The 72,089-nt window shown below is 40.9% G+C and overlaps 1 long non-coding RNA gene across 1 annotated transcript; it reads right to left on the reverse strand.

The window, feature by feature from the left end:
- Positions 1-24,643: 24,643 nt before the first annotated feature.
- Positions 24,644-35,688, reverse strand: LOC106149759. Its single transcript, XR_001236129.1, has 3 exons — positions 35,601-35,688; positions 33,616-33,766; positions 24,644-25,133 (listed from the first exon to the last, which is right to left on the reverse strand). It is a non-coding gene; the product is annotated as an uncharacterized LOC106149759 (long non-coding RNA).
- Positions 35,689-72,089: the final 36,401 nt, after the last annotated feature.

A 72,089-nucleotide genomic window follows, 5' to 3' on the forward strand; every position in this document is an offset into this window, starting at 1 on the left:
TTGCCAAGCCACTGCCCTGGAGGATGGAGTATGGGGAGGCAGCCCATTACTCCATTCATGTAGGAATGCAGAAGTTGGGTGGCCAAGACGGTGAAGGGTCCCTGATTCTGGGAGGGGAGGCCAGGGGCAGAACAGACAGGTCAGCCCGGAGCACGACCCAGAGAGGAAAATTTGGGAGCCATCACTCAAACACGGCGTTCTAACTTGTGCTAAGTCTTCCTTTTCTACTTTTTTACTTGTATTTTTGGCTCATTATTTTAGATTCATGGGTCTATTTTGGTTTCCCAAAGGCAGTATTTTAGCTATAGAGGATCCATCACCTTGAAAGTCTGAGTGGAACAATTCTTCATCATTTTATAACAGAATTCTCCTGCATCTGACATCCACTCTGTACTAACTACCAGAAATGCACAGTGCACCAAATTCAGAAGACTGCAGCCCCCAGCACCAAATGTACACACACACACACACACACACACGTGTGCAATTTGTTCTTCCTGTACCAGATGACATATCTTATGACATATACGTCCCAATAGGATACATCAACTGTTTTATTTCTTTTTATAGTTATTTTTCTTTCTGTCATTTAAAACCATTTTTGTAGTTACTGGCAATATTCTCATCAAAGAAGCAGCATTTCATGTTATTTTTAGAAATAGCATTTACAGGGAACTTTCTTACTCTTTTGACTACCTTTAAAATGCAGTGCGCTACCAGCTGTATGCATGAATGCAGAGCGCTCAGCTATTTCTAGATTGCGAGGTGAGACAAGCAAGTTAACTCCTCTGAGCCTCAGTTTCCTCGTCAGAGAAGAGGAGCAATGCTGCATACCTCACAGGACTAGGGGAACTTAATGAGCTGCAGTATGTAAAGTGCATGGCAAGCAGAATCTGGCTAATTCATTTCAGTCCTTCCTCCCTCCCCCTCAGTTCGCTGAGGTCCCTGTAGGATACAGAAAATAAAGCCAAATGACATCATGCTTCTTGTGGGATTAAAAATGTGATTCTTAAAGGCACCGTATATTTTAGCTTCTAAAATAACCACGGTACATCCAAGAATAGTTCTGTTTATGACTGTGTGTTTTTGCCCATCTGGGTTCACTCAACCCTCAATGCGTCCATCTTTCACATTAGGTTTAAATTTTATTTCCCCAAAGAAGTTTTCCCCAGGCAGTTCACCTCACAAAGGTCTCCCCTTTTCGTAATGCTCCCATGAATGCATTAAACAAAAGCTTACATCTCTACATGTGTTTATGCATGTGTGTGTGTAATTTTTCTTAGTCAAATTGTATACCCCTAAAGCAAGGATTATCACCAGTGGCCATTTGGCTCACATAATCCGTCACAGTGCCCTGCATTCAAGCAGGTCCCAAATGTGTGCTTTTTGGTTAAAGATTGGCTGATTGGTTGATAGGTAGGCAGACAGGGACGCAACTCCTTCGTTGTAACCATGCAGCAGGCGGGTAGAAGCTACAATCCCTACAACAGAGCACACTTTCTCAAGGAACCCAGCCCTCCCTTCCCCAACAGTCCCCTAAATGGCACCTCTACAGTAATTGAGGAGAAATTATGGCGAATCTGTGACTTGAGCAGGTCTGAGATCTACTATAAATCTCACAGCTTAGCCCACTTCCCCCTAGCTAAGCAATGAGCAGTGTTTCTTCCCCACTAAAAACAAAAACATTTGTCCAGCTTAGCAAATGTCAGCCCAGCAGCGTGAAGAACAAAATATTGAGTGCTGTTTCCATGAAGCAAAGTTACTGGGCCAACAGCAGATGCATCTGCTGGCATCAAGTGAAGCCCATTATGTCAGCAGCCATAGCACCAGCGAGCAGCAGCACACAAAGCCCAAGCCTTCAGAGCTGGTCAAAAGGCCCAGCTATTGTCTCTGGCAGACAGCGCTGGAGATAAAGTATCCCGGAGAGTCAATGTAAGGCGGGCTGAAAATGCATATGCCAAGCCAAAACGAAGTCCAGGCTGCACAATGGTAACTACCAAAGGAGCAGCTGGTCCCAGTGGCACCAGACTGTGTCTTTCAGCCCATGTCATCAACACTTGTCCACACAGTAAACATTTTCTGAAGAAGTGCCTGTCAGTTTCCATTTATTTATAAATAAGTGAGTGAATAGCATCCAACTTACACATTTTTCATGGTTCTTTTTTTCCCCCTGTACATTCTGAAACCAGATGAGAAAAGGACACCAAACTAATAACAGGGAGAATGCAGCCCCTCCTGGAAGGAGGATGGATGATTGACGGATGATACCGTTGAGTCAGGGGTATGAGGCAGTTGCAGACTTTTGTTGAGACAAAAAGAGGTCAAGTTTTATTCTTTTCTCCCAAGGGGACACAAAGGGTTAGTCACAACTTTTCTTTAAGAAGAAGAGGAAGAAGACAAATACGTTCCTCAATCAAGGCTACCCAGGGCAGCAAGTACAATCCCAGCACTCTGTAGCTACACTATCTCAGTTTGTGGACAAACCCTTCTTCTGCCCTTTTAAAATGAACTGGCAAACTTCTCATGCACTTTGACAAAGTTCTGTTGAAGTCATCTGAATGAAAAGGAAGGGACTGGGGATTTAGCTCAGTGGCACAGCACCTGCCTAGCAAGCACAAGGTTGTGAGTTCAATTCCCAGTACCAGAAAAAAACCAGAATGAAAAGGAAAATGCAGGTAAAATCAAGAGGTATAGAAATTTGCAAGTTGTCGCTATGATTTGAAAGTGAGGAGAGTGTGTGTAATGGAACGACAGTTTAGCTGACAGGGGTTGCATGTTTATCACATTGCGGGCACTTATAAACATCAACCATGTATTCAAATCTTTTGAAAATAATGAGATCTGAAGCCTCAAAAGTAAGTAAGGACTCAAAATATAGAGGACTTTGAATAGTCTTAAAGGGATTGTTCTTTATCTGATGGGTGATGGAGATCTGTTAAAAGTTGTAAACAACTGCAGTCTACATATCTGGCCTTCAAAGCCAGGCTGTAGGAATGATAAGCTGGTGGCATCAGGTTAAAAAATTAAGAAGAAGTGGATGAGGATATAGAGAGTGTATGGCTCTTCCCTAGAGATAAGTATGAGAGTTTTCAAAGACCCACAAGCTATACTCCTTTATAAGATGGCATGAAAAGTAAGGGAGTAACATGAGTGGTTCGCCAAAGAAGTAAAAAGTGCCTTTAATGAAGGAGTCTGAAATGGCTAAATAAATTACGGTAAAACCAAGTTTAATTTACTTGATGGCCCAATGCAATGATCTACTTTATATGCCTAAACTAAATGAGAAATAAAGCAAGGGAGTAAAACAGGCTAGAGACAAAAATATTACCTTTATTTATTGATAAAGTTGGTACTGGGAAGAGAGACTTATATCTGAATATGAAGGGCAAGTGACACTTCTCACAGATACTCAGGATTAGACAGACTACCCATCCTGCAGTGCTGAGACCTACACAGCCTTCTCACGGAACAGAGAGAAATGCATGTTGTAGGTAGGCAGCTGGCTCCCAAAGAGGAAGAGAACAGAGAGCTCCCTTTCTCCTCACCCTGCCTGAACACAGCAGGTCACCCCCCTGCCCTGGTGCAATGAGTGAGAGCGTGAAGAGGTCAGCTTGCTGTGCCAGTGGGGCTAACCTCACATGGAAGGGAACACAAGGTGTGTCCCTAACATACTCATTTTAAGGATCAGCAAATGACTGCTCATGGGCCTGATATTAACTGCTACTTGGTTGTGTGCAGCTCACAAAGCAAGAATGATTTTTAACCAGTGGAAAAAGTCAAAAGATGTAATATTTCATGACATTCAAATTTAGTGTAAATAGTTCTGCTGGGAGTTAGAAATATTTGTTCATTTTGTGCTGTCTATGGTTACTTTTGTCATACATCCCAGGGTTAAATAGGACAGAGACCTTAAGCACCATATCTCACCGATCCTTTAAAGAAACTGTTAGCTGACCTCGGACTTATGCCATTGAATTCTATGCAATCATTGAAGCTGAGAGGTAAAACTATAGACCGATCTGGAAGGTGATGCACTGTGTGAATCAGGTTCTTTCACCATGACAATGCCTGAAATAGCAGTTTGTGAGAAGACAATATTTATTTTGGTTCACACTTTCAGAGGCTGCCGTCCATGGTTCCTAGGCCTGATCACTTTGGGCCTGTAGCAGGGGAGAACATCATGGTAGGAGTATGTGGTAGAGCAAAGCTGTTCACTTCATGATATCTGGGAAGCAAAGAAGAGAGAAGAAGAAGCCAAAGTTCCAATATTCCCTTCAGGGACACACCTTCAGTGATGCACTTTGTTCTACTAGGTCCCACCTCCTCCCAAGAGAACCGAGGGATGGTGACCAAGAATTTAACACAGGAGACTTTGAGGAACTTTACAAATTCAAACTATACTCCCCCACCATGTCCCATGGAGAAAGAAGCCAAGCTGAAGAGCACAAAATACTGGTGAAACCATTTATTAAACACACATATTTAGCTAGATAGCTGGGCTTGGTGGTATATGCCTATAATCCCAGCAGTCCGGAGGCTGAGACAGGAGGATTATCATGAGTTTAAGGCCAGCCTGGGCTACATACTGAGTTCAAGGCCAGCCTACACTACATAATGAAAAAGAAAAGTAAGGGAGTAAGGGATTAGTTCATTTTTCTGTCTCAGAAAAGAAAACCAAAAACCTCCAGATATATATAGCTAGATAGGAAGATATTTATATATCTACCAAAAATCTTCACCAAACAGTGATAATGACTCAGTGAATGGAAAGGAATGAGGAAAAAAGATAGGAGGGGTTAGACATTTGTACACTTTGCATTACTAAAGATATTTCTTACTTATAATTATTACTGTTGTACACACACACACAAAGAAATAAATATGACATGAACCCGGAGATGGCTAATGCTGCAATCAGGTCAAATGAAAGTGAACTTGAAAATGATTTGTAGATGATAATCACAGTATATCAGGATACAGAAGCATGCATTTGGTCTACGACCTCATTTGATACTTGAATATATTCTATAACAATGTACCTCAAGCTTGAATACCTCTAGTAACAGGAAAGTCATTGCTACCTATCTCTGAAGAATCACAGTAGTGATAGAATACTTTCTGATGTTCACTGAAATTTGCTCACTACAGCTTTTACTTACTAATTCTACTTATCCACCGTAGGATAATAAAGCAAGTAATTCTTTCCCTCTGTCACTGAATCTTCTTTCTTCCAAACTAAACATTCCTGTGTTCTTCAACCATCCATGGTATTGTGTTGGAAGAATGAAAGGAAGTAAAAAAAAAAAAAAAAAATCAATGAGTCCTGAAGTAGATTGGATAAGTTTAAGATATGTGCCTTTTAAAAATGTTAAGAATAAAAGTTATGAAATAAGTGGAGATTTTATCTTGAGAAATAGGTCCAAAATTTCAAAAGTAAACATTTTAAATGGAAGGGAGAACTGAGTATGGTCTACACAGAAGAAATATCAGCAGGAATGAAATATGGGGAATAGAATATGACTGAGTGCCCAAGCAGAGGGAAGACAGCCAACCAAAAGTGTGAGAAAACAGAGATTTCCAGGGACAATAAGTAAACTAAACTGAAACAAAGCTTCCCAGGAAAATAGGTGAGCAGATCATCTTCACTGAGTGATAGAAGTCACTAATGAGGGAAGAACACTGTAAAATGAAGAGGAGGAAATAAATGTCAAAAAATGCATTGTTGAGTTGAAAACTCACATTAAAGATATTACAGTGACAACAGAGGAAACAGAAGGCAGAATGGAATTTAATACTGGGCTTTGGTAAGACCTATGTAGAAGAAAAATTTGACAGATCTCAAGGTTTATTGAGTTTTTTCAAAAGTAGTTAACAGCACAGAGGTTTCTTATCTCCCATCTCCCCTCCACTCTTCTCCCTCAAATGCATGTCAGAGAGATCTCATGATGGATTGCTGGTAAGAGGTCGGACAGCTTCTATGCAGGAAATCCAGCAGTAGCATTTTGTCCCCGGTTGCAAGGCTACTTCTTTGTTTGTGCATACAGGTCCATAAGTATATATGCCAATGGAAACACTCTGCTCTACGGGTTTAATACAGAAGCTTAACACCTTTCAAAACTGTTCAAGCCACTATAAAAGCCCAGTACTCAACAATATGAACCGCTTGATCTATTCAGTCAGAAATAATAGGAAAGATATTAAAAGTGCTACTTTTTTGTATTTTTAACAACATTTTGTGTTTCCCATAGCATCTTAGTAGATTATTGTGAAATGATTTCTAGGCAGGAAATTTTATTTGTTCTCCCTCTGACCTTAGACTATGATTTTTGAAATGTATTTATCAAAAGCTGAAGTGACTGGTTTCTTTGCCAGCCTTCTCTGTAGGTGCACATAACAGCAGGCAGGAAAGCCTAGTTTAAAGAGCTACAGTGTTACAGGAAACAGACAGAACATGGGAAGAAATGGCACCAAGAAGGTTTAGGAGGCAGTTTCTTACACCAGTGGGTCTGACTGGGGTCACTCCCAAAGAGTCAGACTCCTACTTGGCAGGATAGTAGGGCTTTTATAGGGAGAGCAAGTGGGGAGATACAAAAGCAGATTTGGTACACTGTGATTGGAGGGTTGGGTGACATCATGAGCTGCTAAGGGATTTTAAACATCTGAAGTCACATTGCAAGGCCATCAGTTAAACAAGCATGGGTTACACAAATGAAGAAATGTCCCATTATTAGGCTTGTCTGGATGTGCCCATCTGGTTTTGGCAGACATTCTTGGCAGGCTTTATTTAAAAATGTAATTTCCCTTTCAATGACACAGAAGGGCCCATTCTGCTCTGCAGTCATCTTGTGCCTTTTTAATTGACTGTAGGTCAACTTCCTGGCCTCTTGGTTGCTCTTCTAGTACTTGTCCTCTCTCTCTATCTCACTTATTTTCTGGTTATCTCATCCTGTTACCTCTGTTTAAATACCTAACCCCACTCCTAGGCCTTTTTAGTAGCTGGCACCCTTTGATTAATCTCTATAAAAGGCAACAAGTACTGGTCAAACTCAAAACTAAGAGACTCCATGTAGATGATAGTGCTCAGTATACCACAAGAACTAGTGAACTAGACATTCCCATTAAGGCTCCTGTACAAAAGAAAACACACCTTTTCCCATCATGCATTTGAGAAGCTCTACATCATGTGTTTTCTTGAGTCATCTCCTGTCATTTCCTCCCTAATGCCCTTAACATATTTGATATTCACATCAACATCTTGCAACTTAGGTTCAAGAACAACTAATTAAAAATAAACAAATAACCATGCACTCTCTGTTTCCCTCTCTTCCAAATATTTGCTCACTTAGATCACTAATTGTTACCCAGCAAAGTACCACCAGCTGAAGAGGAGGGAGCCATGGGAAAACTGTGATGGAAGAAGAGGAAGTTTGCTATATAGAGATAACTTGGATTCCTACTTTGAATGAGAAAAGCAGAAAGAATAGCTTCAAAATTATAGATATACACATAAATAGCTTCAAAAGTACTCCACCTTCAAATTTGGTGGTCAGCACTTTTCACCCTATTTTATCTGAATACAGCCTCTTAAGTACACTAAGCCTTTTCTATTTTATTCAGAAAGTCAAGGCCATCTGACAAAAGCTTCCCAGATTTTCTTTTCTCAGCATTACGTGATAAGTTAAGCACAAGTTCTTTGGGCCTAGGCAGACCCTGAAGTAAATCCAAGCATTCTTTGTCACTTGCAAGCTGCTAGACAAGTTCCTTCATTTTTCCAAGGAAGTTCCTTCATCGAAAAAGAAAAAGTAAAAATAATACTGATCTTGCCGAATTGATCTGAAATTTATTCAGATTGTAACTAGAAAGACTCTACCTTTTCCTTTATCTGAGCTTAAAATGCTCCCTAAAATTCCAAGTTCTTGATCGGTGTTTAATAATGCAGCCAAATTATATGTCATTAGAACTTTTTGTGGGAGTTTTTGCTAGAGATTTAAAAAAGAATAAGAAATTCATCATGAAAGGAAGTCAGAGCTCTGAGTGGAACCTAATAAAGATCTCATAGCTAAAATGACTCCAGCCTCCTCACTGGTCCTCTACTTATAAATTTCATCCACAACCCACATCAATAGTCGCCAGCACAGAATATATGAATCCCAGTAGGTGTCCACAGAAATCAATAGAGGAGATGGGAAAAAACATTAGAACTTCTATATCCATTTGTATCCATCAAAGAAAATAAGAGATTAAACTTTTCTGATGTGGCGCTCTCTCTCTCGCTCTGTGTGTGTGTGTGTGTGTGTGTGCGCGCGCGCGTGTGTGTGTGCGTATGTATGTGTGTGTGGTCACTCCTCATGCAGAATCTTGAATAAGACTGGGATGGGTCTACACACCAGAGTTTAAGTTGTTTGATTTCATTTATCATGATGTGCAACTGGTTAAGAGAATATGTGCAATTATCATCCAATTTTAATTATTGAAAAATCCCAAAATGGGTGACAAACTTAAAAAGATTCCCCAACAAAATCATGGGTCAAGGATAATACAACAAAACAACCCACATGAAGAACTCCCTTACTTAGTAGAATCACTTTGTCCTGTTTAATTGCTAGGACAATTATACTAGAATTATATCTGACAAGACATCAGCCCATCCTACCTAAGAAGATGATGTGGAATATGAACTTATATGTAATTTCCTTAATAATGAATGTTACCCCCAGGGTATATTAAATATTAGTTATAATACCTAGAAAGGTACTTAAAAACTAAGCAAACAGAACACTACTTTTAGTGAGGAGAGGATTGAAAGCAAATGTGAAATATTTTAAATATAGTTTATTTTACCTTTATATGAACTTTTATAGTACACACATTTTGTGCTATAAAAAATTATTGGTGTGAGCGTGCCTGTATACTATTCACAAACACAGAGACATGCAGAAATAGCAGCACAAGCTCAAACATTTTGCGGCACTATCAAAAGCTGGGAGAATGTGCTGAATGCTGATCCCAGATGTTCTGCCCCACCTTTGCGTTAGGCTGTACACCTGCTGCCTTTATATAGGCCGCTATGACACTGACTGGATATTCAGCAAGCATTTACTTCTAATAGTGCTGGAGAACTGTCATGCTGGTGGGTTCTGGTGAGGCTCTGCTTGCTGGTTCCTAGATGGCTCTCTACTCACAGTGTGTTCACTTAGTGAAAAAAAGGGCTACCATGTTCTCTGTGATGCTTTTTATAAGGACACTAACCCCATTCATGAGGGAGCCACTTTCAGAATCTCACTAACTCTCAAAGTGGCCTCCGAATACTCATATTATAGCAGATTTTTTTTCTTTTGATACTAGAGATTGAACCCAGGACTTTCCCAAAGAGCTACATTTCCAAACTTTTTTTAAGTCACACTCTTGCTAAGTCATGGAGTTGTCCACGTGGGGCTTCATTTTGTAATCTTCCTACCTCAGCCTCCCAGAGTTTGGGGATTAGTGGTATGTGCTGCCATGCCTGGTTTAGGATAGAATTTCAACCCACGTCACCTGCATAAGCACCCATCTTTAACGTTTCTCCATTGCCAAATATTGTCTATGTTCCCTATGTGCATGTGAGGTTCTTTTTGATCTGCTCCTAGCATTCTTATATCTGTCTGGTTCCTGGCAGGAAATAGATCAGTGCAGGTAAGTTGAAGAGACGTTCATATACCTACAAAGGTAGAGTTATAGAGAAACAACTACGAGAGATAGTGACATGGAAAGATAGGAAAAGATGTCACTACCCACCTCCCAGGCCTAAGTACTCGATAACAGAGGGCCTGCCTAGAGCTGGTCCTTGCACAGAACTTAGGAAAGGGAGGCAGCCAGTGGAGGTTCCTTCAACAGATGCTACTTTTCTTTTACTGGCTCTTGATCAGTTGAATCGAACACAGATGGGAGATGGGAATGTGGTTCACATAGGTCAGCATTCCATGACACACAATTGGATGCAAAAGAGCAGAAACCAGGCCAGAAGAAACCAATGGAAAATATTCAAAACAATCTCGTCCCCAAATTTTTACTCTTCCTTGATATTCTTATTTCTTCAGTTAACATCTTTAAGTGGGTATAGTAGCAAAGGCTGATCGGGGCACCAGGGACATAACAGAAACGAGGCAGTCAGCATCCCCACCCTCATGCCTCATCTACCTTCCAGAGAGGTGGGTAAGTAGGGAGACAGGAAAAGCAATTACCAGTCACGGTGCATTCTTTGTGATACATACTGTGCTAGGATACCAGAGGACCTTCTTCAGGGAAGATGGCCATGAATAGCCTTGCTGAACATATAATATCTGAAGAATGAGAAGGATCCGGCCATGCAACAAAATGAAAAAGAATGTTCCAGAAACAGAAGCAGTAAGTACAGCTGCTCTGAACTGGAATCATGCTTGCATGACCCAGGGACAAAATATAGCCAGTGTAGTAGGGTTTGTGAAATAAGAGGTGGGCTTGGGAAGGCAGGCAGGGATGGCCACACACAAGGCTGTGTCCACTGGAGTGAAGAGGTTGGGTAGTGATGTGTCCTTGAACCTTTAGAGCCCTTCAGGCTGCCCAGTATCGCTGGTTTCTATGGGATGTGCCTCTGTGCCTTTGCACACGTAGTTTCCTTAGACACTCACCCTTCTCTTCTCCCTGACAAATAGTTACTCATTCTTCACGACCCAATTTATTTGTTACTTCCTGTGTGAAGCTTTCCTAGACTTCTGCAGGCTGAGTCACTTCCTCTTCTGTGCCATCTCAGCACTTTGCACATCTCTCACTGCTTTGCTTACTGACTGTCTTGCTCTTGACACAGTGAATTCTTTGAAGACAAGAATCATTTTGCCTTCCTTGGCATTCCCACTACACCCCACCTCTTGCCTTCAAACCCTTCAAAAGTTGAGGCTATGTCATGTTCCTCTTTACATCTTCATCCTATTCTTCCCTCACCCCTGGTTCACCTGGCCCAGGGTGTGCCACACTAACAACATGCAAGAATGCACAATGAATAACTAAAGTTGCAAAAAAATAGACTGCCACTAACTCTAGCCTTGGATGACAAGAAAAGTCTGCCCAGAGAAGGCAATTAGTGATTGCTGATGTTCTCAGGATTCTGAACATAGAAAAATAACTATTAGAACCTACTTCATTTAAAATTTGATGTTTAACTGGAATTTAGAGGATGCTCTAGTCCATATCAGGAAAATAACAGGTAACACTTACTCAATTCCATGTATGTCAGACTACTTCAGCAGCTACCATAATCATTCGTTTAGCCTCAGAACAATGCTCTAATTTGTTTGTCATCAAAGCTCTTCTTCATCATTTTCAAATGTAGTCATGCCTTCTCTCCAAAAGAGATGATGGACTCATACAGATCCACCGGCACTCTTACTTCCCATATGTGGTAGCCAACTTTTTGTAAAAGTGGCAAAATAACTGGGAAAAATAATTTTTAAAATATTTATTTTTGGCTTGTGGTTTCAAAGGGTTCAGTCCAAATTCAGCTGGCCCCGTTTTTTAGGACCTGAGGTGAGGCAGAACATCATGAGGGCAGTGCACATTGAGGAGGAGGCCACACACCTTATGGAGGCCAGGAACCATGAGAGATGGGAAGAAAGCCTAAGCCCAAGAGGAAGGGAATGAGGGCAACATAGAGTTCCTAAGGTCATGGCCCCATCATCCACTCCCTTCAACTAGGCGCCATCTCCTATATTTCTCTCACTTTTCAAACTGAATCTATCAGTAGATTAGTCCACTGATAAAGTCACAGCCTTCATAATCCAATTACATTCTCCAACCTGATCAGCTAAAAACCATGCCTCCAGCACAATACATAGTCTTTCAAACAAATCAACCTAATTCAGGAGTGGGGTGAGCAATGGATCTTGAGCAAGAAGAACTAAGTTCACTCCTTAAACTAGCTGATTTTCTAAAGACCCAGATCCAGACTTTCAGCACTTTGGGCATCAGTTTCCTCATCTGTAAGAGAAAAATTTGGATAAGAAATTCTTTAAGATCATATGCAGCTCTAAATCTCACTGAAACATAGAACTACACATGCATATAAAACTAGCACTGCTTTCACATATGTGTTGAATAACTTCTGTGCTTTGTAAGGAATTATTGACTGAACATGATCTAAAGTCCAGAAGAATGGGGTGTGAGGATTTATCACTTATCAAAGGCCAGGCACAATATCAATTCTGAGAAAGAGAAGCAGAGTTCAGAATCACCTGATCCCTCCAGGAAGTGTTACTCTCACTACCCATGGCCAGAGACTGTTAAAATACAGGATGACAAGGTAGATCTTCCCAACACTGGTGATGGACTAGAACGCTTCCTCACCGAGCGTGGTCAAGAGCAGTACCCAATGTAGGTTTTCAGTAAGAAAGGTGTAGCCACTGTTCTCATCTGTGCTCTCACTGGTATACGTAGACAGGTGTGTTTGTCATTCAACTGTCTTGAGAATTGCAATGATGGGAACAGAGGTTGTTAAATGACACGGGGAGAAGGTGATGAGTGGGACTCTGATGACGTGAGAAGTGGAAAGCGTTAGAGAGCAGCTAGGGAAACAAGTTTATCCCTCACTTGCCAAGTGTGACTCAGAGGAAAGAGCATTGTGCAGGGAGCTGATCCAGGCAGGTAACTACTTGTGCGGTTCTGGGCAAGTCATCTTATCTCCTGTTTATACAATTAGAGCAGATTCGATCATCAGTAATTTTCAAACTGAGTCTTTAGAACACATGAATATACCAGGTGGGTGGAAAGTCCAGGTTAGGCACGTCATGGAAAGACTAGATGGACAGAGGAGACACAAGCAAAGAAGAACAAGCTTTCAACTTTTCGTTCCTTCTCCTATATAGTGCCCATGGCTTCTAAGCGGTTTGTATTGAAGCTAACAAAAAATTTTTGTCTCAAAAAAAGTATGCTATTGCAAACATTGAAGGATTTGAGGTTGTACCAATTAGATGACCTCAAATATCTCCTCCCAATTCTCTGAGTCCAGAAAAATATTTACAAACAAGCAGCCACACATTTGTCATCTCAGTTCATTTCCGTACCCTTGGCAAATGTTGTGGTGTATATTCAAAATAATTTGGTTGGATTTAAACCCTTGTTTTTTGTCTAGCAGTATGTTCTTCAGCTTCTTGACAAAATGGTCTAAATCATAAAAATCACAAATGGTAAACTTTTTTACTAAAATTTAAAAAAAGTTCTACTTTCACCCAGATTTCCCCAAACCAGTCCCCCATCCCTGCTTCACTATGACAATAATTTTTGTCATTGTACATGGAGTCCTGACAGAGTCTTTGGCTATTCATCTCTAAAATCATACAAAGATTTATCTGTCTCTACCACCTGAGCAGAAGCTGTCAGCACCCTCCCTATAGTTCAACAAAAATTCTGACACTAATGAATCCAAACTAGTGTAAAGTTTCTCAGTGCTTCACACAATCACTGGAATCTTCTTTAGGGGAAAAGGTGAAAGGTTTACATTTCCTGGGAAAGTCTCAAGGACAGTTGAAAGGATGATAGCTCCTTATACAACTCTGATGGGTAGGCAAAAAGCAAGCAGTCTTTGTGTATATAAGAAGGTGGAAGAAAATGAGAATGACCCACTATATCACCTAAAGCAGCCATATGATCTAACTTCATGGCAACGGACTCAGCCAAATCTATAGAGTTTGCCTAGTCTTAAGTGGGCTATTGTTCTATGCCTAGTGGCTCCCAGGACAAAATTACATTGATATCTCAGAATGCTTTATCAGCCAGCTTTGGCTCACATGTCATGGCCAAGGGAAGAAACAAGGGCAGCATTGAATTGAGGCTCTTGGAATCTGGTCCAGGTTTTAATCACATAGATGGTCACTTCAGGAGTTAGTTCTTGTTCTGTTTTGCAGTGTGTGAAATGATATGTCCAGTGCCACACATGTTGAGGCAGTTATCCAATTCATGGAGCCCAGTCTATACCTGCAAGATGCAGAAGGCCAGCAAATATTTGCGTATGGCCACAGTTTTGTCCTGCATCTATGAACAAAATCCGTATGCAGTCTGTATACAATTCCCTGAACAGCTGTGGAATATCACTGGAGTTGACAGTTGAGATGAAGCCTCTTCCCCACCATGGGTGTGCTCTTGGTATTCATGAACTTAACATTTATAATTTCCACCGTTCAGAAGCACCCATCAAGATCATGACAGTAGTGTCAGTGGGTTTAGTCACATAGCTGAATCATTCATGATGAAAGTATCTCTCAGCTGGTAAGCAAGCTTAACCCCTCCTAGAAACCATATCACACTTTTGGGAGCTTCTGTTTCTGTAAAGATATTTTTTCACTAAAAATACAGAGTACACATTACAGACTACATAGACCAGTACTTATGAATTTGCAGAGTTAAAAATTTCCCACTACAGACCCTTTTATAAAATATCTTGTTATTTAAAATCTCACTATAGTAAGTTTCTCGTATTAATATCTGTGAAACCCACCTCCCCGAGCCTTAATCTGTTCGTCTTCCATTGTTACCGCCATTGTTTCGACAAAGTGAAACCACATTCACAAGGTTGCTCATGGCAGAAACCCAGAGTACAAGCTTGAATTGCCCTCTGAGTTCCCTAATCTTAAGAAAAGTCTTAAAAATTCCATCTTGAAAATATTTCATACTCTGCCTTCATCTTTCCTTGCACTCACTGCCATCTTGATCCAGGCTTTTGTCATCTCTTCCACAGACCACCGGTCCTGACTATCTCTTCTGCTGTCCTTTTTCCACTCTACTCTCTGTTTTGTAGCTATTGAAACCACTCTGAAAAGTGAATTTGACCACACCCTTCCTGCTCCTCTTCACCAATACAAACACATTCTCATTCACTGAAATACTTGTAATATTTTCCCATTGTTCGTACAAAAACTGAGTCTTCAAGCAAGCAGCCAACAGTTGCAAACCAGAAACCTGTGTGCAGACAAGTCGGGCAGCTCCACAATGCCATATAAGCGAGCCTCGTCTGCATCTCAGACTTTATGCTCTCCCTTGCATCCTCTTCCTCAACCACAGTGGGTTCCTTTGGGGTCCCAGAATAAACACGCTCTTGTAGAGACATAAACACCACCTACTTTAATTACTCTACTAGCTCTTTTCTCAACTATGAATACCTGGCCCCTACCATTTCTACTTAAATGATGATCCTTCGTAGCCTCCTTCTTGGACCACTCGTACTGTGCTCCCTTTTTATTCTCCCTCACCATTTGCTCTCTGACTTGACACCATTTTTTTCATGTGCAAATACATATTTATGGTATATGTTCATTTGCTGATGGTCTATCTTCCTTGCCAGAGAAGGAGACCCCATGAGGACAGAGCCTTTGCTAGTTTCTCTGGCTTTACTGGTTAGAGAACCGCTGCTTCCGACGCAACTCAACCCTCAAGTTGTGCAGGCAGCTGGTAGGCTACAGAAGCCAAGCACCACTGTCTTGGCTCTCCAAGATGTTACTGGACCTCTTCAAGGCAGTACAGAATCATTGGCAAATTCTAAGAACTGGATTCTTTGATTCAGGTTGCCCAATCTATAAAGCCATATTGCCTCCCTTTTTTTAGGTGCAACAAGTCTCAGCCAGTTTGAGGTTAGGCAATTTATAAAGGAGAAGTGGGAATTACTTCATGTGAGTAAACAATTCATCAACCTTGCATAGGGATTTCTCGGCCTGAATCACTGCTATGTTTTTATGTTTGCATCACTGTCATTCTCCTTGGAGATCCCATCACATAATAGCTAAACTTATAAAATTAGGTATCACACACTGGGGACCCCGCAGAACAAGACCAAGCAGATTCCGTCTTCACAGAGCTCACACTTAAGCAAGAAAAGCAGATGCTAACTGAGAATCAACCCGAAGAGTCCTGAGCGGGAGGAATACAGTGGTGTGGGGTTGCACAGGTCTCCGGTACAGTCTGACAATGTGAAAGATTTGTTGGCAGCAGCTTCTAAGACCACGGAGTAGAAGAAAGCAAATGGGATAGGAAGAGGATAGGATGGGATTGTTTTTATTTAATTTTAATTCTTATATATTTATTTTGTTATTTTTTATTATTACCAGTAAGAGCTATTTTGGACAGAACTACAAATGAAGCACATTCACTCTCTCATGCACCAGATCATGCTCCTTGCAAATTCTATATTAATCTAACAGAAAGGAACAGAGGGAGGCGACCCTGACCCCCCTTCGGCCTCCTCGCAGATGGTTCCATTGTCTCCCTCCCTGTCCAGACTTCCCTCAGTTCCTGGTCCAGACATATCAGCAGCAGGAAAACAGCATCTTTGCCCTTCTGTTCTTTTGGAGGAGCCATGAATTGGGCAGCTGAGCCAGCTTTGGATTTGCTTTACTGGGGACAGCCTGAAGTTGTAGTTGTCTCTTAGATTCTGAGTGGAGATCCGATCCTGAGCACAGGGGGAAGGATCCACGCCTCAGTGAAGTACATCAACGGGAAGATCAGGCTTCGCAAGGGAGGAAGGACAAGCCAAAAGCTTGAGCCCCATCCAGAAATGGAGCATCTGCCCTCCCTAACTTGGCTGCCACATTTCCTTGTGGGAACTGGATTGTTCATTGTTGACAGATTCTGAGATGTCATTGCCAAAAGTCTCTGGTGCTCAGCATCTTATGACCGCATCTACTCTATGGAGACGTGTGGCACTTGACGAGGACACAACACAAACTGTGTTTTACCAGTGATGATAAGGTAATGAGAGACAGATGACGTGGGAACAATCTACTGAGCAGAAGAACCCATTTGCATGCATTTTCAAGGACATTTTAAGGACCTTTTTTACTGACAATGATGGCTGAAAATCATTGTATTTTTTATAGTCACTCCCCTAATTTTCCCTACCCATAAAATTTTATTAGGTTATTTTCAGGACTTAGATACACTTGAAAGAAAAAAAAAAGTGTTGAAATATTTTAGAAATGAAAATTTTTACCTCCTCAGAATAATTTTTACATGTAATGAATTTTTAAAATGAAGTTATGACAACACAATTTCGCTCCACTAAAGTGAATAAAGATATATAAGGATTTTTGTATATTCTGAGTGTAGGATGCTTTGTTATTTGGTGTTTGTTTGTTGTTTTTTTCTAAACACTGGGTAGTTCTCAAAACAAATGTAAGCTGCTTCTTCATTATATACTAAAAGAATAACTTGCCTTTAAGTAAATGTTCATGTTAAATGTTAAGAAGTACAAAAAGCATGACTAAAAATAGTTCAAAACGTCTGGCTACATTTTGTCAACAATCTTGCTCTAGCCAAGTTCCTCATTAATTGCACAATCTATATTTTGGGAAAGGCAGAACTTAATTGTTTCCAAACAAAATTTCAAGCCTGGGTACATTTCCTTCCCTTGGTCAGTTTCAGTTAAATGAATTATCCTTCAAAAAGGAGAGAATGAAGAAAAGGAGATGTCTCCAAAAACTCATTAAATATGTGTATTTCATCAAGGGCTTTAATTATAAAGTTGTAATGGATGATTTCTGCTGTAACCATCGCTGCAGAGATTTCAGTTTTTTAGAGCACTTCTTTCATCTTTTGCCTTAACACACTTTGTACTGACAAATAGAAGACAAAAATGCCAACTTGACGAAAAGATATTTAATCCTATAAGGGCATAAAAGCAAAGCCAAAAAAAAAATTTCTATTGCACTTCAGGCAATAGTCTATGAAATTTTTTATCAGCTCATTCAGTTTGCTTCTTCTAAAGCTGAAGAACATGAACAATTCATTTAGGACACCAAATTAACTTCTGTATTGGTAACTGTTACTTGATAGACTACTCAGTGTCCTTTCATGTTATCAAATTTTAATATTCAAAGCACATCATGTGGACATACAGGGAACATAAGGGAGTATAAAATACAGGTCTAACTTCCACTCTGATGATATCCTATCCAGAAAAAGAATCTACCTGTGGGTAAATTTTGTCTCAATTGAATAAGTCTCTTCAATTACTAAGTCACCTATAGTTCAAAGGAATTTCAAAACTCGTCGTGTGAAGAATTAAAGGCCTAGGGAATCAAAGTGGTGGAGAATGAAGAGGAGTGATATGAATAAAGTCACACCCTGTCCTGCCACTTCACCATTAAAGAGGGACTTAACAGGGAACCCTGGGAGACAACTCCTACACTCTGGGTCCTGCACTAAAGGCCACACATTTCCTATAAAGTCCTACTTAGTCCTCACAGCGCTTGGAGCTGACAAATAAAAGAGGTCAGTAATTTGGATGAAGTCACATAGCTTATAGAATGGCAAACTCAAGAATTAAATCAAGAAATTATATGAAACATCTAAGAGTTTTTAATACTATTTTGGTTTAGGTGTGATTATTTATGCATCACAGAGATATATATTTGCATGGGGAAAAAGTTCCCTCTACGTGTGTGTGTGTGTATGTGTGTGTGTGTGTGTATAGTGTTGTTACAGATACCGAAGTCTTCTCGGGATTCTAAGACCTTGAACAATCTTTTTCTTCTCTCTTATTGGTATATATAGTTTATAAGGATTGTATTTTGCTTATTTAATAAAATGAACAAGAAATGTTCTTTTTTAAGAATAAGGTTGAATGGTAACCATCAGTTCAAGTCTATACAATGACTAAAGCAGACAGTAGGTTTCATCCTCCTGATATCGGTAATAAAAATAGCTGCTTGGGGGCGTTTATTTGGGAGGAGAACCCTAGGTGCAGTCCTCTGCCTACAGTATCTCGTTTGATCCACCCAGTTCTCTTACAATGGAGATGTTGTTCACGACCCTCCCTTTACAGAAGTGAAAATGAGCCGGACCTTGCATAATTTGCCCAGTGCATAGAACCTCAGCTTGCAGAGCACTCGTCTTGAACCACTCGCCAGAGTTTAAACTCCTGATCACCTGGGGCACAGCTGCCCTGCTTCTGGAGTCCTCGCTGGGGACAGGCTCCAGGGTGGACCTGGAACTACACGAACATTTCCTCTGTAATTGGAGTCAGCCTCCATGCCAGGGTGGAAAGCTAGAGTCCTCTTCCAACTTGTGGCCTAAGTAGGAAGATATAAAGCCATTCTGTAGCTTTCTTTATGTAGAACAAGCATTTTCATTAAGCTTCAGCTAATATGTCACAGGCGTGAAACACTTGGATCGTTAAAATATTCGGCAGCATGCTGCACACTGGGCCTCACTTCCGTATTAGAAACTACAGAGCCCAAGGTTTAAAAAAATTCCATAATTTCAATTTTTCTGCATCCTAAATCATGACTATTTGAATTTCTCCCCGAAACTCAGTTTACTATACGTTTAGGTCAAGTTTTTATATTTCAAGCAGTCACAAAAGTTACCTAAGTGTCCAGTAAGAAGATGCGAGATTCTGATCAAACAAAGAGAGCAACTTTTTTTTATTATTGTCCCAGAAGAGATAATTATGGAAGTTTAGATGTGTGATTCCATATGGATTTTTAAATAAATTATGATAAGGCATTAATTAATCCTCAAATCTAGGAAATTACTCATGAGACATGTTCATTGACTTTTGACAACATATGTATAAGAGTTTCGATGTTTCTCAATTAATCTGATGTTAACAGATTCTCAAATTCTGCTGATAATATTTTTCTAGGATGCTGGTGGAAAGGTTTCTTAAATTGTAGGGACAGTGATATACTTGACTATGGAATGCACTTCAGTACATTTTGCTTGCTTTCTCATTTGTTTTATTTGCAAGGTATTTATCTTCTGAAGTTAATAGTTAAATATCAGTAGAAACCTCTGGAGAAGTCAGTACCTAGTTCTTAAAACATGTTGGAAAGGTAGCTTATGTTTATTTCCAAGTGATTATTTTGTGTATAACCTCACACAGTTTATCCAAAGAGCAATCTAAAGTATTTCAAAGCTCGCTTATTAATGGACTCCCACGTTCTCTTACACAGCCTTAATTTCATTATGCTCTTCGTTTCATGTTTCTATCCTCTTGTGGGACACTTAGGCTAGTTTCTGTCCCAATACACAAGGAGGATTGTTAACTCCATTTCTGCTTTCTTTAATGTCAGGCAGGACTCTGATACATTTCAATCCCTAGCCACACACGCATATTAAAAATAATTATATGCTGCCTACCACCTTGCTGTCTGGCGGTCCCGTTAAACTGTTGCTAGGTCCTCCTGCGCTGCAGAATCTAAGCAGCTCTTTGCTTCCCACTGGAAAGATCTGAAATGCTCAGTGACAGTTTTCTCTTTTTTTCTCGCTCTCCTCACTCTCAATCATCTTTCCTACATTTAGCTGAGTTCTTAATTCCTTTCGCTTCTTTAGAAGAAAAGGCAAAAGCGGCTGTCAGAGGCAAAAAATGTTCTTTCTTGCCTTTTCATCTCCAGGCAGATGAATCAATAAAAGATGAAGACAAAAGTGCTCCATCTTCTGGTCAAGGGTGAACATTAAGCCGCAGCTAGTCCCTATTGTCAAAGGAAGCATTTTATCTCCGGGACAAGACCCTGCAGACAACCATTGATGAGTTCTCCAATATTATCAAGAATAAACACCCTTCTCCAAGGCTCACAAGCTGGAAATCGTTTTCTCCCAGCTTCCTTCTCTTACTTTCGTCATTCACCCTTACCAATCTAAGTCTGATAATGATGAAAGATGGTGTGGTGTTCAAGGTGGGTGCTCTCTGTGCCCCCTTTGCGCCTGGCACAAGTTACTTAATCTTCTGCTTTCTCTGCCCTTTCATTCACAATGTATGTGTAATGTTTTATATAATATATGTGTGTATGCAATAACGATGTACATAAGATGACATATATGTGTATAAAATAGTGATACATTACTGTGAAGACTAAACAAAACAAGATTTGTAAAATAAACCCACTGGGTTATTTTGGGAACATAAAGAGCACCCAATAAATGTGAGTGACCCTGACACCCTGATTATAATTATTGATACATCCATTTTTCAGTCATTTTTAGTTTAATTCCATTGAAACTGTTCAATCTTTACTATGGCCAAGTAGGACTTTTTTTCAATGTAAATTTTGTCTCCGCAAAATTAATAGTCTACTAGCAGTGACAAAAGAAGTACTTAAGCTGGGCATGGTGGCACACACCTTTAATCCCAGCACTCAGGAGGCAGAGACAGGAGGATTGCTGTGAGTTCAAGGCCTGCCTGGGCTACAAAGTCAGTTCAAAGCCAGCCTGAACTGCATAGTGAAACCTTGTCTCAAAAAACCAAAGATGTACAAAAGAAGCACTTAAATAAATTTAATACAAATATGGTGGATGACAGGGAGCTTTCACAGGACAATGGTTTTATAGTTGTAATATGCATATTAATCACTTGGTGATTCTGATAAAATGCAGATTTGAATTTAGTGAGTCTGGGGTGGGCCTGAGAGTCTGCCTTTGTAATAAAAGGACTTTCCTATGAGTAAGTGGATCCTAGGATATTAACATGTAATATAAACAGGGCTTCTATCTGGTTGGTGTGCACCAGCATAGATGTACTGTTTCTTTACAGGCTACAGCTGATTGGCAGTTATCCATGATAACCCTGTGTTAAAACTGCCACCATACATCACTCTGAGTGTGTTTCATACAGTACTCTGTGAGGCTGATTTGGAGAGCTTAGATGTTACTCTTGGTTTTAAATTCACTGAGTCAAGTCAGGGAGCAGGGTGCTGCATGCCTGTAATCCCAGCAGTCAAGGAGGCTGAGTCAGGAGGATCATAAATTCAAGCTCAATCTGGGCAACTGAATGACTTAACAAAAACCCACCTGAAAATTTAAAAAATACAAAGGGCTGGAGATGTAGCTCAGTATGAAGACCCCACCTTCAGTCCCGAGTACCAGAAAAAAAGTTACTCCATCATACAGCGAGTAAGACTCAAGAACATCCATGAAGGATTAGCAGAATTTTATTCATTTCCATCTGCCTGGGTAGCAGACTATCTCTACCCTTCCCCACGGTCATGGTGCATTTGAACATAGAGTGGGCTCCTGTGATTGCTGTCTGAGCCAGTGCTCCGTTTGACCCTTGAGGACAGATCTCTTTAGAAGAATTATGCCTCATGTGCTGTTCCCCTGTTCCCAGGGCTTTGTTGTTGTCATTTCTGGTTTTGGAATGAAATTATACAGTAACCAAATGTAGTGACCTCCTCGATCTGAGCCCAAGCCAAGACTTTCCCAGCTGAGACCAAGGAGCACATGTGTTCCGGCAGCCAGATGCCAAGGCTTGCAGTGGATACTAACCTTTCACTGGAGAGCTTCACATGTAAACCTGGATGTCCAGCTTCAAGCATTAGGAAATCCAGGTGCCCAGAACTCAACATCCTACCTGAAAGCAAGAAGGAGGTGTGTGACATGGTCAGACAGCCCCAGAGTCGGGCTGGTGCTCTGGCCATGTCTACACACCGGGAAAAATCACATCATCCTTTATATCCCTGACCGGTTTCCCACTCAAACCCAGCAATCATTTTGTTTTGGAAAAAAGATTATTGTTACTAATGATATGTTAGTATGGAATATATATAGTGGTGATTTTCAGAATACAAAGAGACTTTTTCTCACTAAAATTCATCTTACTAAAATAATGACAGCAAATCTGCTGCTGTTATTCCTTCACTTTCTTGATATGGAGCCTGTCTTCCTTCACCCTTTCAGTATTCAGTTCCGGTCACTCGTTTCTTCCCTTCCCTCCTGCGCAAGTGAAAGAACATCTGACTCTGGAGGAGAAAAAGGATGAACCAAAGAATCAATACTTCATTTCATGAGTGAGACATTTCAAATAGCTCTGCTGGCAACTTTATGAACCAGGAGAGAATTTGATGAAGTAAAGAAGCCAGAGAAAAGATTGTGTGAGTTTTCCCAGCCCATGTTCGCTAGACAGAGAATTTTATTACCAACTGTGTAAAATTTGGGAAAATCACTTAGGTTTCTAAAGCCTCATTTACTCTTCACAAGCACTTATAAAATAAAGGGAGAGAGGCAAATACAGAAAATAGTTTTCCATCACTTTAAAAGCTTTTCAATTTACTATAGACCTATATTTTGAAACCAAGACTCTATTTAGTCACTTAAAATTTTATAATTTATTTTCATTTATTTCCATTCTTATTTAAAAGTAGTCAAAATTACCAAGCAAATTTCAATATTGGGAGGAAAAAAAAGACACAAATTGCCATCTTTATGGTCAAAAGCTTTTCCAACTTTTTGTCTTTTTTTTTCTTTTTGGTACTAGGAATCGAACTTAGGACCTTGCACATGCCAGGCAGGCACTTGTGCTGCTGAGCTAAATCCCAGGCCCTTTTCCAACTTTTTATAACCCTTTTAAATAGATGGCCTTCTCCCGCATAGCCATGTGACAATCTGAAACATCAAGAAGCTACTAAAGGCAGACAGGATGACTCCAGACCTAAAAACTTCTCCAAACATGACTTCAAAGTAAATGAACCACTACCCCCAGTCTAACTGGACAAGTGATGTGATATACTGGAAGAATCTGGCTTGTTTGAAGTTAGAAGACAGCAAATATCTAGACTCAGATTAGGGCCTCATTTCAAATCCACTGAGTCATGAAGTTCTCAACGTGAGGAAGAGCTCAGGAGTTTGTGGTCCACCGCCCGCTGATGCATCCGGCTTTCCTCACTTGCTGGGAATGACCACACTACGCCTCCATCACCTTCTGTGCAGGCTCAGCTGCCCTCTGAAGCAGAAAATGAGAGATAGTGCCTGAGCATCTTCTTCATGACCAAAGCATCCCACCACACTAAGAAGCATCCATAGAGGCACAGACGTGAGAACAGGAGCTTTCGGTCTCAATCTCGGCACTTCTGTGTGCAGCCAACAGACCCTAGCCAAGTTCCTAAGCTCCCTCTTCTTTATTTTCTCATGTGCAAAATGGGCATAATAAAGAACTTAGCTTACAGGTTCAAGTTAATAAAAATTAAGCACTTAGAATAGTGCATGGCATGCTGTAAATTCCACATGTGTCCGTTGAATGAAAGTTCCTAAGTTCTGTGGTGTGACAGCCTACTAGGAATTTCTTAGTAATCGGTTGTGTAGAATCTTCCCCTTGCTGGCCTGCTGCTTGCTGTCTTCCCCTCCTGCCCTCACTTTCTGGAAACAGCTGAAATATTGAACAAGTGTGGTCTTGGCAACACTCTTACCAAAAGACTATGCCCACAAGGTGCTTAGTTAATGGTATGTGCCATTTAACATATTACAAAGCAGTTCAAATAACCAATGCATTAAATTAAAGGGGTGCCATACACAAGCTAAAAATTCAATGTGCCAATCAGAATCTTAGTCTGTAAGGATCCTCGCATTCACTCTCCTTTTCCTTCACCCTCAGCTGTGTGTCCACCCCTCCAGATTGCTCTACCCTCTGCTATTGGCACATCTCCAGAATCGGAGGACTGACTTCTAGCCTCCGCTGTCATCTCTTGCTTCCCAACCATGAGCTACAGCACCCTCTCCCACCACTTGACATGACAAAGACACTGGACACCAGCGTGCTGAAGGTGTTAGGAGAACCCCTCAGCTTTCCTCGTGTTACTGAACTCACCTCACTTCGCATTGACTAAATGCCTACTGTACACAAAATGCTAGAGAATACAAAGTTCAATAACTTCTGACGATAAGCATCTTACATTGGACAAGACATTCATGTCATTGCCTCATCTATAAGAGGGCGTGTAGTTTCTTAAGGTTTAGTTACAGACTATTGGAGCACAAAAGAAAGTACATGTGAGCAGGGGTTTTATTTTCCATATTAACTGTTGGATTCCCCAGCCCTTTGGGCATACAGAAGTCTCTCGATAAATATTTGTTGAAAAAGTACTTAGCAAAAGAAGTGACTCTGAGTTGGGCTTTAGCTAATAAGCAGATGGACCCGTTAAGGGGAATCGTCAGTTTGATTGGCTCGGGAGCCGCCTGGGGAACGGGCGAAGAGCACTTCTGGGTGTGTTTGGTGGTCATTTAGCATCCACATCTGATCTCTCATCACTGCTTCTCACTCCCTTCTTTCTCTTGCTCTCCTCTGCTTCCTGGCAGCTGTCAGCTGAGCAGCTTTGATCTTCCACGCCCTTCTGCTGTGGCGTTTCTGCGTGGAGACGGAGAATCACCCTCTGAAACAATGAGACAAATAAACCGTCTTCTCTAAGTTGCATATATCTGGTCCAAGCAGTGGCCAAGCTGACTAATATGGAAGGCTTTCAGTAAGTGAGGAATGATTGAAAGACCATTATAGAAGGAAGAATCCGTTCCAATAGAAGCACGAAAGTTTCTAAATACAGCATACCTGAGGTAAGAAAGTAAATACAAGATAGGGAAAGGAAAAGATTTGGTGAAATTTATTTAAATTAATTTTATATCCTATCAACTTGTTTTGAAGTTCTGTAATGTTTTTATTGTTTTGTGTTGTTTTATTTTTGTCTTGTTGTTTTGTTATTGGTTTTTTCTCTTTAAAATAAAAAAAAATTAATTTTACAACAGAAAATTATGTTTACAGCAATAGTATTCTATTTCAGAGAGCCCAGTGACATTTACAGATCATTCTGAGTATTTTTAGAGTGATCCAGGTCCCAAGTGGATAAACCACAAAGTAAAAGATGTGCAGTATTTGTTAATGTCATAAAGAATAGATTGAATCCAGGGAGCAGAGAAGCTGGGGGAAGAAAGGGAGAGAAGAAAGGAATAAGACACTTAGGCTGAAGTAAGAAGCCAGGGCCCTTGTCACAGCTGTATTTAGTGTCGTTTTATTTTATTATTTGAATGTACTTCTGTGAAATCCATGTTTCCCACTATAGCTCACCCTGCTTTAATGACATCATCTGGAACCAGTGGTCATCCTGGCTGCTGAGTCTTTCTGCATCAGAGAAAACAGGCCGGAGGAGTCAAGGAAGCATTTTAGTTTCTGCTAACTACTGTTATGAGAAGAGGAGGTTTTGTCCTGATGGCAACTTTCCATCATCTATAGAAATTGCTTCAAGATCAAGAAAAGGCCAAAAACACCTCCAATGGGAGTAATTAGTGGGTTTGAAAGAACAAACATTCTGCTTTGTTTCTTCATTTCCAAACACCTCCTCCAAAATCTGGCCACTTGATAGTTAACACTAAAGTTTACAGTCGTGTGTAGCATTTTTCAGTGGTTTATATGTGAACCATTCCTTCAGAAACTCACTGGCTTGCAGGGAATGTTTGTCTCACACACTGTTTCTCACTGCCTTGCTGGGGCTACAACTTCTGGCCTCTATCTTACTTCAAGTTCACCAGAACTCTCCTCCCAGGAACCTGGATGAAGCCCAGGTGGTGCAGCTACAGATACATAGCAGCCTGACTTTTGTTTCGGTGCAGGATTCAGCCACAGTTTCCCAGCCTATTTTTAAGTATGGAAGTGAAGCCGCGCTGTGACACAAATGCATTCAGAACAAGGCTCCCATTCTCCTTACTGGGGAGAAGGAGAGAACCATAGTTGCTTCAAGTAGGGATCTGAGTTGAGGAACAATTTTCTAAGCTTTCCAGGTCATAATCACTGAGAGTGTTTATCAAAGAACTTGAAATTCACAGCCAAGTAGGAATACCCATGTGCGTTCTGAAACTTTAAGACAACAAAATCCCTTAGGGTGGGGTGTGTTGCTCTGTAGCGACCTTAGAAAACAGTTTAATATAACAGTTCCAAGAATTAGAAATTGAACTTACAAACCAGACACTCCAGGGGATGCCAGCCCACAACACTGCCTGCAACTAACGGCGATGTGGTTTAGATCAGCTCTGGGAATGCACTCAATGTTCAAAAAGAGCCCAAGGGACCAAGCAGAGAATGTGGTAAAAGGGCCCAGTAGTATATATTTTTCCTATTTACCACCTTCTCAAAATGAAAATGGATTTTTTTTTCCAAATACAAGCTAGAGAACAGTCTTGTGTAGCATTTTTCAGTGGTTTATATGTGAACCCTGCACTCACTGGCCACTTCTATTCCTGCAAACCAGCCAGGTCTGAGAAGAAAGCAACTATTTCAGAAAGAGGATAAAACAGCAGCCCACAAACCATAGAGAACAGAAAAGATAAAAGATGAACACCCTTTTAGTGTAGTCAAAACAAAAACTTGATCAAGGCACACACCTCCCAGTCTCAAAACTCAGTATAAAGACTTTATTGTAGAACACAAAAGTCTCTGAAAGGAAGAATAAAGACAAAGGAATGGCCAGAAGAAAGAGAAGGGGATGAAACAATGATGTTCTCCCAAAACCAGGAACAAAATTCATCACCAAATAAAGGGCACAAAAGAAAGACAACTACAAAACAGAAATACAAAATGACTATGGCATGTTGGGCGAGGAAGCCAGTATGACAATATTTTCTCATAAAATGATATTCTATTTCATCACCATATGCTCCGGGAAAATCCAATATGTTCCTGACAGACTTTGAACATTTTTTTCCCAAGATGCTTAAAGCTTTAGGGAATATGTCAAAGATACTTAGCACCCATTGCATTTTTGAATATTACACATTGGTAATTCTCTGGTTCATGAATTTTAATAATACCACTGTAATTCAGTTTGCCAGTCATTCTCCCAGGCTCTGGATGATAAAAACATGTAGCAGCAGATTCTGTTTGGGTTTTGTTCCAGGATACTGCTGACTCTGCAAAGGGAGCACATATATGTGTGTGTGTGTGTGTGTGTGCGCACACATACATTTCATTTTTCTTTCTCCCCACCTCATATATTGCATATGCATGTGCATTTTGAATGTGTGTGTGTATATATATCTTTAAATATGTACATATAGAGAGAAAGTATGCTAAGATTTGGAATTTAAACATTATTTCAACTATTATTTCAAAACACTAGTTGATCACATTTCAAAATATAACTCACTGGTTTAGAAAAAGAAGTGCGCTTCAAGATTTACTGAATTTAATTACAGATTCACAATTTCAAACTACTAACACCAGCACGAATTCAACAGGAGAGTCAAATGCACCTGATGCGCCACTTGCTGCGCACAATTCCTTGTGGAGGACTTCTTCAGCTACTCCTATCCCATACCTCCTCAGTCCAGTTCGTTTACAGACCTCTAACAACATCTGGATCACCAGTGGGCTGTTACAGCTTCAGCACAAATGACTTTACCATACCTGGGAATGTGCTTGGTGAATGACTTCTCTAAGGCAATACAGATGCTCTTTGATTCCCGATGGGTTTTGTCAAATAAAGACATTGTAAGTGGAAAATACATTTAACCCACTTAAACTGCTGAGCATTATAGCTTCACCTAGGCTACCTTCAACACACTCAGAACACTTGCATCAGCCCACAGCAGGGCAAAAGCATCTAACACAGACCACTTTTAAGTTTCAAAACCTCATGTTATTTACGGAATGCCCGCGTCCAAAAGAAACCCATGGGCAGCACAGCACACGGCAGAGGGCTGCTGATTGGGAGACTAGCTAGCACCACCCACTAGCAGCAGCCTCGTGCTGCTAGCCCAGGAAAAGACTCAAATTCAAAACCCTAAGTATGATTTCTGTGCTTTCACACTTCCATAAAATAGAAATGTTGTAACTTGAACCATCGTAAGTAGGGGACTGTTTACCCATAAGTACTGAATTAGGTGCTGCACCATTCATACTAGCGCAAAATTGAAAGGATTGAGTTTTTTCTCTTTATCTGGTATTCTCTTTCTTCAGTCTTCTATTTTATTACATTACATTTATTTTATTCTCCCAGCCCAGGCTTCAGATGCGCCTCTCGTCAATTCCTCTGTCTTCCCGCCTCACCCTTGCCATGTACTGTACTGCATTAGTTCCCTAGCAGCCCTGCACTCACTGGCCTTTGTGCTCTTTCCCTCCCATTCCCTAAATCAGACTCTCATCCGCTCCTGCGCGCCTCTGTAGTCGCTCCGCTTCCTTCTTTCCATCCGGGTCCCCTCCAGCTCACTCCCTTTGTTGACACAGGGTAGGTCTTTCTAAAGTGCTGCTTTAATCTCTTCACTCCTCTGCTCCAAAACAAAGGCAGCCACTACTTACAGGATAAAGAATAAAGTCCCCATCTCCAAGCCTGGGGCAGAGGCAGATGCACCAGCCTCTTGCTGGTAGCTGCTCACTCCCCTACTTTGCAACACAAGCACTTTGCTATGTGTGGTTCATTCCATTCTCAGTCTGAGGGACTTCCATGGGCGTTGGCACCTTCCTCCCTTTCCACCTTTCCTGTGCATCCTAACACACTTCCTGAGGCCACCTTTGCCCAGATGATTCAACCTGCACCACACACTGGCTTTTTGTTCAAAGTCAACTGTGTATCACTGGCCTCAGACTTGGCCCACCACCGCTGAACAGCAGACTTGTCCTTTGTTTTCTCCTAATAGATGCGAGCCTTCCGAGGATAGGTGCTTTCCAGTAACACTTATTAAATTCCTGCTGTGTGCAGGGCCCTGCCGTAGGTTCTACTAAAAATAAGGAGGATTGTTCATTTTTGGCATTCCTTGACAACAAATAATGGTACGGTGCACATTATGAGGGAACTAACTTCCACAGTTTTCATATTGTGCAAATCTCTTCTTTGTGGCTCTGGGTTACTAATCTAACCTCTGTGGCTACACAGTGCAGCCTTAAGGGCTCATCAAAGCCCATAATGGGCTCTTCCTGCACTGTGTGTCCATGTCTATTGTCATCTCTCTCTATCTCCCTTCACTTTCTTTGTACCTATTTTTTTCAAGCCCTTTTCTAATTCACATGCTCAAAATCAGGCTCTTTAAGCTCATTAGAAATTAATCTTTTGGCTCTGATTGACAACTAAGGGATTCTGCTATGACTTAAATCCTAGCATGTGAATACTCAAGCAATTTTCAACATACGTTTTTGCTTCTCAGAAGTCAGTCTGGGTTTTTTTCTCAGGTTTTGTGGTACAGGCAATTGAAATGACAAGGCAAATGACATTTGAAAACTTGGAAAAATGGGCTATTAATGAAATTTCAGCTATTATATAGGAATACACATTTCTTGGTACATATAGGTACAAAAACATGCATTGTGAGCCTATGTTTCACACACAGGAAGCAGTCTTCAACAGAAAAGGGAATGCAAAAACCCAGACTTTATGATTGCTAGATTATTTTTTAAAGAAAATTATATATTAAAGTCCTCCAAAAGTTCTTTAGTTACATGACTCATTCATACTTATTAAATTCACTGTTTGCCTTTTCTCAGATTGAAACGTAACATAAAAAAGCAATGATTTACTTTTCAAAGGTCAGAACAATTTTAATTGCTTTTTAGAATATGATGATCTTAGCTCAATCAAGTAGTATTAATTCTGTCTCTCTGTGCAACTAATTTAATAACCCTTTTAGCCTGTGGATGCAGAAAGTAGTTCAGCGCTTTTGAAGATTAGTAACCAGAACCCCTTCAATTCCCAGGAATGACCTGATTAGGTTGATTAAAGCTCTCTGGATGCCTTAGCCATTTTGCTGAGGAGCAGCCATTGTGTGATTACCCAGAGCAGTAATACGTGCCTGGCCTAGTTCTACTAACGTTATACTTGGGTCACAGTGCTTAAAGCCATGAGATCTTTTTTTGGTTTGGTTATACTTTATCAACAACAAAAAAGAAAACATTGCTTTAGAGAAACAAAATGTTCATCCCCCTGGACCAATCTCCCTTTGTGGGACTCTGAGCTACTTGCTTCCACACCGACCTCCAATAATGAGTTTCTTCCGTACCATCTTCATCTGTCCTACTTCATCGTTTCTTAAAAAAATGAGCTTAGAGTCACTAACTTTGGATCATGTCATGTTACAGATTGTATTGTGACCCCCTGGTTTATATGCTAAGCCTTACCCACTATACCCATGAGTATGACTATATTTGGAGATCCAGCCTTTAAAGAAGCAATTAAGGCAAAATGAGGTCATGTAGGATGCCCTAATCCAAAATGACAGTTATTCTTAGAAGAAGAGATTATAACACAGATACGGGCCTGAGGGGGAAGGGCCATTGGAGAATACACAAGAAGGCCACCATCTGCAAACCAAAGAGAGAGGCCTCAGAAAACCTGACAACACCTTGATCTTAGTCTTCTAACCTCTAGACCTGGGAAAAAAATAATTTCTGTTGTTTAAGCCATTCAGTCCGTGCTACTTTGTTACACTGGTTCTAGCAAACCAACACACACAGCTTTGCCACTTGGGAAGCATGTGACTTCTCTGTAATGGTGGGCTATGCCCACTTTGAAAATTGTTTGGGGAATTAGGAAAACATGAATTGCCCAATTTTCTCACAAAATGCATTGCTAAAAGTTGTTAAATTTGTGAAAGTCAAATAGCATTATCATGTATTCTCTGAGTGGAGCTCCATATTAGTATGCTGTTAAAAAAGATAAAATTTCCAATCACAATCTATTTTAAACATAATTTTGGACCATAGATTTCTAGAGTTTTGTCCATAGTCTATAATTCTGACTTTTTGCTTTGAGAATTAAGCCACAGTTAACTGGCCTAAGATCAATAAATGTTCAATTAAGGAGAAATTGCCCCAGCTTTTGGCATCTTGATGATTACCATCTTCTTCTAGATTGAATTAATTTTATGAGCACAAATTACTTATCATTAAAATCAGCACTCTTATACCTTCATTTCTCCATTCCACACCTTTTACCAAATAAGTATAAAGTTGAAATTACTCGATAAAGCACTGCTAGAAAGATTAAAATGGAAGATGCTGCTAGAACTCAAGTATCAGCTAAGAGGCAGCTCTGCCAGACTGAAAATAAAAATTTGCAATCCCAGATCCAGAGATCCAAATTCCGCCTAGAAAAGACTATTAAGAGTCCAGTTGTGGTTTACAGGCAAATACTGACTCTCCATTAGCTGAGTTCCTTCTACTCAGTAAGCAGGAGCTATTCTTCTTGCTGCTGTTGTTTTCATACAGTTATTGCTGCTGATCTTTACGTGTATTCTAATTCACTGTATGCAGAGAAAGATCATAGCGCTTGCAGTCTACAAAAGAAATCATTCACAGAGCACTGACTTTGGGTGCAAGACTAGGTCATAGTGATTTGCAAATGAGCAGGCCTAGTCAGCTGAGCTGCCCACACTCCCACAGAGGAGGCACACACGTGAGCAGATCAACTCAGTGCAGCAGGACGACTTATTCCTTGGAGGAAGGATTACAAAAGTAGAATCGAGATAAACACCAAAAGGGCCCTTAACAGAGCTGAAACTGCCTAATGTCCTTCTTCTATCACAGTGGGAGGCAAGTACTACTTGTGCTGTGACTCAGAGTTGTGCTGTACATTTTTCACCCTTCTCTTGGTCATTGACAATTAAAATTCTGTCAGTCATTGTACTTTGTATAAGTAAAGGCTTTCACAGACACTGTTTCTTTTAATCCCAAGACATTGAGTATGAGAGTCACATGGTTAGGTTTCAGGTTAGAAAATCAAAACTCAGAAATGCTGCAAAATCTGACAAAGCTTATGTGGGAAAATAGGTTACTACCTGCAATGATCTGAATGTTGGTGGTCCCACTAATGTGTATTGAAACTGAATCCCCAAAGCTATGGTATTAGGAGAATGAGCCACTGGGAGATGAAGGGAGTTAGTTTCCCCATAAAAGATTCAGACAAATAGAGTTCCCTTCTTCACACCACGTGAGGACATCGTGAAAAGCCACCACTTAGAAATGCAATAATGGGGGGCTGGGGATTTAGCTCAGCGGCAAAAGCGCCTGCCTGGCAAGCGCAAGGTCTTGAATTCGGTTCCCAGTACCAGAGAAAAAAACCAAAAAAACAAACAAACAAACAAAAAAATGCAATAATGGGCCCTCACCAGCTACTAAATTGGTTAGCAGCCTAATCTTGAGCTTCTCAGCCTCCAGAACTGTAAGAAGTGCTTACATACCATTCAGTCTACAGTAGTACTCTGTTACAGCATCCTGAATGCATCAGGACATTGCCCTGATCTCTGCCCTCCCTCCAAGAAAGTCACCAGGTATGAGCCCAGTATATTTGCTACTATACCACTATGTCATGCGGTGTCATGACACAAAGCAGCTCTCCTTTGTAAAATGTAGTACTGTAGAGTGCATCACAATAGGCCATGCTATTTTCAAATTACCAAGACTATGCAAATAATCCAAACTAATCGTAGATTCACACAATGCAATCATAAGGGGACTCTTAAAAACCATCTAGGTCAGCTCCCCCCATTTGATGTATAAGAAACCAAGGCCAATGTATAAATAATATGTCCAAAATCACTTTAGAAATAAGTAGGGAAGTTAGGGCTAAAACAACCAGCCCTCTTCATCTGTACTGCCAATCATTCATCAGCTATCAACTAGATGTTTGAGAAGAAATCCGTGCAGCAATTTAGAAGAAAAAAATCCACAGCCAGAGACGGCTGGATTGAAATGTGTGCTCCATGGTGCATAATAGCTGTTGCTTAAACTTTGTGCATCTCAATTACTCTCCTATAAAATGAGAAGAATAATGATAATACCAACTGTGACAGTTAAATGAGATAATACAGCAGATGTACTCTGAGTCACATGTAACATGGTGGCCAGTGAGGGGAAGATTACATGTTTGTCACTTCACCACTCACCATGCCGTACAGCTACTATAGTCACGGCTCTGTGGGTGGCACAGTCTGAGAACTGTTGGTTTGCTGGTCCTACTGCGGGATTGTGCAATAGGATTTCACAAGTCGCACAGGATCGTCTTCAGTGACTGCCTCTGGGGTTACTATTCCAACCCTAAAATATTTAAAGATAGAAATTTGCTGAACCCAGGGAAATGCCAGATGTTCAAAACAAAGTGACTGTCCCGCCAAGCCAGTATCACTGCTAGATGGATACTGGTCATTACAGCCCTTCTAATTTAATATCCATGGACTACTAAAGCTAAATATTTGAAATAGAGATAAATACCCTAGATATCCGTGTACAGTTAGGCTCAGCCTTTACCAACTGTTGTGCTCAGCGCTAGACACATTTTTGCCCATATGCTACAACCACACAATTAGTACCCTTTTTTCCTAGTGAAAGAGTCTATATTTCTGTCATGGTCAGAGGAAACAAAACAAAGCAATTTTATTTTTAAGCTACCATTGTTTTTAGTTCCTTTGTCCACAAAGCCATAATGAGACACATACAGAATATCCAATTTTAGATCTGTTGTGCTACCAGAATATTTTCTTTCAGGAGAAAATAAATATACAGGAAATTACTATACAAATAATCATGTCCCTCTGTGGGCCATGCTGGTAACCGCTGAGCAAAGCTCGTTGGAATGCCCTAGGCTTGGCCCCGACACCAACATGTCTGAAGAAGCCGTACATTTCTCACGACCTCCTCAAGTAGACCAATCTGGTTTGGATGAATTTGAAAAGCAAGACCTTGCCTAAGGATCACAGACTTTATAGGCTTAGTGACTCTTTTTTTAAATTCAGAAATTTGGACCAAGAGATCAAATAAACATTCTGAGAATATCGTAGAAAGAGAAGAAATCTGTGGCAGGGATTAAGTTCAGTTAAGTGGGGCCCGGTCTTTCTGTATAAAGGTAGCAGGGGGAAGAATCCAAACATAACTACACGGGGAAGTCATTCCTGAGTCTTTTTTTTAAAACAGAATAAAAAAATTAAAAGGACATTAAAAACAATACAGAATTTCAAAATAAGATGATAGGAAATCAACAATGGTTGTTATATTGCATATTGTTATCTTCAAAGTAGTTGTTCAAATTACCAGCTATAGCCATGCAAAATTGATCAAAACAAATTAAACATTAATTGTTCCTTTCCATAAAGTAATAGAAATTAGTAATGCAATTATCTTAGCTATACTGCGTGTGTATATATGTGTATGTGTGTGTGTGTGTGTGTGTGTGTGTGTGTGTGTGTGTATATATATATGTATATATATATTTCCCCTTCCTTCTTTCTTTTCTCCTTTCCCCCATCCCAGGTGTTCTTTCCTCTTGAGCAGTTTCTTTCCCTTTCACAATATCTACTGTACCTTTAGGATTTTATTTACTCTTTCAGTTTCTTACACTAGGGAGACAATACAATGTTTAAACATGTGGGTCTGATTTATTTCACTTACGAGTATGGTCTCTGGTTGCACCCATTTACCTATAAAATCCCCAAGTTTATCTTAATAGTTGAATAATACTCCATTGTATAAAACTACTGCATCTGTTTTATGCATTCCTCAGCTGATGGACATTTGGGTTGTTTCCAAGACTTAGCTATGACAAATTGCACTGCTATAAACATGGGTGCACATATATCATTGTGGTATGATGTTTTCAATTCTTCTGGAAAAATACCCATACTCTTGATTCTTGACATAGTATTCTGTTCTTCCTTGTTTGAGTTCCTGTTGCAATTCCTTATTAATCTGCAAAAATAGACATGTTTTAAATTGTCTATATATACTCTTAATTTTCGTATGTATATGCATTAGATGAAAAGATTAGAAGCTATGATGCAATTCCTGTTGTCTTGCTTTAGGCAAAAATAAGCAAATATATGTAAATAAAATTCAAGTATGGAAGTGGTTAGTAAACAGGAATAAATTCAATTCTTACTTCTCTTTTTGTTTGTTAAACTAGTGGAGTGGACCTGTCCTCCTTCCAAGCCCGTAGAACAGTCACATGCCCACAGAGAAGGGAGTTCTTCAGTACTTCATAATTCTACAGTGGTTCTTACATCAGTTCTGACAGGGGAAAGAAATGCATTAAAGGGAATCATTTATGGAACACAGACTGCCAAGCACAGCTTGGGTGTCCTTTCCTTCGCCCTGTCAGCCTTCCTCTGAGGGCGCCATCCACAGGCCCCGCAGACCCAAAGCTGAGCCTGGAGGCGTGAGTCCAGAGACTCTCAGAGTTGGAGCAGGCACTGTTAGAATATTCTGGCACCATGGAGGTAGAGTCTGACTGACTTAGATGTCCCTACCACCACCCCAGCAGTGAGAAACACCACACTTTACCTTCCTGTATGATTGCAGTGAGACAGAAATTGCAGGAGAAGAATCTGGAACCTTCTACTGCTGCAGGTTTTAGGAGGCTGCCAAGCTGCTCAAGGAACAATAGAGAATTGCTTGTCTCCTCAAAGAAACTTCTTTCAGAAAAAAATAGATAAATAAAAAAGGCCATAAATAGCACCCTCCTGCAATTCCTACCCCAGAAGACTAGAGTGTTTTTCCCTGAGGTCAATGATCAGCACAGAGCTGATCACATTTTCATTTTTGTTTTGGCTCCTGGCAAACAAGGCATCATATTTACAGTTCATTGTCATGAACCTTGCAGAGCTCTCTAGTTTAAGTATTTATTCTAGCTCTTTACCTGGCCTTGTCTTTTTATGTTTACGTATTCTCAGGTACCAACTTTCAATTATTTTATACTGGCTTGCTGACAAACCCCATTCCTACGTTACCAATAGGTAAAGTAAATAATTATTCATATATTTGGTCACTCGTTTTCATACCTGATACAGTTGTTAATTGTTAACTTTCACTACTACTCAATATTCTTTTGGGGGGAGTTTTCTCACTGTGTAATCCAGGCTGGCACTGAACTGACTATGAGGCCCAATCTGGTCTCAAATTCGCAGCAATTCTCCTGCCTCACCCTCCCATTTACTGGGCTTACAGGTGTGCACTACCATGTCCGGCCTCGGTGTTCCTATTTTTGCATTATGAGTTCCTTTAATTGTATTCAAGTTTTTTTCCCTTTATTCAGTCAATGGATCTTTACTGAGTGGCCGCTATATGCCAGGCACTAAGCTGTGGGTGCAGCCTGCAATGGAAGCAACTTGCGCATAGTCTGCTTTCAGGAAGATGATGCATTTGTCACACACAAAAACACACAGGTCACTATCTGCAGAAAGGACAAGAACGAAGCCAGCAAGTTAGAGGAGCCCATAGCAAGCACTGGAGCACAGGAATCCTGAGGATAGGCAAAGAAATATGCGCAAGACCCTTGTGGCCAGGGTTTGCAAGGGGAACAATACAGGACATATAGTTTTTAACATTATTTTACAATAGTCACCCAAAGAGTCAAATACACAGACAGTGCAGGAAATCTGTCCACACACTAAAGACCAAAAGAATCCAACTGAGGGCCTGGATCCCAAGGTAATGTCCTGCATGAGTCCAGCTGAAGACCTAGAGCTCATAACAATGCCTCCCATGAATCCAACTGGAGGCCTAGAGCCCATGACAATTCTTATGCGGGACTATGTCACAGATCTGTGCTGGGAAGGCCCAAAGTTCAGTAGTGGAAGCTAGAAAGTCTGTGCCAGAGGGGTAAAGGATCTGTGCTAGCAGGCTGAGGGATCTGCACTGGAGCCAGGAAGAGACGCTCAAAGTAAAAACCAGAGGTCCGCCCAAAAATACCACAGCCATCCTCAGCAACAAGGTCCTGAGCTTGTCTGATGATGAGACTAGCCCAGTCTTTATCGGGAAAGTCAGCATGACAAGCTGCTCCAGCACACTGAACAGTGCACATCTGCCCCTCCAGAGCCAGGAAGAGATGCTCAAAGTAAGGACCAGAGCTTCCCCAAGGTGAACCATAGCCATTCTTAGCAACAACAAGGTCCTGAGCTTCTCCAACAATGAGAACAGCTGAGTTCATCAGGAAAACCAACATGACAAACTCCTCAGGAGAACCAACAGCCCAGGAGAGCCAATAGCCCCCAACAGTTTCCCTAACAGCACCTAAACTTCTTCATTTCCAGTTCTTCTGTTTATTTTGTTGGCAACAATTCTCCAGTGGCCCTTCCACACCCAGTACCACAGTGGTTCAGTTCAGCTGGGTGTTACAAGTTGACCACCAGGTGTCAATCCACCACAAAGACCGCAGGGTGGATAGTGAGACTGTTCACATTGTCCCATTCTCCATATCTTTAACTTCACCTCTGCTGGAGAACACGCCCCTCTAGATCTCTTTGGTCTTCTGACCTCAGTTTACCCACCCACATTCACACCATATGGGTTTTGGTGTCTGGCCCTTCCTCTGTAATCCTCAGTTTATATTCCAAGGCAATAGTCAATTTGCCTCATTAATAACCCCTGTTCCAATCTGACACAGCTGCTTCTACCAGGCCATTCATTGCCTGCTGGGCCAGTTATGGATTCACCACCCCGGGGCCAGTGGACCGAAGCCCAGGGAAGCGGCATGGGGAGCCACTATGACCCTCGGATCTGACGACCTGGGCTCAACGCCTACGTCTGCCTCTTACCTGTTGTGAGACTCTAGTGGAAATTCCTTGAATCTCCTCCGTAAACAGAGGGTAAGTCTAACATCTCTAGAGCTGGGTTGTTATGACAATGAAATGAAATAACACATGAGAAGAATTCAGTGCTGTATTTGGAACTCATAAGTGCTCCATAAATATTAACTGTCACCACTGCTCATTTCCACGTGGCCGTGAGCGACCAATCACCTCGCCCGGGAACTGCAGGCCAGAGGAAGCCAGCGACTGCCGGCTCAGTTCACAGTGGGCAATTTCTTCAGTTCCTCAGCTCCGGCTGTCAAATCTGACCAGCTAGGTTTCTCCCCCCGCCCTGGGGAAAATAGAGATTTGTCTGAGGATTATTTTTCTCTCTAAATTATTTTTATCTGACCGTTTTAAGAGGAGTTATCTGTTAGAGTGGGAAATTAATTTAGTCAAAGCTAGTTCAATAAGCCGAAATAAATCATGAGAAAACTTACTAAATATTTTCACTCGAACCAGCAATTTTAACTGTTATATGACAATACAGAAACGGATCTAACCCCGGGCTAGGTACTACTCCCTGAACCCTCTGAAACTGGTCTAGGGATAAAATGACCATGAGCGTGGAAGTGAAGTCGCTGCACCTGCACTGTGCCCCTCCAGGGGGCGCCATTCACACTGTGTTTGAGACCATGACAAAGTCCTGCCAAAACCGAGACTTTCCAGAAAAATCTCACCAGGGAAAGGAGGCCGATAGGGTCATAGATGTTGGAAGGTGGCAAGTTTGCAGAGTGATGCTTGTTTAGAGGTCACCGTGTAGCTGTCATTAATATAAAACCCTGAAAAACACATTAGATCACGGTATCTCCTGGGTTTGTTTTTCACTTCGGTGGCACAAAATAGCAGCTCTCTTCCTTCTGAAGCCTTTCTCCAGCCATCTGCCTCCCTCCTACGCTGGGTCAACACGTTTCAGCCCCTCTGCATCCGTTCAGTGCCCAGCACAAGCCCAGGTCTTCCCACCTCGGGGGACCTGGGAAATTGTATTTCTTTCCCGTGATGATCTGTAATTATGTACAAGCCACTTGAATTATAAGATCTCCGCTCCGGAAATATAGGCTTCATGAAAGCTGGAGCCGTGTGTACTCTATTTATTACTAGGGTTCGGGTGTTCAGCACAATCCTTGGCCTACGGGATACCCTAAGTATTTGTTGAAAGAATTAAGGAGAGCAGGGAAACTAAAGCTAATTCACATATTGCAGAGAGCACCAAGTGATACTGTGTTCCTTCAGTACTAATGCCTGAGCAAAAGGTGAAAGAAAATGCAACAGGCCGACGTACGTCCACATACAAACCTGCTCACACGTATTTATACCAAGTAGAAATATTTATAAACACCCAAAACAGAAGAACCAATAAATGAATGAATAAGTCATGCAGCAACGAAAAGAAATTAATGACCAAAACATAAAATGACCTGAAAGACCTTTACATGCATATTGCTAAGGGAAAGAACCAGGCTAAAAGGCCTACCATGTAATGCGTAATTACAATGTAATAGTATAAGATTTGATCAGAAAATACAGCAATTGTCTAAACGATTATAACAAATGACACAGTGTCACTAATCCTCCTCAAAATACTTCCCCTTGCTTCAAACACATTTATCCTATTGTTCTTGCCACTTTCTGAAGCCATTCTGAAAGTCCTCTTTCCTGTGTTTAGCAAACTGTTGTGGCTACTTCAATGTCCTGAACCCACTAAAACCGCTTACCTTTCATGGTCATTTAGACTTTAGGGAAGAGCTAGAACACGCATGGTGCCAGACCCAGTGAATAAGGCAGATGATGACACAACGTAAGCTTGTCATGGGCCTGCCTTTCTGTTGGACAGCAGTTGGCATCAGTATCACCGTATTTTTGGTCCTGTGTCATACACTCATGAAAAAGGACTTCCAGAGTGGCTTCAGGAAGTGCCTGAATGCTGGGTTTTGAGTGTTTAAATCGAGGTGGAGAATGCTGAGGGAGGTTAATGGCAGTGTGCCTTTTATTGTAACAGTCCTTTTAAAACTTAAACATTCACCATACGTTCTGAACACACCTCATATCCAAGGGTTCACTTCACCAGTTACCACACGCTTGGTGGCTTAGAACAATACGAATTTATTCTTCCACAGTTCTGGGGACTGGACGTCTGAAATCAAGACACTGGCAAGGCCACGCTCCCCGGTAGCCTCTAGCAGAGAATCTGCTCCTGCTTTTGTCTTAGCTGCTGGACCGTCCAACAGTCCTTGGCATTCTGAGCTCGTAACTACATAACTCCAGTCTTTACATCATTAGCCTGTGATGGTTTTCTCGAGTCTGTGTTCCAAGGTCTCTCTTCTTTGAAAGAAACTGCTTCTACCAGATCAAAGGCCCATTCTATTCCAGTAAGATTTTCAACTAATTACATTTGCAATTCCCAAATGAAGTTGGATTTTGAGCTGCCAGAGGTAGGAACTACAAAATATCTACTTCAGGGACATAATTCAACTCTTCACGTCCAACTATACGCCATCTAGGAAAAGGCAAAACTACAGAGACAGTAAAAAGATCAGTGATGCCAGGGGTTGGAAGATGGAGGGGAAATTTGTCAATTACAGGGCATTTTTAGAGCATAAAACAGCCTGTACTGTGTAATATAATCCTGCAGTAATGCATATGTAGCCGTATGCATTTTCCAAAACCCTCAGAACTATATAGCATGAGTCCAACCTAATGTAACCCATGGGATTTCATTAATAATAATTTTTCCATGGTATTATTTTACATTTCTGCAAATCTCTCACATCTGGTTTCATAGAAGACATTTAGATTCTCATAATTGCTTCTGCTTTCAATCTGTTATACAATATGTTATTGTGGTTGATGTACAGGAAAAGGGTCAGACTTACACAGATATGTACCCCAAAAGGAAAGAATACTTTGGTAGCCTTTTCAGATTCTGTGATGCTCTCCTTAGATACTAAACCAAACCTCAGCAAGTGGTGGTTTCTACAAGGTTGGCTGGACGGTGAAATCTGAAACTATCCATGAACTCTTGTCTTCTGTTACATCAGATTCCATTTTTTTTTTTTTTTGCAAAGTAAAAAGAATATTAAAAATAAAGGCAGCCACAGTGGTTTATCAATTGCAACAAATGCCACAACAATGGGAAATGTTAACAACAGGGTTCAAAATTGTGGTAAGGGAGATATGAGAAGTCTTTATCTTTCCGTTCTTTATCTTTATCTTTGTTTATGCTTACAGTATTTCTGTAAGAATAAAACTGCTCTTAAAAATCAGGCCTATGTATTAGAAAGAAAACATAGCAGGCCACAACTTAGGCATGGTTTCTTCAGAGGACAAATGATATATGCTTCTTTCTTTCTGCATTTCATAGGAAGCTTCTACAGATGATCAGCCCAAAACAAACTGGCTCAAAGACCTCTGGAGTTTTAAGAAAGCCATCCCTCCATAAAGCATAACTTCCTCCTTTGATGTAGCTTTCTTCTTTTTACTTGCCAATTATCCTGACTGCAAACCTCAGTGTTCCAATTACTCTGTGGAAAACTGGTAGAGAGCAGGCATAATCTGCCCAGAAGCTAATCTTATATTGTAGAGCTCTTCAGCCAAAGATTCATGTTCAAAGTTACTGATTATCTCTGGTCTCGGCAAATTATGTGTCATGGTTTTTTTAAAAAGCACAACAGAAACTAGTCAGAGATATAGCAGTCTCCCTTCATCTGTGGTTCACCTTTCCCCACGTAAGTGAGCCACAGGGAAACTTGGTCTGAAAATAGTAAATGGCAGATGGCGCAGGACTCCTAACCCGGATGATCCATAGCGGCCCAACATTACAGGACAATGCCTTTGCCATTCCACTCACTTCCTCATCACGTAGGAATTGCGTCATCTCATGTCATCCCAACAATATGGTGAGTATGTACAATAAAATGCTGTGTTAGTCCACTCGCTGCCACTCTACCAAAAGCCTGGGATAATGGACTTTTAAAGAGAGAGGGTTTATTGTGGCTTTTGGTTTCACAGGTTCCAATCCAGGATCAGTCAGCCCTGTTCCTTTGGGCCTGTGATGAAGGAGTAGCACATCATGATGGGAAGCTGGTGACGGAGCAAAACTGCTCACCTTAGGGTCAGGAAGTAAGAAACTGGAAGAGGAAGGGGCCAAGGTCCCACTGCCCCCCTCAAGGGAACATCTCCAATACCTAAAGAAGGTTCCACCACTTCCCAGTAGGACCTGCTTGGAAATAAGCCTTTACCACATTTAGGGGATACTTACTATCCAAACTGTAGCACAGACTGTATTTTAAGGAAGAGAGGGAGGAAGGAAGGAGGGATGAGGGAGGGAAGGGGGAGGGAGAGGGAGGGAGCATTGGAGGGAGGGAAGGGGAGAGAGGGAGAGAAAGAGAAGGCACAGTCACACACTATTCATGGCAGAATATTGTTTAAATTATTCTACTTGATTATTGTGGTTATTAATCCTTACTGCACTAAATTTGTAAATTAGACTTTATCATAGGTATGTATATAAAGGGAAAAAAACCATAGTATACACAGGGTTTGGTGGCATCATGGTTTTGGATGTCCACTGGAGGTTTTTAAGCAAGTCCCCATGGATAAAGGGGGTTAGTGGAGCATGAATATATAATAGACCAAACATACTAGAAAAGCAGAGGAGGATCTGTTAGTAACTATGCCAGAATAACTGATATAAAGCCCAGGCTGAGTGGAACATGTAATCACCTTAATCAAAGGGTCTGTGCTAGAGCTGCAGTCTGGCCACTAATTGACCATGGCCAGATCATTTATCCTGCAAAAGCCTGTGGGTCAAAATATTATTCAGAGACATCAGTGCCTGATCTTCCTCCCTTCTGCTTCCCGGTTACAGGTGGAGATACGGGTTTGTTGGGGTCAAGGACCAGGAGAACCAGATATCTGTAACAGTCTCTTATGTTAAATGCCATCAAGTCTACATCCTTCCAGAAAAGGGGATGCAAACTCTAAGTTTCACAGAGCAATGCTGCTGTAAACCAAGCTCCCCAGTTCTGGCAAGAGCATGTCTGGCCCAATAATACATCCATTAAAGATGGGTGTGGGGAAGCAGATGATATGCTGAGATGTATTTGTCTTGGCCTATTGAATTGAAGGCCTAAGCCCACACAATCCATGTCCACCCAGTACCTCCAAATGTGACCTTATTTAGAAATAGAATATTACAGATGTACTCAAATAAAGATGAGATCATATTGGAGTAGGGTGAGCCCTAAACCCAATATTAATGATGTCCTTATAAGGAGAACAGAACAGCCACAGATGTGCAGGGGAGAAGGTGACATCAAGATGGAGACCAAGACTGGGATGAGCTTGATAAGTCAAAAAATGATTGGCCACCTCCAACAGCCAGATGGGAGATGCAGAAAGGACTCTTCTTTGACTCAGAGAAAGAACCAAAAGTGACAACACCTGGAGTTTGAACTCCCATCCTCTACCACTGTAGAAGAAAAACTTTCTGCTCTTTTAAGTCATCCAATTTGCAGCCACTTGTCATAGCATCCCTAAGAAATGAGGACCATTGGCTAAATCACTGCAGAATTAATCAAGCCTCCATATAGTCAGCTAAGAAGTTTTTTCATCCTTTACCTTTTTTTTCTGTTGTACAGCAGATCCTCAGCATAGCTGCCTTGGGCTATCATCATGGTCTAATATTCTTTACGCAGAAACTAAACAACAGAACAGCAGTGATAACCTGCAAGAAATGAATACTGACTGCAGAAGAAACAAAAAGTTGTGCAAGAAAGGAGACATAATAGTATGACTCGATGTAATCATAAACATAATGCTTGGCTCAAGGGTGGAAAATCTTTTTTAAACAACATTGCACGTAAAACAAGTTAGCATCACAGGCCTGGCTCCTCTGCAAGAAGTGTCTTGTCCTGCATAGACAGTAGGCCCTTTGGCCTTTAACTGGCACTTGGATTTCATGGTGATGAGTGACTTGCTGTGCCTAAACTGCTTGTGCCAACAACATGGCTTATGCTGAATACGTGATTTTCTTTGAGAAGCTTAGAACTTTGTGTATGCTCAGCAGAGGGCTTCTACACAACCAGCCCTCAATAAAATCATATAAACCTTGGGCACTGAGTCACTAACGAACTTCTCTGGTGGACAATATTTTTCACAACTTCCTGGAGGAACAGCCTACATGACATATAACGGTCACCCCAGGAGAAGACCCCAAAAGCTGGTGCCTGTTCTTCTCTAGACTTTACCCCATGTGTTTTTTTTTTTTCCCCACCACGTGCTTCTTACTTTTGCTGATCTTGTTCTGTATCCTGTGCTTAAGAAATTATTAGCCATGATGCCAAGGTTTGCTTATGCGCCCCTCTCCAACAAGTTTATACTTTGGAGATGTGATCCCCCAAAAAGTAGTGTTGAGAGGTGGGACATTTAAGGGCTGACCAAGTCATCAGGGCTCTGCTCTCCTGCAGGCATTAATACTGCTTTGTCAGAGTGGGCTTCTTCTAAACAACATGTTAAGTATTCACATGTGTGCTCTACATCCTCCCCACCTCCTTCTTTTGCCTCCTATGCAGACTGACTTAGCTCTCATCAGATTTTGGCTCCCTGGTCTTGGCTTTCCAGCCTCTAGAATTGCAAGCCAAGAAATTTCTGTTCACTATCAATTACCCACTCTGTAATATTTTCTGATATCAGCACAATAGAGGCTACAGGCACGCGTCCAGCTGTGAAGCCACGTTTCATGAACCCTCCTGACTCATCAGTCCTGAAGGTGGTGTTGGAGTGAGACTGATTTAACAAAACACTGCTACTGCCTATAACTGATAAATCGAGAAATATAGGCATGTTCTAGAAAGGAATGGAAAGGCAGGTCGTAGAAGAGAAAAGAGTTGACTTCTGAGTAGTGCACTAGGAGTCAGAAAGAGTTGAGGAGGGCTGCTTTTCTGTATAACTTGGAAGTCACTTAAAAACTATACATGTGTGTAACTTTGATAAACATTAAAATCAAAATGAATACATAAATTATTTTTAGGAAAATCTCATTAAGCTCTCATTAATGCCATATGCTTATTACATATACTATATAATGGGTTCTGATGTTACGTAGTTACACTTAATACTCTCTCTCTCTCTCTCACGCACACACACACACACACACACACACACAGCATTTTATGCAGGCTACAGTTTACAGACTTAAACTTCACAAAATAAAAATCCTTATTTGAGTGAATTTCCAGGAAGCTGAGAATGAAGTTATCCCCTAAATCCAACCCTCCTTACGCTTTCTCCAAAGACAATAAAGAACAACAAGAACAAACAGAACTGTTTGAAGCTCACAACTTCAGCAGAAATAGAAAACCGAAAATACTCAAACTTCAAATTGCCTGTAAGTAGATAAAGCAACAGCAAATCTCAGGAATTTGTCTCTCAAACTCCCACAGGAAGCCTTTGCAAGGAGCAAAAGCAGCTAGGAAAAGTGCGCACAGAGGGGAGACTGGCCTAACTCAGCCTGGTCTAACTCACTCCCGGAAAGAGAAGAAGTCCCTAAAGGTGTTAAGTGCTGAAAGAGAGCTGGACCAGTGATTCCAGCTAAGAGGACAGGCAGTTCTAAGTGGCAGCCCTCAGAAAAACCTCACTTTTGCGGGAAAGTGAAGAAAATAAGTAAATATGTGAGTAACAGAAGTTGAGTTTCTCCCTGTGTAAGAGTAGAGACGGGAGTATAAAAAGGAAGGTGGCTTCCAGGAACTTTATGGCTTTGGATTAGAAGTGGAGGTGTCATAATTTTTTCATTTAGCTGGGTAGAAAGATATAGAAAATTCACACAGGAATACACATGTATACATGCATGTGTGTCCGAGCTCTATGTGTTGAGAGGCCCTGCTACATAATGAGTTCAGCCCAGGAAAAATGAATACCCCTAGTATTCACATCCTGGTTTCTAACTTTCCACTAATGGCTGATTCCAGAGCTGGAGTAGTATTCATACAGAATGAGTCTAAATATCTCTTTGCACCAGACAAGAAGTACTTAAGAAGGTTAAATCCACATAGGAAGCAGACTGAAAAAGACCCCATTGCCCATATCGGGACTAATTTGAGCAGAAATAAATAATAAAATAAATAGTGCTTACAATGGGAAAACTCTATCTTACTGTAGAATGCAAATAAAAAACCCAGATGGAGTAATGGAAATTAGAAAATCATCTTGGGGCAATCACCACAGCAGTAATTGATTTTCACAAATCTTCACTGGGTGCTAAAACTGGTGGGTAAATGGTTGATGAGAAGCAGGATATTTATGTAAAATTTCCGAAAGCATCCCCTCACAAGATGTTTAATAACTGCAAAGAGGAAAATGATAATTGTATTGGGGGAAAAAATCTGGCAGGTAACCTCTTTAGTTATCACTGGTATGAGACAAGTCAACGTGTAAGGACACCATAAGAAGAATTCAGCACAAAAATTTAGAACCTAATCTAATCAGAAGGGAATGTCAGAGAAACCCAAAACATGAGGCATTCTACCAAAGAAGTCAAATATTCTTCTCTTCAAAATACCAGGATCATTCAAAGAGAGCACCTAGAGATGATCTTTAACATTACCGGCCATTTGGCAAAATCTGAATAAATTTTGTAGATTAAACAATAGTGTTGCACCAACATTCATATCCTGCTTTTGATCACTTTTCTGATACTATGTACAAAAATATGTTTTTAGAAAATATACACTAACATTATTATTGACAGTTAGAACATGGGGTAGTACGGGGGAGTTCTTTGTTCCTTTGTTTTGACTAATCTATCAGTTTGAAATGAGTGTAAAATTTTAAAAGTTTTATGAAAAGAAATGAAAGAGACCCTCACGTGGCAAGCAAAGAAACTGCAAATTAGGTGCGTTCTGCCCAGGGTCGCAGGTGGTAGGCAGGGAAGCAGGAGCAGAAGCTGAATCTGTGTCCGGCTCAGTCATCACCCTGACTGGCTACTCTCTGAGGGAGCCCAGTCCTCACACTGGGAAATTCCATTGGTTGGAAATGTCCAGCACAAGCAAATCTTCAGAGATAGAAACTAGATCCGTAATTGCCTTGAGCCGGAATGGGAGAGGGAGTGGGAAAATTAGGGAGTCAAGAAAATCAAGTGGACAGGATTTCTTTCTGGATTGCCAAAAATACCCTAAAATTGGTCGTGATGCTGTTTGCAACCTCTGTGAATACACTAAAAACCATTGACTTGTACAGCTTAAATGGGTGGATTGCATGGTATGTAAATTATATGCTATGTAAATTGTATTTCCATGCAGCTCCCCCCCCAAAAAACCCAAAAATTTACAAGAGGAATTCAAGCTCAGAACTCAGAGTTTCTGAATAGCTCCATGGCTTGTCTGAGGAACAAGAATCTTGCTGGCGCTGAAGACAATGATGAGCCGCTGTACCCTTGGTTAATAAAGCACAGGCCAGCTCTGGACTGAGGCTCAAGACCAACAAACCCCAATTAGAGGGTGGCTGATGTGCTTGCCTGGAGGGTGAGCCCCAAGTGCTAGCTCAGCCTTTTGAGAGCCAGGAACCAGATGCGGACAAAGAGGAGAATGGAACTGTTTCCGTTGGAAACAAAGGAATAAGGACCCTTGAGTGCTTGAAGGAAGAGCAGTGCAATTCCATCTTCCCATCAACACTGCCTGACACTTATGTCCTAAAGCACTGAGATATCAAAGCCTGACTTTAGAAACGCTTTGATTTCATTCTTGCTTTATATATTTCTGTGCCATTCAAATACAGGCAAGGCAATTATCCTCCGGCTCTTCTTATTCAAAGCACTTTCCTGGCTGACAGGTAGGTAGATGTATCAAGCTGAGGCTGCACCTGGCCCTTTGTGGGATGAGAATAACAGAAGTAACTTGAATTAACTTAAAATAACTACTTAGAAGCTGGCTTCTTAGGAAAGAAAGGCCTGTCCCTCTTATCCATAGATAAAACTACTTATGGGATTATCTGAGATCTTTTATAGACCCTTAACAGCTTTCTAAAGTCCTTCCTGGAAAATTAGGGGGCACTGACAAAATAAAGCATTAACAGTAATTGTTATGATAAGTCAGGTGTGAGTGAGCCCGCCGCTAAGAACCCTGGGCTCCAGCCTCAGTACCAAAAAAAAAAAAAAAAAAAAAACAACAAACCTCTCATTTATTCTTTCTTGTGTTTGTTGTTGTGTGCGGAAAATATTCAAAAGTAAAAACTCTCTTCTCAGAGTGGCTAAATGGTGCCTCTATATCACACTGTTTATAAAAATCAACTCAGAATGAATAGAAAACTTAGACTTAAGAGACCTGAGACTGTAAAAATTACTAGAAGAAAATAAAACGTAAGCGGAAAGATCCATAACATTGGCTTGGGCAATGATGTTTAAATATGATCTCAAAAGCACAGACAGTAAAAGCAAACCAGACAAATAGAATTATATCAAACTAAAAAGCTGTGCTGCAAAGAAAACAACAGAGTGATGAGACAGCCTACGGAAGGGGAGAATATACTTGCAAATCATACATTTTGTAAGGGGTTAATATCCACAAGACAGAAGGAACTCAACACAATCCTAAAAAAGAAAACCTTGAATAGATGTTCTTTTTTTTTTTTTTTTTTTTTTTTTGGTCTTTTCAAAACAGGGTCTCGCTATGCAGTTCAGGTTGGCCTTGAGCTCACTTTGTAGCCCAGGCTGGTCTCGAACTCGAAACAATCCTCCTGCCTCAGCCTCCCGAGTGCTGGGATTACAGGCATGCACCACCATGCCCGGCTTGAATAGATGTTCTCAATTAAGGCAAACAAATGATGAACAGGTATTATTTGAAAAACTACTCAGTGTCGCTAATCAACTGAGAAATGCAAATAAAATCACAATGGAGGCAGTGTCATAAGATTTCAAGCAGGACTTTCTCTTGGAGTAACAGCAGCAGCTAATGCATAGTGGGTGCTTTCTAAGTAACAGGCTCTGTAGTAGGTGTGTTCCATGTCTTATTAAATCCTCAAAACAGCCCAGTGAGGTAGAGAATGTTGCTCTCCCCATTGCATAAGTGGCAAGAAAGTCCGCTAAAGGGTAAAAAATAGCCTTAAATTTATTGTAGGTCTACAATGGAAAAGACAAAATGTAAGTACCTGCTAAGGTGTTGATAAAAGGGAACTCTTGCACACTGCCAGTGGGAACATAAATAAGCAGTCATTATGGAAAATAGTATGCAGGTTCCCAAAAAATTAAAAATAGGACTATCATATGATCCAGCCATCGCTGCTGACTATGGACCCAAGAGAAACGAAATATGGAAGAGCGTCTCACCCATGCTCACTGCAGCTCTGTGTACAACAGCGAGAAGGAGAAAAACTCATGAATGGCAAAGAAAACATGCTGTGTATATACAATAGGATGCTGCTTGGCCTTAAAAGTGAATGAAATCTTGGTTTTACAGAAAAATATGGCATGATCTTGCTCCAGTGGAGAGCAAGCAAGTGAAACTTATGGGAGAAAAAGAGAGTAAAATGGTAGTTACACAAAATTTCTGCTAAGCCGGGCATTGTGGTGCACACCTGTAATTCCAGCACCCGGGAAGCTGAGGCAGGAGGATTGCTGTGAGTTCAAGGCCAGCCTGGGCTACAAAGTGAGTTCAAGACCAGCCTGAGCTGCATGGTGTGACCCTGTCTTAAAAAATAAAAAAAATAAAAAAAAAAAACCTAAAACGAAATTTCCGTTAAAAAGGAAGAATAAATTCGACAGATCTATTGCTCATCATGGTCACTGCAGTTAAGAACAAAATATTGCATACTTGAAAAGACAGTAAACTTTAAGTGTTCTAATCACAAGAAAGATAACTGTGTGAAGCATCAGTTAAATAGCTTGATTTAGGCATTCCATATACCTGTATCAAAACATCGTGTACACACAATATACATATATCATTTTTACTAGTCAATAAAAATTATTTTTAAAAACAGTCTCTGAATCACAAGTCATCATATCTTAACATTGTGTGTGACACCAGCAAGTTATTTACCGTTTATCAGACTGTCTTCCATTTGTGCAATGGGAATAGCAATATTTACTATCCCGTTGGGCTATTTTGGGAATTTAACAAGACACAGAACACATCTGTTGTAGAGCCTGTCACATAGGAAGCACCCACCAAGCATTAGCTGCCATTGTTACTGCTAGAGAAAGTCCTGTTTAAAATCTTATGAAATTCCCTTCCCCAAAATCATGGCGTCCAATGATAAATAAGCTTCTGAGTCTCAGTTTTCCCATTTAAAAGAAAAAGAATAGTACATATAGCAAAGGTAAAAATTAAGTGAGACAATATGTCACTGTAAATTGTAAATTACAAAACTCTCTTGGCCTTGTTTGATGTATTACTTTTGTCATTCGCATTATTAGTGCCCTACAACTCCAAGGAACCACAACGGCTGTCATGTACTTGTGCAAAACCTACAATCAGGTTTTCATTGTTAGCCTCAGCTTTTAAAAATGATGAAGACAGACTGCTTTTTTCCCTTGATGAAAACATACACATACACACACAGAGAACAAAAGAATAATTAGGGAGCTAAGTGGTATGTGTTAAGTTTTTAAAAAAAAAGAATTCAGTTCATGTTTCTACCTCATGGTTCACAATAATGAGTAACAGAGGGAAATCAGTCAAATATTTATGCATTTGCAGGCAGAAAAATAGGGTTGGATTTGGTGGGAGGATGTTTGTTTTCTCTCTCTCTTTTAGATAATCTATGGCCAAAGTCGGTCTCTTTTTATTAGTTTGTGTTTGCAGTCCATAATGGTTATGTCCATGATGGGGTGTCAGTACACGTACACGACACATCTTAACACTCTTTTCACCCCCTTCCTCTCCCCTCCCTCCACTTCTCGGTCTCCTCCTCTGTTGAAAAAGATCTATGGTTTTAAGAAGGTTTCCAAATCCTGCTGGTTTGTCTACAGACAAAATGCAGAGATAGGATGACAAAATGTAAATAAGACTGGCGAAATAACATCCTGAATCCTATTTTAACTGCTTGGTTCTTGGAAACAAACATTAAAGCGCCTGCATGGTAGAGAGGTGACCTATTTCTGAGGCCAGAAGAAGAAATTACCACATGTGAGCCGGCATCACGTGGACGGCTCATTAAAACACAGATTGCTGGGCATTAGAGCCTCGGGGTCAAGGATTCAGTAGGTCTGGGTTTGGGCCTGAGATTTCCTTTCTTCTTTTTTTTTTTAGCTATAAATGTAAATATTTATTTAGGATGAGCAAAAGTTTATAACAAATGATACTTTTTTTTAATTTGGCAAATACCACATGCATTTTAAAATCCAGAAAAACAATATATTTTTAGCATGACACTTTAAGTCATTAACTTTTCAATACATTTCTATAATACCTCCTCCCTATTTTTTTGCTTTTTTCCTTTTTTTTTTTTCCATTTCTAACAAGCTGTGATGCTGCTGGTCTGAGGGCCGCAGTTTGACATCAGTGATGTCAACAGTGAAGATATTTCTGTAATTATTCTCAATTCTACATGGATAATTGGGAGGAGAAAAAAATGGTATTTAATTTCAAATAGGAGTAAAAGGTGAGAAATGGGAAGAGGATTGAAATTGTGGTCAAAAAGTATTATGACCTCAGGAGACGTCTGTTCTGTGAACTAGTAGAAAACAGCCACTCCTCTGACCCCCAAGGCCTCGCTGGAGTCTCTAATGTAAAGCCTCCGCAGGCACCCAGCTGGTCTCCAGGAACAAGCATAAGTGCGCAGGAAGTCAGCTTGGCCTGAGGTTGACACCAGCATCTCCGAGAGGAGATCTGGGCATTGCCGCGAAAGGTCTGAGAGGATGTGAGCCATCTTCCAACAGAGGGCTACAAGGAAGAGCTATCTGTTCTGGTTCTTTATTCTTCCTTGGACAATTTAAAATACTACTTGATCCCCAGCTGTAACTGAATTCGTGGCTCAAGAAAAGAGTTGTAGGGGCTGGGGATTTAGCTCAGCGGCAAAAGCGCCTGCCTGGCAAGCACAAGGTCGTGAGTTCGGTTCCCAGTACCGGAGAAAAAACAAAAAAACAAAAAAAAAAAAAACAAAAAAAAAGAAAAGAGTTGTAACTGAGTGAAGTTATTTAAAATGACCAGCATTTATTAAAGGGCAACTGCATGTTGGACCCTTTATATGCATTATCCTATGTAATCTTACATCAACCTGTAAAATACTAACTACTGTAATTTCCCCCACTGTTCATGAGAAAACTCATGTAAGGAACTGGCTCTACATCACAAAGTCAGCATACCAGCCACAGGGCTCAAACAAGAGCACAGAGATTCCTCATCCTGGGCTATGTTCAGTCAGCAGAAGTTCCTGTGGAAAATGACCCATGAGAGCTATGTCTACAAAACCTAACTGGTCCTTACAAACCTTCTGAATGAAACACATTTCTTAGTGTGTATGTTGCTATTCCTCTTGAAAAGCCTCTTGTTGCCTCTATACTATTTAAAAAAAAAAAAAAAACTACAAAATGACCCAGGAAGATGCAAACCAAACTCCCTTTGCCCTATTGGCCTCCTAAACATGTTTATATCATTAGATCAACAAGAAACCTCTTTGTGCATAGACTGTGTATTGATTTCCACCCCCGCTTGAGGTCCTCTAACCTCCTTTGATAGGAACCTTGGTCTTTCTCTTAGCTGCCACACCTCTCCAGGAGAAGGAAGCAAACACTTGAATAAACACATCATTTCCATGATTAAGCACCCAAAGACACACGGTGACTTTGCCTTATTTAATATTCCCAGCAACCTGAAAGGCAGACACAATCTCACCCATTTCGTTCAGAAGGGAACAAGCCCGGGGCACTGGGCGTTGCCGTTACTGGGTGTAGCTGCAAAGGGGCCAGGTTGCTTCCTGATTCCAGCCCTTGACTGCAAAGCTTTAGTCTCTTCCTCCCCCGATTCTCCTTGTACTTCCCACCACTTCTGTACTTTTCCAACATACGTTCTTTAAAGCTTAAACCTAGATAAGGAGAGAGGAGTGAGGGTCAGGGTACAAAACATCTCAAAATGTGCAGCGTTGTGTTTCTCAGTTTCTCTGAGGTCTTGGTGGAGACCCCTCGCACCACATCATATGGAGACTACCATTGTCACCAGGCTGGGAGAGCTAGCCGTCCCCTCAGGTGATGGATTCTAGCAGGGGACGGATTCTGCGCCTTTGCGCCTGGGAAGGATGAACTGGGAAGGCCAGGCCCACCGCCCATGAGCTGCCCGTGACATTTGAGTCAGACCGGGTTAAGGCGGCAGAGAAGGCGCAGAGCTCCCCAAGCTTTGCTCTGTGTAGGGCTCTGCTGCCACCCTGTGGCTCAGATACACAGCTCTGGCTTGACGAAACCAGTCAGGGAAACCATAGGGGATTTGGAGCAGGGTCGGTGGAGGAGAAGTTCCGGGAAGAACATGGCAGGGGAAACGTAGGTCATGTTTATCACAAAGCAGTTTACTAGTTATGAGCACAGGGCCTGGAGTCAGACCTGAGTTTAAACTTACCCAGTGAATGACTATTTCTGTATAATGGGAATAGTAATAACTTCTAGGAACTGTTCTAAGAATTAAATGAAGCAATGCATGTGAAGTGCTTGGCCTTACGCCTGCCAGTGAATAGGCATTTGCTGTTGTTATGGAGCTAAAGCAAGAGCGGTGTGCTTCTCTCCAAAACCCCAGGGACATCCCCCTGCCCTGTCCCTTCCTGCAGTTCTCCCGTTTCACTTTGCTCTGTTTTGGTTTGAGGCTTAACTATTACCTCTTTCCCTATCTTAGAAGTACGAGCTTCGGGGAAGCCAACCAGCACGTTTTAAATCTCATCTGCATCATCTGATCATTTTATGATTCTCTGTCAAGTCATATGGACACCCTGAGCCTTAGTTTTGTCATCTGCAAAATGGGGTTAACAATACCCATCTCCCAACTACAAAAAGATTTGGAAATAATGTATGCAAAGCATGGAGCATGATCAGTGTCCTGCCTGTAGTCATTATTATATTTGTTCATGCCAGTTCTCAAAATTTTCCACTGTCTTTCTACAAGAAAGCTTTTTAGCTCACTTAGCCATCAGAGATGCTATGAAAAGTTGGAAAGAAACAGCCTTTGTAGTGACTAATCACACAACCTCAATAAAGCATTGCTTTCTCATGATTTCATAGTTTCTTTCCTAAAGGCTAGAATGCAACTTTTTCATATCTTCATGTTTCTAAGACTGAAGTGTATTTTATAATCAATGTGTACTTCTGCGTTTATTTCTTTTCATCAGTCTCCAACTTCCTCTGGGGAAGAAAAAAGATACTATTAAATCAAAGTTTGTCTTATAACTGATGACAGTTTAGGGTTAACAAAGATAAGTGCATTCTGCTTTCATCCAGCCCCAAATCTAAAAGTCTAGATTGATAGTGACATCCTAAATGTGCCTAACCATAATGACATGAATTCTCAAAACCACAATGCTCCTAGCTCCCAGGCTTATTGTTACAAGAACTGATTCTTTAGAAACCTCCTCCAATTATTTTTTGGAGTCCCCGGAGTGTCTTGCACGGCCCCTTTTCTTTGTGATGCCCTCCCCCTGGCAGCTCAGGACGCAGCATTCCCAGTTACCTCCCTTGCCTTCTGACATGAATCTCACACCCTTTCTCCACCAGGGCTCACGCCAGCCCTCACCTAGCAGAGGGAAGAGAGAACATACCTTTCTCATACCGTCTCCCGCTTCCTGCCTCTCTCCTGAGTCTTCCCACTTGCCGATTTCTGTCTATACTTTCCCCTAAAGTATTAAAAATAAAGAACCTCAAGAGCATTCACTGCTTAGAGCGCTCTTCATCTTTTAAGTTCCTCAAAACATCAGATTCCCAGGCCGGGTTCAGTTAGTATAATCAACAATGAAATTATTTATATATAATAAAATGTCATTCTTTTTTCCAAAAAGATACCTCATGCACACTTAGTTTTACACAATATTGTTGGAATATAGATTTCCACTCACTGTATTACATATAATAAAAATATAATACAGTTGTATTACATAAAACACTTTTTTAAGAGAAAAGAAAACAAAACAATAAAGACAAAGATAAAAAATTAAAAAGTTATGTAAAACACTTGTACATTTTATATATTATCTATAATGTTTACACCTCTGCAATGTGAATAGTTAATACAAGTCATATACTTCATTTGACACAAAGTTTAATGTGTTTAACTATCACAGCAAATCTCTGAAGTAATTACAGTTTTACAGGTGAGGAAACTCAGAGTATGCAGTCTGTTGCCAAATGTCACCCAGCTGGTCTAGAGCCAAAGCTGAATTTGAACACAGGCTGCTTGGCCCCGCGTCCTGTCTACACAGCTCTTCCATCATTCCTGTCTTCTCAGCCAAATTACAGATCAAAGGAGCATGATGACCATAAACTCATTTTGACTAGTAGCTAAAAGCGACAAGCTGCAGCTGTGCTGCCATATCCCCACATCCACCCAACCCGTTATAGTTTAAGCAGGATGTGCACCCCAAGACTTAGGTATGGAGGCCTTGATCCTTGCATGCAGCAATGTTCAGCGATGGGGACTGGAGAGGGGGCTGCATCCTGAGGGTGTTAACCTTTATCAGTGGATTAAGCCACTGATGGGTTCATAGCTAAATGGGCCAATAGGAAGTGAGTCCAACTGAGCAAGATCGCTGGGACTATGCCTGTGAAGGGTATATCCTGTTCCCAAACTCTCCTCTCTGGCTCTGGTCCTTTCTGTGTTTTCTGGCTGCCGTGAGGTAAGCCCCTTCCCCCTGCCGCACCATTCCGCCATCATGTTTCTGCTTCAACACAGTCCTAGAAACAACAAAGCCAAGGAACCACGGACTGAAGCTCTGAAATCATAGGCCAAAATTCATCCCTTCTCCCTGAAGTTGTTTTTGTCAAGTATTTTGTCTCAAAGGTATAAAGTTAACTAATACAGCTCCCTCACAACACACAAACACACACAAATAATATTCATGTCTGATTCCAAAGCAAGGACCAGCTTTTATTTGGAAATTTTTTTTAAAATCAGAATTCTCATTCTTATTTTAAAGGGAGGAGGGTCAGAGGTCCAAATCATGAGATGGGTCACCTCTTGTTTGTTTTCAGTGGCACATGTACTCCAAAGGAGCACCATGACAGGGAGGACTGTATGTTGGGCCATCCGAGGGTCTGACCCCCTGGCTATGTGATTATTCCCTTCCCTTGCAACACAGAAGCAAATTGGAACTCCTGTGTTTTCAATTACCCCATATCCCAGAAACAGAGGACAAGCCCTCTAAATTCAAGCGAGAAACCTTTGCTGTCTTTTCTGAATATGCAAACATGAAATCATTCCCAGGATACCTGAGCAGCTGTATTGACATTGCTCAACCTTGGACCAAACAGGGGGAGCTGCCCTTTGGAAGTCACTGAAATGCAGCTGGGACCGCTGCCTGGGTTTCTAATGAATGGGAACTTATTGTATAAATGGAAACAAGTTTAACATGCTTCATTCATTATTGTCCAAAAAAAGGAGGGAGAAAGCAGCAAAAGCCCCGATGCCAACTTTTTAAAAGTCCCTCTGGCCCACTTGCCTGCATAAAAACTAGCCCACATCTCCAGCAACTCCACAGCTTGGCAGCAACTTTTCTGTGCCCCACCCCCACCCCTGGGCCCTGAAGAGAGAACGATCTCTGTAGCTGCTCCTCTGGAAAGGTAACTTCAGTGTAAGGGAATAACTAATAAGGACGGACGAATAACCGGCTTCTTCACTCCAACCTAAACAGGCTGCTTCAGCCACAGGGTACACAGGGGGTCAGCCAACCGACACCTTTTTCTAGTTCTGCCAAAGAAAAACAAAGTGAACTCGAAAGCCTTGGGGCCCTAGAGAAAGTGCCGGCAGCCAAAGTGAATGACAGCTTCTAACTCTGATACCCCAAGAGCTTCCAGCAAATTGTTTCTCCTCCCCAGGACCCTCTCCTGCTGCCCACTGTCACTGCCAGTTGCCCAGGACAACAGGGAGGGAGCAGGACCCATTGAGACACAGATGGAAGTCATCAAACATATTGCCTTTAGCGGTCCTCTTTGCCTGAACTGCTGACACTAACACACAAGACCCACGCACAAGCCCCCTTAGCAAATAGAACCACTGAACAGACATTAGAACCGCCACTGAGCTATTGTGGCTAGGCATTGCCCAGCTATCTCTTTGTAGCAAAGCAAAACCTTAAGAGGGCTTGGTTTCAACCAAATAAAGATTTTTGTCACAGAAGGCACCTCTGGGATAACAATCTACTCAACTTTTGGGTCTGTGAAGAGAGATCCAATTGGTGAATTTCCATAACCAAAGCTGATCTGAGAAGATGAAAAAATACTTAGAGCTGATCTAACAAAATGGTCTGCATACTGGTCTATTCAAAAGCTGGAAAACCAAAAAACTCAATCCTAGATAAGTGAAAACTCTGGCTAAGGAATATCAAGCTGGAGTGGGACAGAGACAGAATCATGTAGGGTTTAAGGAGGTAAAAATAGTAAGTCATTTATCTTCAAGGGGCAGACGAGAATCTTACAGGATGAATTAACTGTACTCTTCACATCTGTTCATTCCATTTCACTCCTTGGAAACATCAAGGAGTTCAGCTAACTCATGACATTGTATATTTCATTTAGGAAACAAATGCTGATTGAGAGCCTATTGCATGCTAAGGAGTCCACAGCTACAGAAGTGAAGGTTAACCTAGTCTTTGTCTTCACAGAGTCTGGAGTCTATAGGGGCCAGCTGCTCCTCCAACCATGTGACATACTAGGAAGTGAACTGCAAAGCGTACTGGATCAAGGATCAAAGAAATTGAGGTCAAGACTTGGCTTTGCATTGTCCTTACAAATGATCACTAGCAAATCCCATGGATGTCCCCATGCCATAGTAAAATGAAGGAGATTTGTGATTTGCTTTCTACTTGTGTCTCTTGGAATGCAGAGCTCAGAGCTTCTTAAGTGAAAGATACAGGTTCATTGTTTATGGGTCCAACCTCTACTCATACTTTCTCCTTTTGACAGCTTATACCGGTCTTTCATCTTGAGATGATAAATCGCTAGGAGGAATCCCTGTGAGAAAAGTTCTTTCTGCATTGAATTGCCTCTTCAGAGACACTTCTGTGAATAATCTCATACTTCTCTCATGAATGCTGCCCGTCTCACAACCTCATATGACTTCTGTTCCTCTACACTTATCCCTTTATTCTGTTTTTTTTTTCTCTCCTCATCCAATATAAGCTCATCAAGATAAGGTCATTTCTAGTACTAACAGTTTATTTCCTCTCAGTTACTATGTTTATATCTTTTCCTTGCATAAGCCATGAAGTTTCCTATTTTAGCCATTATATAGGCTGTCTGTTCTCCCTGGGACAATTTTTTGCTTTGGTTTGCTTATTTGCTTGTATTCAACATTGTTCTCAGAATGGATTGAAGGTGATTTTACAGGAAGGCATAAAATAGAAGACTGCATAGTATATTTAAATGGTATCAAAATAAAATGTGCTCACATTTTAAAAAGATAGATAGTCCAAACAGAATAGAAAAAAGTAGGCCTACTTTCCAGAGGCAACTACTTTTAAAGCACTTGGCTTTCTCAAAGCTCTGGGTAATCACTTTTTTGTCTCCAAATGATATGCTGATATTGCTAATTCTTGGTTTTTATATTTGATATCTATTGATTTCTGCTGTTATAAACAAAAAGTTAATACTCACCTTCCCCTTGCTCCCAAAAGAGACACGTCACAATTTCAGGCCAATCAGCATGCGTTCTTCTAATATGATAATTATGTAAATATTTCTCCTTAATAGACCGAGCTGTCTGCCAAACATGAAGCACCAAAGAGAACCTAAAAGTGGAAAAACAAAGACTAGAAACTAAAATGGGGCCATAAATCCAATTACAATCCATACTCTCTTAGAAAACACAAATATTTCTCTAGGCCTCTGAACAAGCCACCACTTAGATTGCTCTCAAACTATCATGTGTATAAAAATCCCCTGGAACCTTGTTAAAATGCAGATTCTCACACTGTGGGACTTGTAAGGCCTGAGACTGAGAGTTTGCGCTTCTGACCAAGCATCAGGGTGACACTGATCCAGCTCGTCCATGAACTACATTTTCCACAGCAAGGTCTTCTCCAGTGGCTTCCAAATCTTTTTCTTTGTCCTTCTGCACAGAGCACCCTCTTCAGAGACACTCTTGTGGACAAGCTCCTCCTATTCCATTTCTTACTCTTTAGAAAGAGGCTACAGGGCATCAACCATAACTACCTGCACAGAGGGAGGAACAAGTATTGCATCTGTGTTTTGCAGATGGCAAACTTCTTGCCAGATAAGGACTCACTGAGAGCTGCAGGGTAAGTGGCAGAATTCCATAACAATTGAGGCAAGGGACTGCTTCAGTTTCTGCCTGCTTGCAAACTGTTATGGTTTGTGTGTGCATGTCCCCCTAAATCCTCATGCAGTCATGGGGCGGGCTTCTAGATTTTTGATTGATCCATGGTCCAATGCTGGGATTATGGGTTTGAGTACTACACCCTCCCTGGGGCAGGTAGTTTGCATACAGTATAAGGAAGGGAAGGAGGCTGCTTGTCACTAATCCTTCATTTTGCTCTTACTACCTTTACTGTCTTCTGATGCCTTGAACTGTTGCCCTGTGCCATGTGCCACTCTGCCTTGGAGCCAGCCAAGTATGGACTGAAACCTCCACAAACTTTGAGCTAAATAAACCTTTCCTTCCTTAAGTTTGAGTGTTGGGTGTTTTGCCTCAGCAACGAGAGAAAAGTAACCAAGACACAAACTGAATCAGAAGATGTTGAAGCTACTAGAGACAAGCTAAAGACCATGTTTAGCCTGAGCCTGATGGAAGTCAGAGTCAGCAAAGGACAAAGCTCATTTCCTCTTCCTGTTCCTTGTCTCTCTTTCTTCTCATTTCTCGAGGGAGCTCTTCCTCTGCTCCTATCCAACAAGGCTACCAGCAGTATGGAGACACAGGGTGATGGAAGAGATGCCAAGGAAGCCCAGTGGTTCTCCTCTGTCACTAAGGAAATCATCTCTGAACATTCCCAGGCAGTGACATCCATCACTTGAATAAAGTCCACTCAAGCTGTAAATGTTTAACTGGCTGATTTGTAGCATTTTCTGATTCCCATGGTATAAATACTGGCCAATATGAAGATACTAATGTAACTCTACTGAACAAGAAATCAGAAAGGCTTAACAAGCCTTTGTGCTCATAAGCTGGTACAATGTGGTGCCAGCACACCACAGGTGAGGGTTGTAAGTTCGATGCCAAACAATTAAAGCTGCATATGCAGAAAGGATTTATAGCCATTTTATCAACTTTCCCATCACTTTCTTTAACTATCAAACTAAATTGACTTGTCAGAGTCTTCAACAATTGATAATATTTCTTTATTGCAAAATATTTGGCAGAAATATTACCACTATATAATTTAAGCCCTTGGCCTATAGAGAGCCTTTACAAATAGCTTTCTTTGTCTTCTTTTGAATTATTGTCTTGTGCCAAAGAAAGAGTATGTCCTTCCCAACAGTTTCTATGCATTTGGTAACTCTCCAGAAAAAAATGAAAAATTATCTACTTCTATACTGAAATTAAAATGACTGAAAACTTTTTTATTTTCCTGTAGTTACATGTTTTATGGAATTTTCAGAAATTGTAAAGGTGTGTTTCAAACAAATGCTTTCATGATCTTAAATGTGGTACTTTAAGGAAATTCCAGAAGAAACTTTTGTACAAGAAAATTATGATCTGGCCGGGAATGGTGGTATATGCCTGTAATCCCAGCACCCAGGAGGCTGAGACAGGAGGATCACTGTGAGTTCAAAGCCAGCCTGGGCTACATAGTTAATTCAGTAGCAACCAAGCTATACATGAAGATCCTGTCTCCAAAAAAAAAAAAAAAAAAGAGAGAAAGAAAGAAAGAAAATTATAATCAAATGACGATTCAATTTTTCTAAAAAATTTGTGAAATTATCAATTTCTACTCATCTTAAAAATAGTTTTAACTTCAAGAGATATATATTCTTTGGCAGATACTAAGGATTGTGGAAGTTCAAACTTACTGGCAAGTGACTAGTGGACTGCTAGAATGATCACAGAGGAGTCCCCTCCTTGCATCGCCATGGCCTTTGCAATATAGTTTTGCCACACATACCAAGGTGAGATTCACCTCTCTTTCTGTAGAACATGGGTTGGTCTTGTGATACTTTAGCCCATGGAATATGATAAAGCAATGTGCGCAGTGCAAGCCTAGTTTTCAAGATATATTTCAGAATTTCCCACTTGCTGATCAAGGTAGCCTGGTACCATGTGAACAAACCCCAGGGCAACCTCCTGGGGAACCAGAGACCATCTAGAGCAAGTCTGAACCATCTCAGGTGACCCAGCACCCAACAACACTACACCTAGCCATGTGATCCAAGCCAGCAGCCCAAACAGCTGGCTCCAGCTTCTTGCCCTCTAGATTGCATTGCTGAGAGTCACTGAGCTTGCAGTAGTTTAACAGCCAAGGCTAACTGATAACAGTCATAAGGCTAACTGCTAAGATTAAACGCAAAAGGCTCATTGGCCAAATCAATATGGAGATCTTCCGTGGTTGCTGACTGAAAGCAAACCAACTGTAAAAGGACACTTTAAAGATAATGAGGGACATTTTACTTGGAATGAGTACTGAGTGTTATTGAGAAATTACTGTCAGTTTTGTAAGGCTTGATAATGGTATTTAAATTTATACGTACCTATACACATGTATAAGTCTGTGTTAAATATATAGCTACTCACTGCAATATTTAAAAGTGAAATGGTTTCACGCTCAGAATTTGCTTTAAAATATTCCAGCCATGAGATAAGGTGGGGGAGTAGGGACAAAAGAGATGAAAGGTAAAATGTTACGGTGATAACCAAAGGTTGATAATGGTTCTGTGGCAGTTTGCTGGGCTATTCTCTCTACTTTTGGGTATGTTTGAAGATTTCCAAAAAACAACTTTTAAAAGTTATTTAGTCAGGGAAGTTCTTAAGCTCATTTCTCAGACTTTCCCAACCATGTGGAAAGGACACAGCCACTAAGTAAAAAGATACTGCATGTAACCCTTGGCCTGATCATTCACTCAAATAACCAATAAATTCCATAGTTCTGCTGTGCGAGCAGGAGGAGTCAAGTCATGTATGTAGAGATTAAATTCGCTAAAAAGTCATGGTAAAAGTCAAACCAAATGAAATATATTAGTTTACAAATGTAAGCCCAAAATATGTTTAAAGAAAATTACAAAATTAGTAAGAGAAGAACATTCTGGTTTTACGTCTGGTATTTTTTCCACCACAACACACCACACCCTTACTTCAGTTACATACAAAATGGTCAGATGTTGTAAATTAAACTCTTCTGGTTGCAAGTTTCAGAAATACAATCCAAATTGCTAAAAAGCAACAAAAGCGCAGTACTGAGATTGATTAGTGAAGGTATTATGATTACTGGTGGCTTAAACAATAAAACCTCTAAGTCAGCAAACAGCTCTTTCGCTTATGCTGCTATTCGATGGCAGCAATGCCGGTCAGATGGATATAAGATTCAGTCTTCTAGCCCATGTGAGCAAGAGAAAATACAAGCTCCTTCATGGGCTGTGTTTGTGTGCCAGCCTGGAAATAGGTTATGTGTGCGGCAGCCGTGTTTTATAAGAACTCCTAGGCCACACTACAAAAGGACCTCCCAACAGTAGGCCAGCTGTGGCACTAAGAGAAGAAATGACTTTCCATGAACACATTCAATTTCTACCACAAGTGGACTTCCTGCCTAGGAAGGCAGAGTGGTACATCACGTACAACTGGGTCCAGAGTTCCACCATAGTATGAGGTCTCTTTCTGGTCTCTCTTTCTCTTCATCTCTGACTCTGCTTCATTCTGCCTGCTGGATGTTCAAGTATCCAGATTGTTTGGAAATGTGGCAAGTGTGAGTGATAGAAATGCTGACCTTTCCTGAACATCACAAGGCACTCATGTGTCTCTTAACAATGGAGATACTTCTAAGAATTGCGTCATTATACAACTTCATCAGGTGTGAACATCATAGAGTACTTACACAGACCTAGCGGGTGTGTGAATCACTTGTTGTGCTTCTTAATGCAACCAGGAGATGCCCTAAACACAAGATATGTGAGCTTGCTGCTGACATAGCACACATTCTTGTTTTGCTTTGTTTTAAGCAAAAGGAGACATTCCAAAATAATGATGAATGGCTAATGTAGTACAGTAAGTACATAAACTAGTACACAATTGTTTATTATCAGGTATTAGTTACTGTACCTTGTAGGTGATACATTTTATACAACTGCAGCAGTAGGTTCATTTATACCTCCATCACTACATACATGATTAACGCATTGTGCTGTGATGTGATTGCTGGTGGTTATGTCACTAGATGATAAGAATTTTTCAGCTCCATCATAACTGTGTGGAACCACCATAATGTATTCAGTCCATCACTGACTGAGTTGTCCTTATTTGGCTCTCAACTGATTTGATATCAGCCATTTGTTGAAACATCATGGTTTTCAGTGTAATCGCCTAGGATAGAGATCACAAAGGTGCTGCGTTAACTACTGACATTTCACATTCGCTCTTTCTTAATGCTCAGCTTTATGGGAAAGACACGCAAGCGAGAAAACAGAGAAAAGGAGACAAGTGGAATATGCAATGCTATAACAAAGTGCCCTGCAATTCCAGAGGAGAGTAGGAGCCTGGCCCCAGAGCTGAAAAAGCTTCCCAGATGGATGCTTTCTCTTTCTTCCTCAGAAGGAGGAATATTCAGGAAGAGTCATGCATGCAAAGTACAGATCTGAAAGAATGCATGCACTTGGGGAAGAAAGTTAATATGGTCAGAGCAAAAAGGCTACAGAGTGATAAACCATAAGACATGAGGAAGAAAACAGAGGTTGGACTATAAACACAGAAGCTCCTTATCTACTAAATTCCACATTTTGAATTGGTTTCTTGATAGGAAATGGGTGCTTCTGCTTTAGAAAATTCACCAAATATGCCATTGTTTTTGTTGTTATTTCATGTCTAAGGATTTATAATTTGATGGGGTATAGTAGAAGACATGATATGCAGACATGAAGTCCAGAAAAGAAGCTGATGGAATAGCTCAGGTGAGAGACAGTGAGGCCTTGGCGAGAGAGACACAAAAGAGCCAGGTAAAGTACCTGAATTTTCCAGCTAGGTATATGGGTGCTGAACCTCACCAGTTGCTTCAAAAGGAAATATAAGTCATGTCAGCCATATTTCCGTGTGCTTAAGCTATAGGAGGAAAATTACCGGAGAGAAGGTCTGTGAGAAAAGATTTTATATCAGAGGATTTCAGAACGTTAAAATACACAGAACTTGAATTGGAACAGCAAAAATTGTGCGGCATACACCTTGGTTGCTAGATAGTTCATATAGTATTTTCAGCTGAAAACCAAAGCCAACAACTTTGATCTTTTTAAATCTTCTCAGTTTGCAGAGTTCAACACAGATAAATGTTAAACATTTTTGAAAATGTCCATTTCCTTTGTATACTTAAATCCTGATTAAAAACTGGAGTATAGAAAAGTACACTGTCCTCTCTGTGTCACATCTTTATTTTGTAAATCTTTAACAGGAACTGAATCACAAAACTAAGTATTACAATAAAGAACTGTTAGATGATGTAACTTGGGAAATGTATACTAACTGGCTAATGAGCTTTTAAGAGTCTCAGCAGTTGTCTTTTTTTTTTTTAAATATGGGCAGAAATTAAATATCTAGAGAAGTAGAAATGAGAAAAAAATGTCCAAAGACAGTTTCACCTTTGGAAAATGATGTAAAATGCTTGATGTTCCCCGCAAGCCAACTTAATGTGGAAGAAATAGGCAAAAAAAAGGATAACTGGAAAGATACTAGAAAAATTCTTTAGGATGATACTAAAAAAGTAATTATGCCCACATTTGTTCTGAATAGATACAATTTCATGCACTTTTATTAAGAACAAGATGCTTATACTACTACCTGATTTCAATTAGTTACCAATTCTAAGTGTTCCATGTTAAAAAAGAGCGCAAAATTGTAGTCCCAGGAATTCCACATTCCTTTGTCGTGGACAGCACTGTTCATCCTTCTCAAGAGATAATGAGGAGAAGCAAACACTTTTCTTGGCAGCTTTAAAAAATTATCTGACACGATTGGCTAAACCCAATGGCACAGTGGTCTGGGGAGCCATAGGGTAACTTGGGAAGCAGAGTGATCCCAGGAAAGAGCTAAATCTTCCCTCCCAAGACACACGTGGTCCTTCTGCCTCCATCACCTACTGTCCATGAGGTATAGAATGTGTTTGCCCATCTCTCCATCATTGTAATAAATGCCTGACATAGTCAACTTTGTAGGGAAAAGGTTTATTTGGACTCACAGTTTGGGAAATTTCAACCCATGACCTACTGGCCCCATTCCCCTGGGACAATGGTGGCACATCATGGAGGGATGTGGGGTGGCAGGGGAGTGTTCACCTCATGGCCAGGAATCAAAAGAGGAAATTCCAGCATCCTACAGTCACGTCCAAGGACACCCTACAACCACATCCATGCCCGTGACCTCAAGCTCCTGCAAGCCCTGTCTTTTAAAGGGTCTACCACCTTCCAGCATGACCACACTGAGGACCAAGGCCTCAATCATAGATTTTTGCAGATTCAAATTCCAGCATAGAGCACATCCCTGGGTCACTCTACACACATGAAATGGACAATCATGGTAGCTTGTTTCTCTTAGTTCTTTGGTTTTGTGTGCATGTGTGAAGATTAAATGAGATAGGGGAAGAACAGTATACAAGCAGAATAAATTCTTCTGTTGATGTTGTCCTGGTTATAATATGAGTTATAACATCACAGAATTTGGAGAGAAATTGAGAGGGTGACGTTGAAACAATATCTACCCCCTGACACTTTTACAAGCCCCAGAATTCTACAGTCATTTCCCTCAACGTGGTATACTTATTCAGTGTACAACACAAACAGCATCAAAAGGCTGTCTTTAGATTTCATTTCTCTCTTCCAAAAATGGGGATTTTTTTTCTTCTAAGTAATACTGGCACGAGATCTCTAGTGCATACAGCATACAAGCCTGCTGCTGGAATCTCTTGAGTTAAGGGAAGTTAAGGCAATCAATATTTTCAGTGTCCTGTCTACTGAAAGGCAAAAGTTTCTGGTAGTAAGAGCTTGGATTTGGGCATCAGTAGAATTACTACTGGCTATTGAGAGAATGACTGTAGACTCCTCCTGGGTCTCAGTTTTTTTTGTCTTTAAAATGGGACAAGGGGTGGGGAGGAATGATACTTAGTTTGCAGAATTAATATGAGTGTTCATGACGAGGCCTAAATGTGCCTAGCAGGACTTAGTCACAATGACTCCAAGTGTAACCCAGGGGCGGCCCTCTGCCTCATTTTACCTCCGCTCAGATTTTAAGTTTAGATCAAATTTTAGTCTGCCCTTCAGATGTGAGAAATACACATTGGTTTACTTGTTATTTTGCCCCATTTTTATAGTGTGTACATTTTATTCATATTCCACATAAAAATGGAATAAGAGAAAAAAAATATATCCCGTGAACTGCAAATAAATACAATGTTCTGTTAGTAATACAGATCTGTTAGAAGTGCAACTCAAGAAAAGAACTCAAGCAACACGTGTGTGTGTGTGTATGTGTGTGTGTGTGTGTGTGTGTGTGTTACTGGAGATGGGCCTTCACACTGAACTACAATTTTTAAATTTTTTTATTTTGAAACAGACTTCTATTAATTTTTTAAGTGGCCAACCTTAGGCTCAAATTTGCAATCTTTCTGCCTCAGACTTCCAGAGTGTGAGGGTTACAGACATATGCTATGAAGCCCTGCTAAAGCAAGCAACTTGTTTGAGTGTGATCTATTAAGTAAATACATGTTACAACTCACAAAATGCCAGGAATTCCTTATTCTTATTAATAGAAGCATAATAACTATGTGACATTCCGTCCCTTCTCTTTTCATCTAAATTTGTATTTATTATATTCATTAGCTACATAAATTAAGGGAGTTTAATAATTTCTAAAATTGTTACCTTTATAGTTGTGAAAAACCAAACGTTTATTCATTAGATTTCCATTAAAAAACATGAAAAGAACATATGGAAAATGCATTCAACCTAGATTTGTTCTAGCAAACAGTAAGCTTTGTCTCAGTTCTGTCTGGGAGACAAATAAAATAGCTGGGACAATAAAGGCATTTGAAAAAACTCTTTATAATGTCTTTTGAATCAGATACTTGCAAATCAGATACTTTCTGACAGGTAGCCTGAGTACCAGCAGACTGCCGTGCACATGTTAGCCTTGAGTGATGTTATTTGCTTATGATTTCCATGACCAGATATGCAGTTCTAAAGACTTTCATTGCTCTTTAACAACTCCTGGCCAAAATAACAAGCAGGAGGACAGTAATAATAAAACTTACCATTTTGGCTGGCCTGAAAACTTCCCAAAGAGCATAAGCTGTCTTCCTCCCTTACCCTCTCTCCTGTTCATATAAGGAGATTCTACTTGCAAGTCTAACCCTTGTTTTTCTTTGCTTCCATCTCTTTTTTTCCTATTAAAGCCATATGTCCAATCTTACTCATTTACTATTTATCCTAGTTTTCTACTTTGTCTCTCCTCAAAGCAGACTTGATGCATGTAAACACCTGACCAAATACTAGAAACTTGGATTGGTAAATTCAACTTGACTTGATTATATGTGATTTGCAGTCATGAGCTGTTATGGTTTAGATCTAAACTGTCCCCCAAAACCTTCCTATGTTCAGAGATGGGGCTTTTGGAAAATGATTGGATCATGGGGTTACTGTATTCATCAGGAAATTAATCCATTGGTAAGTTCACAGCTCAATGTGCTATTGGGATGTTGGGCCTGGTTGGAAGTGAACCAAAAGGGGCACAACCTGGAAGGGTACATTCTTGTCCTTGGCTCCTCCTTTCCCTTTCTTTCTGCTTCCTGACTGTCATGAGTTGATCAGCTTTCCTCTTTCATGCCCATCTACCATGCCATACCTGCCTTGGAACCAGTAAACCATGGAATGAGCCCACCAATACCACGAGCCAAAAATAAACTTCTTCTCCTTTAAGTTGCAAGTGTCAAGTATTTTATCCTAGTGACAGGAAAGTGAAAGTGAAAGTGAAAGTGGGCCCTGCTAGTTAAATGAGAGTCTCAGTCTCCTCTTTGAATTCATCCACCTCTTTGAATCTGTCCACACACAGGCTGACTGAAGTATATAGAATTCAGAGCAAAGATGGGACCATAGTGACAAAGCTGGAGGTGAGTTGATTTGGAGCAAAAGGAGAGTTACTTACCTTGGACACATTTTCCAAACTGATGCTTTCTGAAAACATTTTAACCAAATAGGTTGACATATTGATTGTTAAAATCGATTAAATATCATCACAGAAAGGAATATAAAAGGAGAACTATAGGAAGTCAGATGGTAATAAAGGCTCTCTACCTCTGCTGTCAATCATTAACCATCAGCAAAGGCCCATCCGTATACCCATCACCTCCCTTCCAGACCAGAAAAGTTTGGGAGGTTGCCTTATACCCCCCATATCCTCAATACGAACCTGACATGGCTTGTGTTTGACACTAGAATGAAGTTTTTAGATAACAAAATTTTCTCAGGACAAAGCAAGAGAGGGCAGCAATAATGCAACGCACTTACATGTGGTTTATATTCCTGCCAAAGTACCTCATCTTCAGTATCATGTACAGTACATATGAAAAACAATATGTTCCTTTGCATTGGTGAGGGCACTGAGGCATAAGGTCATATTATGATGCAAATCCAGTAGTTCGATTCATTTCCATGTCTTCTGAAAATGCAAGAGGTTGCCTTCCAATTTCTGCTGGAATTAGCATAAACTAATGGGTCTTAAATTATGGAAAACATTACCTAAAAGAAAAGAGGCTAAAGATAGGTGAATATTTTAGTACTTTTCTATTATTATTTTCATTACTATTAATGACTCCTGACTGGTGTATTTTAAGATATCGATGTGCCTGACCTTGGATGCCATACTATGACATTATTAAGCGCAGGAGAATTGATAGCTTTTAGAAAGAAATAGCAAGGATGAAATTAACTCCCAGCCAGTATACCACTGATGGCAGTAGATGGATGAGAGTGAAGAAAAGAAGTAGTTACATAGAAAATCACTTTTCTGCCCCTTGAATCTTCCAAATCAACCTAATTTGACTCCAATTAGCATCTGTAATTTCCCTATGACAACTCTGAACCCCAGAGGTAGAAGGAATTGAAGGCCTTCCTTTTTACTCCCTTTGACAAAAGAAGTAGAAAATAGTGGTTTGTAGATGTGTTTGGTAAATGAGAATCAATTCTTCATCTCAGTTCTAGCTGGGAAACAAAGTACTGTCACAATGTAGGCATTTTTCATGTTTACTGAACTTGCCTTTATAAGAAGGTCAACAGACAGTAGACTTTGGAAGGCTTACAGCCCACTGGAGCTTCCCAAAGCTCTGTGCTCTTCTGGTTTTGACAACATGATCTGAATGTAGGTTAGAAACACAGTAGTCCAGTTAAGACAGTGGAAATTTGGAAAGAGAAAATACCAGTCAGGAAAATTTGATTTGTTTTTTAAATCCAGAGTACAAACAATTCCCAGAAGAGTGGGAGTTTTGTTGCTGTTGTTGTTGTCGTTGCTGATATCAAAATTAGCTTTATTTTTGGCTTGAGTAGCATGTTGCCCCTGCGGGTTCTTTGGGTGGACACCTGTACCACACAGGTAATTCTGAGCTCTAGAGTCCTTGGATAGACATTGAGAACCAAGTCTCTGGCCCTCAGCACTTGTGCTGGCAACATATTCCCATCTGAACTGACACTTTGAGACTGGATCCAACCTCTTTTGCAGCCCTAAGAACCCTTCAGGAGATCTTGTCGGAACAGTCTTGCAAAGAGCAGGCCTGCTGTCGGCACTGGCCAGGACACACCCAGAGCCTGAAGACATTTGGGCAGAATATCTCAACCATATGATCATGAAGATGATTATGGTGGACTTCTCAGTAGGCTTCCTCTTCCGTGGGGAAGGTTTCATCATCCCTCTGATAACTGTGGGGGAAGCAAACCTGGGTGTGATGGGTAAGACTAACCCATCAAACATCATCAAACAGGTCTGGAGGGACAGTGAGCAAGAGAGAGAGGAGGAGGAATAGAAAAGGGAGGAGGCAGGGAAGATAAATAGTAGAAATACTGAAAATGTATTTTGATAAGAGGAAATAAACCAAGAATATCAGAGATAGGATAGTAGTGTCCCCTTATCCACAAGGGATGTGTTCCAAGACCTTCAGTGGATACCCGGAACCCTTGGGCAGTGCTTAACCCTATTCACAGACACTGTAGTGTCACGGTAGTTGATCTGCTCACTTAGACTGCTGCTAAGCAACTCATGAGCAGGGAGCATGCACAGCTTGGTTACACTGGACAGAGAGGCAACACACTGCCTGAGCAAGAGAGACAAGTCCATGTGAGATCTAACCACGCTATTGAGAACACAGCACAGTTTAAAACGTAGGAGTTATTAATTTCTGGAATTTTCCACTTAATATTTTCAGGTCATGGTTGGCCAGGACTAACTGAAACTGCAGGAAATGGAACTACAGAAGACAAGGTCATGATTAAGGGGAGAGTGGTCTGCTTTGCTGCTCTATCCACCGGGTATGCAGGCTTTAGGCAGCTCATGTTTCTCCCAAATAGTTGCGAGTGTTTCAAGAGGAGGGTCCTCCTCACTGGTTTTACAACATCAGGGTAGAGGAGGCAATCCGTCAATACTTCCCTGGTAAATTTACAGCCATGAGTCCTATGAAGGAGCGCTAGGGTCATCATCAGAGGCCTAAGGAAGGAGCAACAGAGCTGAACGAGGGTGGAGAACGGTGACAGGAAAATGTGAAAAGAGGACGAGAAACATTGTTTCAAAGCCCCATAGCAGTAAGGACCCCAGCACGTTCCGGATTTGAATGAGCAAAGGACGATTGGGAGAGCGAGCGCTGAGGCTGAGGAGCGCGGACTGCGCAGCTCAAACTGAGCCGTGTAGGCTGCGTTGGGATTTTTCACTTTATGTGAGCGCAGTGGGGAACCACTGAGGGGCTCTGAGCAAGGAAGGGGTGAGATGCTCTGTGTCTTTTGCACGGATTTTTCTGGTAGCAGTGTGGAGAATGGAGTCTGTGTTCAGGTAGTTTGGGAGGGGAGGTCAAACGACAGGAATCTGCTTCTTTCCTCTGGGACTTTTCCAAGGTTGTGAACGCTGCCCGTGCCTTGGAATCTCTATGGAAAGGAAGCGGTTAGGGTTTGGGATCTCGCAGACTCGTTTTACATTCCTTGTGTGGAGTCGGGACATGAGCATAACACATCTTAATTCTATTTTTTTTTTTTCCAGCACACTTCTTTCCCCTCCCTCCTTGCTTCTTCTTATTTTATTTTGCTCTTTATTCGTACATTGGGTTTCTCATATAAGAGAAACCATGTGAGCAGACCTTGGCATCAGCCATGTGGTGCTGTTTTTGCAGGCATGCGGAATGCAAGAGTTACAAAGTCGATGAAGCCTTAGAGGAAGGCCTGGGAGACCCTGCACTGAACCCCTGAGAGGGCAGAGCGCAAAGCGGATAGAGTCAAGTTCAAAGTGCCATGGAGACCC

Source organism: Chinchilla lanigera, unplaced genomic scaffold, assembly GCF_000276665.1.
Source record: "Chinchilla lanigera isolate Chin_1 unplaced genomic scaffold, ChiLan1.0 scaffold00004, whole genome shotgun sequence".
Taxonomy (NCBI): Eukaryota; Metazoa; Chordata; class Mammalia; order Rodentia; family Chinchillidae; genus Chinchilla; species Chinchilla lanigera.